Source organism: Hyperolius riggenbachi, chromosome 2 (assembly GCF_040937935.1).
Source record: "Hyperolius riggenbachi isolate aHypRig1 chromosome 2, aHypRig1.pri, whole genome shotgun sequence".
NCBI classification, from domain to species: domain Eukaryota; kingdom Metazoa; phylum Chordata; class Amphibia; order Anura; family Hyperoliidae; genus Hyperolius; species Hyperolius riggenbachi.
Genome location: NC_090647.1, coordinates 33,762,662 through 33,834,750, shown reverse-complemented (window position 1 = coordinate 33,834,750; position 72,089 = coordinate 33,762,662). Strand labels below are relative to the sequence as shown.

The 72,089-nt window shown below is 45.7% G+C and overlaps 2 protein-coding genes across 2 annotated transcripts; both read right to left on the bottom strand.

Annotated features, from left to right (window-relative positions):
* Window positions 1-16,337: 16,337 nt before the first annotated feature.
* LOC137543407 (zinc finger protein 436-like) lies at window positions 16,338-46,363 on the bottom strand. Its single transcript, XM_068264680.1, has 10 exons — window positions 46,324-46,363; window positions 41,268-41,404; window positions 37,777-37,962; window positions 33,004-33,130; window positions 27,986-28,084; window positions 27,194-27,294; window positions 23,088-23,154; window positions 22,802-22,917; window positions 21,374-21,440; window positions 16,338-17,282 (listed from the first exon to the last, which is right to left on the bottom strand). The coding sequence occupies exons 2-10, from the start codon at window positions 41,400-41,402 to the stop codon at window positions 16,399-16,401; spliced, it is 1,782 nt and encodes a 593-aa protein (XP_068120781.1). The 5' UTR covers window positions 41,403-41,404; window positions 46,324-46,363; the 3' UTR covers window positions 16,338-16,398.
* Window positions 46,364-53,163: 6,800 nt separating this feature from the next.
* On the bottom strand, window positions 53,164-61,726 carry COA6 (cytochrome c oxidase assembly factor 6). Its single transcript, XM_068264679.1, has 3 exons — window positions 61,642-61,726; window positions 59,614-59,763; window positions 53,164-53,447 (listed from the first exon to the last, which is right to left on the bottom strand). Exons 2-3 carry the CDS (start codon window positions 59,755-59,757, stop codon window positions 53,352-53,354), a joined length of 240 nt encoding a protein of 79 aa, XP_068120780.1. The 5' UTR covers window positions 59,758-59,763; window positions 61,642-61,726; the 3' UTR covers window positions 53,164-53,351.
* Between the last annotated feature and the right edge of the window lie 10,363 nt (window positions 61,727-72,089).

Sequence of the window (72,089 nt, the reverse complement as noted above, 5' to 3'; positions counted from 1 at the left end):
ACAGAGGGACTCTGTGGGGTCACGGTGGCAGAACCTGAAGGAACAGGCAGACAGAGGTGACACTGAGGGGGACATTGGAGGGACAGGGGACAGAGATGGTGTGTGGTTCAATTTAAAGGACCTCTGTCGCAAAAATCATCAAATGTAAAATATATATAAACGTATACATAAAAGAAGTACATTTCTTCCAGAGTAAAATGAGCTATAAATTTCTTTTCTCCTATGTTGCTGTCACTTACAGTAAGTAGTAGAAATGTGAAAGAGCCGACAGGTTTTGAACTAGCCCATCTCCTCATGGTGAGTTCTCAGATTTTTCTTTTTCAAAAGCACTTAGTGAATAGCATTTGCTCTGTCCAACTGCCAAAAAAAAAAGTGTACGGTGAGCAGGGAGGCCGGCCAGCATCTTTGTATAAATCTTTTTCAGGGAGTGTCTTTATAAAGAATAAAGGCCATGCAGAGAATCCCCCATGTAGAGATGGACTAGTCCAAAACCTGCCGGTAATGTCAGATTTCTACTAAAGTAATCTATGGGTCATTTTACTCTTACGGTACTTCTTATTTGTATGTGTTTACATATATTTAAATTTTAAGATTTTTGCAACAGTGGTCCTTGAATGGATCCTGCAGTCCCTATCTCGTTTATTAACCGAGGACTACCTGTATATGTCAAAATAAGATCAATAATGTAATTGGAGTGCTACTGATGTCCACTCTCCAGAGGGTCTGGGACCCCCTGGCTGCCTGGACACTATACAGCAGCTAGAGGATTATTGGATATCTGTAGGGGATAACAATCCCTATTTCTGGGCTGGATTTAGCATATTCATATTGCAGCTTCCAGGAGTGTTAGTGGGAGGAGCCTCAGCTGAGCCCAGCAGTGGCAGTCCTGACTGACTCAGAGGAAGCAGGGTGCCTATTGGACAGAAGCAAAGCAGGGGCGGGAGCCTCAGATATAATGGATTACTGAACGCAACAGTCATTCCAGACTACTAACCATTCCTAGTGTGTAGATCCTAAAGGACAGCGGGTGCCTGTGATTCAGTTGGCTCTGTTAGGGATTTTGAAATGAGAATGAGGGCTCGTTTCCACTATCGCGAATCTGCATGCGTCCAACGCATGCAGATTCGCACATGTAATGCAAGTGGATGGGCCTGTTTCCACTGTAGCGTTGTTGAGGTGCGTTTTTTTCAGCGGTGAAAAAACGCACAAAAGAGCCAACGAATTCGCCTGAGAGTGGAACGCATGCGAATCGCCGCTAATGTATTTAATAGGAAATTCGCATGCTGTTTTGGTATGCGAATTTTCATGCGAATTCGCATGAAATCAATGGAAAAGCACACCGGCATTGCCATGGTTAAATTCGCATGCATCATCATCCATGCGAATTTGCATGCGAATTCGCACGAAAATTCGCATGCACACGCATGCAAAATTCGCATCTGCATGCGAATTTTGCCGCAGCGATTTCGCAACGCAATAGTGGAAACGAGCCCTGAATGTACAATATGAGGTAATTAATTGTATGTATAGTACATTAGTAGCAAAGAGAGTCTTATTGGTTTCCAGTACAGGAAGAGTTTAAAAAAACTGCTGTTATCTATGCAAAAGAGCTTCTCTGAGCTCTCCGACCAAACTTGGGTGGAATACAGTGCTGTTTTCTGAAACACATACACATCAAAGAAACAATGAGACACAGCTTAAAGGGGAACTTCAGCCTAAAGAAAACATACTGTCATTAAGTTACATTACTTATGTTAATTAAAATAGATAGGTAATATAATCTCTTACCCACCCGGTTTTAAAAGAACAGGCAAATGTTTGTGATTTCATGGGGGCAGCCATCTTTTTGGTTGAAAGGAGTTGACAGGGAGCATGAGACACAGTTCCAACTGTCCTGTGTCCTGATCACCCCTCCCAGCTGTGCGCTAGGCTTCAAATCTCAAATTCAAAATTAAAGAAAAAAAATTGCATTAAAACAGCAGAATGAGAACATCATCATCAGAAATCCCATCATGCTTTGCACAGCATAAGGGGAAAAATGCCCGGGCAGATTTCTTCTGTGCAGCTAAAAATGAGGCTTGGGTAAGAAAAACAAAGTTCTGATGCTGTGAATCTGTTAAAGAAACACCAAGCCTTTTCAGTGCTGCTGAGTAGATTTTTAGTCTGGAGGTTCACTTCAAAGCGAATATAACCTTGCATTTCATCTTTGCTCTAAAACATTATTTACAGCATATTATATGCAACTAGCATTTTTTTTTTTACTGGACCAGCATTTGAAGGGTTACACACAGAGCTTGAAAGTTCAGTGCAGTGAAATGTGGACACATCCGAAGTTGTAGATTATGTTATCTTGTGTTTACCTAAATGTATCAAGTGAGGAATGTAACACATTCTCTGACCGTGGAGAAGCTCCTGGACACAGACCAGGGCTGTGGAGTCGGTCCAAAAATCCACCGACTCCGACTCCTCAGTTTAGGATTCCACCGACTCTGACTCCGACTCCTCGACTCCAACTCCTCTAATTTGCATATTACAATTTTGTTGATTAAAAGTATGTAACATGAAATTCGTCTCTTAACTGCCAACGCTTAGGAATTTTACAAGACAACTGAAGTGAGAAGGATATGTAGACTACTATATTTATTCCCTTTAGACTAAAACTAGTCCTTGGTAAGAGTACTTGTAAAAGGTACAAACCGGAACAAAGAACATCTATCAGGCCCTAGGCAATGTAAATGTGGGTACATGTAAGAATGATGTGCAGGTACTCTGCAGGGGAATGAGGAGATTGTAAACAGACAACACCTCTGTGTTCAATGTGCACAGCATTCTCAGTGGATTCCCTGCAGCTCTGTGGGGAGTGCATATGTAGAGTATAGTACTACTGTGTAACAAAGTAAACCTAAGACAGATTAAATTAAAGTTTTATACATACCTGGTTCTTCCTCCAGCCGCCTTCAGGATAATCAGTCCCTCGTTGTCCTCCTCCACCACCTGGATCTTCTGCTATGAGTCCAGGTACTTGAGCCAGTCGGGCGTAGTGCGCATGCACACACTCCGCCGCCAGGAGCATACTACACCTGTGCAGCACTATTGCGCAGGTGCAGAATGTTCCTGGCTGCGGGAGCGGCATGCGGCCGGACAGCGCTGACTGGCTGAATTACCAGGACTCATAGCAGAAGATCCGGGTGGTGGAGGACAGCGAGGGACTGATTAGACTGAAGGGGGCTGGAGGAAGCCCCAGGTATGTATAAAACTTTACTTTTCATCCGTCTCAGTTACCCTTTAATTTGTAGTCACCAAACCAAATTTTAACAACATATCAAATTATTTGATTTCATCAGCAAAGGGAGTGCATACATTTGCATAAATCAGCATCAATGCAGAATTATTTCCATCTCGTTGACCATCTCTATTAGTGACACAGCTACACATCAGGCTTTATTCTTACAGCATAGATGTTATTTAGTATATATAAGAGATTCCTGTGTACACATCATATATACAGTCACAATCAGATATGTATATCTGACCTTAAAAATACGGGACTGCTTTATTGAAGCAGCACAAGTAACTATTTTTGATTGGTTTATTTCATATTTGTGGACTAAGCACAGCTATTACGGTATATATAGTGTATATATACATTATTTTTAATGACTATTATCTGAGAAATAGAAAAATTTATCATATTTTCTATTTTAATTACAGTTACAAATTTATTCGGAGTCGGTGCATTTTTTCCCGACTCCGACTCCAGGCACCCAAAATTGCCCGACTCCACGACTCCGACTCCACAGCCCTGACACAGACAGAGAGTCAAAGCATGTCTGCCTGCAAAACAGCAACGAATAAAACCAGTTATTAATAAAATGCAAAGTCAGCTCTAAGCAAAAAACGGTACTTTTGGGAACCTATAACTTCTAAATGAATAATAATATTTATGCACAAATGCAAATATGATAACCGTATGGCATATAACAATTAGGAAAACATGTTTTTATTGAATATTATGTCCGAGTTTTATACCTCTTTAAGATCAGGTTTTACTACAGGGAAGTTCAAAGGGTCATTAGCTCTGCTCTGTTTCCTAGTTTAAAATACAGAGTGTGGTTTATAAACTACAAATATGACAGAATAATGCAATGTTATGAATGGCTATATAACTGAAAATAAAAATGAGACACTTTTCTTTGCTACTAATGTTCTATTTGTCAGCTGTACTACACATACAATTCATTATATCATACTTTTTTTTTTCTGCTTCAATGTTGCTTTATATACTGTTTTATGTAGATTTTCAGCCCACCCAACAGTTTGTGAAGTGAAAAGTGTCCGTTTACTGCAAGAGACTGTTAGAAAGTCAATGCGTTCTCACATTTTGTATATAGAGTTTTTTTTACTGTATTTTATGAACTTAAAAACCTGGAAATGAATAAAATCGATAAAAATCTTTAAAAACAAAATTCTGTGGCTCCCGTTATCTTAGGATAGGAGCGATCTCTAGAGGGTCAATGAGAAGGATTCTGGCTTGCATGCAGATTTCATGCAACTTCTATGCGACTTGGAATCAGTCAATGAAATGTACATCTGTCCGTTGGGATGAACTCTATTCCCAGCTGCTGACCATCGGCATTCAATTTGCATGCAAACTAGAATCATTAGTGTCTCATTGGCCATCTTTGCTTGTCACATGGCAACAGTTGCAGAACTTAAAAGTTCCCCTGACCTGTTTTTTTTATTTTTTTTACCCCCATATACTTTTAATACTGTTTTGTTATTGCAGCACCTTCTTCCCCGCTCTAGGGCCCGCTGTAGTCCCCATTCTGCTCATTTGTAATCTTCGACTGAGCAGAACGTCGAATATGGGTGGGGAGGAAGTGGCAGTGCTTCCTCCCCTCTGCCCATCCATAACTCCACCCCTTCCACCCGCAGCTATAGCACAGGGGAGCTGCCCTGTGTGTGGGCTTGTGGTAATTGAGGTTGGATATCCTTCTGACCTCAATCACCACAAGCCCACACACAGCGCAGCTCCCCTGCGCGGTGTGTGCAGTGAATCAAATGGGGAACTATAGTAGCGAGTGGGGGGGGGGGGCGGGACTAAGAACGGGCAGGGGGGAGGAAGAACTGCCACTTCGGTCCACAGGGGACGCTGGAGGGGGGAGGATGGTGCTGTGTGCTTGTCACAGCACCAGTATTAAAACAGAATTAAAAGTATTGGAGACGGAGGGGACCAGCTCAGGGGTACTTTAAAGGGGCACTCTAGTGAAAGAACTGCACATGTACACCCCAGTGTATAATACACACGTCACAAGAGTTGTGTTTAGGGTGCAGGGATGACGAGGCGTGGTGTTGTTTAAAGTCGAATTGAGCAAAAAAGGGTGCCAGACATTTGGGTGCTGCCACAGACTATAATATGTATTACGGCTATAGCAGTGCTCAGAAGGTAATTTGAGAGACGGAGCCCAAATTACAAAAATACAGTGCAGTTCAGCCAGCTGAATTGCACCTTTCCCAAGTCCCGGGGGGGGGGGGGGGGGGGGGGAGGAGCTTCGCTTGCTGCGGAAATCTCTGACTTTTAACAATTAAACCAGGAAGTGTAATGTGGGAGGGGCTTCCATAGACCGCCCCAAAAAGTAGACTGGTTTCCTGTACAACTACCAACTTTTTTAAAAAAAAAATAGACTTCCTATTAAAGATGCCAAATATCCTGCAAATTGAAAGGAAAGCATGACCACAAACTCTCTTATAGAAAAAAAAACAGTTCCAAGGTGATGTACAGGGTGGGCCATTTATATGGATACACCTTAATAAAATGGGAATGGTTGGTGATATGAACTTCCGGTTTGTGGCACATTAGTATATGTGAGAGGGAAAACTTTTCAAGATGGGTGGTAACCATGGCGGCCCTTTTGAATCCAACTTTTGTTTTCTCAATAGGAAGAGGGTCAGGTGAAACATCAAACTTATTGGGAATTTCACACGAAAAACAATGGTGTGCCAGGTTTTAACTGAACTTTATTCTTTCATAAGTTATTTACAAGCTTCTCTTTGTTTACAGCCATTGACATGTCGCCGAAATTAACACGTGAGGAGCGGATAGAAATTGTGTTGATGTGTAGTAAAGCAAAGGGTCACAATTGGGTGCTGAGTCTATAAACCGGACTGCCCCGACAGTCCTACAGGTACAATAAATCCTACCTAATAAAAGCTAACTGTCGCTGTGTCCAGCAGTTTTGTCCCTGTGCCTCAGGATTTTTGTTACTGCGCATGTGCGCAGTAACGGACAGCTGGAACCAGTGAACTGGACAGGTGGGCGGGTGTGGGCGCGTGCCTGGGCACTGGCGGCGGCGGCCGTAGACCTAGGGCCCTTTTTTAAACGGACTGGGTCTACTAGTAAAGAATAATTGACTCGCACACAAGCACAGTGATTAGAATGCATAAGGTTTTTATTGAACAAGAAATGGGTATATACACAGCAGTATACCATAGAGATACCACAAAAAGTGGGAGCAAATCAAGGGAATCCCCTGGAGACATATAGCAGGCAAATGTCAGTACATATAAAGGTTTGCACAAATCAAATGAGCATGAGAAAACAGACATTTGTTTGGGTTAGTTACACCCTTTTCAGGGGGTTCTCTTCATCAGAGGATATTAACCTCCTTGCCGGTTATCCCGAGCTCAGCTCGGGGTAACCTGCCGCGGAGGATTCCTCAGGCCCTGCTGGGCCGATTTGCATAATTTTTTTTATACACGCAGCTAGCACTTTGCTAGCTGCGTGTCACTTACGATCGCCGCCGCTCCGCGCCGATTCGCCGCTACCCGCCGCATCAGAGGGTGCCCCCTCGAGACCCGTGCGCTGCCTGGCCAATCAGAGCCAGGCAGCGCTGAGGGGTGGATCGGGACTCCCTCTGACGTCACGACGTCGGTGACTTAATCGCGCCCGTCGCCATGGCGACGGGGAAGCCCTCATGGAAATCCCGTTCAGAACTGGATTTCCGGATGGGCATATGCGCCGGCGGCGATCGGCACATACGGGGGACACCGCAGGGAGGGGGGAAGCATGTAGCATTGCATCCTCCCTGCCGTGCGCAGCACATTTTTAGAACGGCAGGGAGGTTAAGTATTAGGCTCCTTCCTGGCTGCTGCGCAGTAACCGGGTCATTGCAGCAGATTGCAAGACACCGTACGAGACCACCCATCTCCCATGCTAGTTAGCAAACTGCTTGCTAAGTGTCGTGAAACTGGTTCAGTGTTGGATTTGCCAAAATTTGGACGCATGAAATCTGTCACTAATGAAGAAACATCAGTGGCTGTCCTAGCTTCATTCAGCAAGAGCCCACAGCGTAGCACTCGCCGCATGTCACTGGAGAGTGGCATTAGTCGAACATCGCTTCGGCGGATATTAGCTACTCACAAATGGCACCCTTACAAACTCCAGCTACTGCAGCATCTCAACGAGGATGACCCAGATCGGCACACTGAATTTGCAGAATGGGTAAAACAAAAATTGGAACAGGACCCTCAGTTTACGCAGAAGATTTTGTTCAGTGATGAGGCAAACTTTTATGTGAATGGTTAAATTAACAAACAAAACCATCACCATTGGTCTGACACTAACCCACATTGGATAGATCCCTCAAAGACTGTTTGAACAAAAACATTGATGATATGGTGTGGTATATGGGGTACAAAGATAGTGGGGCCATTCTTCATCAATGGAAATCTCAAGGCCCCTGGATATGTGAAATTGCTACATGATGATGTGTTACCCTCTTTATGCACTGAAGCTGGCACGTTCCCTGAGTTTTTCCAGCAAGATGGTGCACCATCACTTTATGGGTGTCAGGTCCGAGCATTCCTAGATGAACAGTTTCCTGGAAAGTGAATTGGTCGTCGTGGGCCAGTTGAATGGCCCCCAAGGTCTCCCGATCTGACCCCCTTACACTTTTATCTTTGGGGTCATCTGAAGGCAATTGTCTATGCTGTGAAAATACGAGATGTGCAGTACCTGAAACTACGGATACAAGCACACCATTGTTTTTCTTGTAAAATTCCCAATAAGTCTGATGTCACATGACCCTCTTACTATTGAAAAAACAAACTGAGGGTCCTGTTCCAATTATTGTTTTGCCCATTCTGCAAATTCAGTGCGCCGATTTGGGTCATACTCGTTGAGATGCTGCAGTAGCTGGAGTTTGTAAGGATGCCATTTGTGAGTAGCTAATATCCGCCGAAGCGATGTTCGACTAATGCCACTCTCCAGTGACAAGCGGCGAGTGCTATGCTGTGGGCTCTTGCTGAATAAAGCTAGGACAGCCACTGATGTTTCTTCATTAGTGACAGATTTCACATTTTGGCAAATCCAACACTGAATCAGTTTCACAAAACTTAGCAAGCAGTTTGCTAACTGTAGCATGGGAGATGGGTGGTCTCGTAGGGTGTCTTGCATTCTGCTGCAATGACTCGGTTACTGCGGTCACCAGACATCAACACAATTTCTATCCGCTCCTCACGTGTTAATCTCGGCGACATGTCAATGGCTATAAACAAAGAGAAACTTGTAAATAACTCATGAAAGAATATAGTTACGTTAAAACCACGCACACCATTGTTGTTTTTTTTTTGTGTGAAATTCCCAATTTTGATGTGTCACATGACCCTCTTCCTATTGAGAAAACAAAAGTTGGATTCAAAATGGCCGACTTCAAAATGGCCACCATGGTTACCACCCATCTTGAAAAGTTTTCCCCCTCACATATACTAATGTGACAGAAACAGGGAGTTAATATCACCAACCATTCCCATTTTATTAAGGTGTATCCATATAAATGGCCCACCCTGTACAAACATCAGAGCACTTTACATTTAAAAGGAGCCTGAACGGAGATGGAGTCTGCCATATTTATTTCCTTTTAAACAATACCAGTTGCCTGGCAGCCCTGCTAATCTCTATGGCTGCAGTAGTGTCTTAATTACACACCTGAAACAAGAATGCAGCAAATCCAGTCACACTTCAGTCAAACATCTGATGCATGCTTGTTCAGGGTCTATGGCTTAAAGTATTAGAGGCAGAGGATCAGCAAGACAGCCGGGCAATGTGCATTGTTTAGGCTGGTTTCACACTGGGGATTGGTGACAGCACCACATGGTCAAAAGCAGGCCTTCGGGGATTACCACGTTAGTACCCGGTAATCCTTGTCTGGCAGCCGGCCAAACAGGATGTAACGCTCACTTCCTGTGGCCGAAATGTTCACGCGCACAGAAGCATAATGCTAAAATACGCTTCCGCACATGCGTGATGCGTAAAAACTTTGGGGGGCATTTTGACACGTGTCGCCATAGTCTTACATGACTTCCTGTCCACCACACGTCGCCGCGGAACGCACGGTAACGTAGGTTTGCCCTATCGTCGGGGTTGCTGCGAAAATTCACTTCCATCGCATCAATCCAATCCCCGGCGTCTTTTTTGCCACTTTCAACTCCCTGCTTAAACCCACCCTCCGTTTCCTCCCTCTCTGCCACAGATTTAGCCACTCACTTCACCAACAAAATAGTCTCCATTCGTCAGGAAATATCCAATCTTCACCTCCTACCCCCTCCCAACCAACTACTCCTCCACCCTATCCTCTCCTCACCTCCTTCACTCCTACTACCAATGAGGAAGTTGGGCACCTACTGCAGACTTCCCATACCACTACTTCCCCCCCTTGACCCTATCCCTTCTGATCTACTTCAGCCTCACTTCACGGATTTGGCCCCAGTCCTCACTACCCTGTTCAACCTCTCCCTATCCACAGGCACTTTCCCCTCAGACTTGAAGCAGGCCACAGTATTGTCCCTGCTCAAGAAACCCTCCATCGACCCCTCGCTACCCTCCAACTACCGCCCTATCTCCCTCCTCCCCTTTGCCTCAAAACTCCTTGAGCGTCTGGTTCACAACCGCCTGACCCAGTAACCCAATGCCAACTCACTGCTAAACCCACTACAATCTGGATTTCGCCCTGCCCACTCAACCGAAACTGCTCTCACCAAAGGCGTCAATGACCTTGCCTTAGCTAAAGATGAAGGTACATACTGAATTCTCCTCCTCGACCTTTCAGCAGCTTTTGAAACAGTAGATCATCCCCTACTCCTCCAGTCCATGGGCATTCACGATCTCGCCCTGATCTGGTTTTCATCCTACCTCTCCTTCACGACCTCCTTCAATGAGTCCTCATCCACCCCCAACCACCTCTCGGTGGGAGTCCCCCAAGGCTCGGTCCTTGCCCCCTCCTGTTCTCCCTATACACATCCTCCATTGGCAAGGTTATCTCCTTCATAGGTTTTACCTATCATCTGTATGCAGATGACACCCAAATCTACCTCCACACCCCTGACATCTCGACCACTACCATGGACAAGGTGTCGTCCTGCCTATCAGCCATCTCCTCCTGGATGTCCGCTAGGTTCCTGAAACTAAATCTAGACAAAACGGAATTTATGATCTTCCCACCCCGGCCATCCACGAACCTCCAAGATGTGCATGTCACTGTTAACCACACTACCATTTGCCCTACCTCTCAAGCCCGCTGCCTGGGTGTCACCCTGGACTCCGCACTCTCCTTCACTCCCCACATCCAAAACCTCACAAAGTCCTGCAACTTCCACCTTTGTAAAATCTGTAAGATTCGCCCTTTCCTGACTTCTGCCACCACCAAACTCCTCATCCATGCCCTCATAATTTCCCGCTTCGACTACTGTAATGCCCTTCTGTCTGGTCTCCCTATGACCCGAATAGCCCCACTGCCAGAATTATCCACTCCTCCCATCGCTCCACCAGGGCGGCTCCCCTCCGTGAATCCCTCCACTGGCTTCCTATCCAGTCCAGAATCAGATTCAAGATACTGTGTCTGACCTACAAATCTGTCCACAAAACCGGTCCAACCTACATTTCTGATCTTACTCAGAGGTACACACCTAGCCGCTCACTCCGTTCCTCCAATGAACTTCGCCTGACCACCCCCCGCATCACCCAGTCCCATGCATGCCTCCAGGACTTCTCAAGAGCTGCTCCAACACTTTGGAACTCTCTTCCTCCTCTTAGCCCGCTCCTTCAACATCTTCAAGAAGGCCCTCAGTACTCACCTTTGCACTCTGGCCTACCACCCCTCACAATTGCTCTAAACCCGCAGAACTCTGGTACCCTACCTTTCGTGTCTCTACCTCTCCTAGATTGTAAGCCTTTAGGCACTCCTTTTGTGTCCTACCTGATCATGCACCTCCATTACTGTGAAACCATGCTATGCACTTGAGTGAACCTAACTTGCCTAATCTCCATGCTCCATCCAGTGACTGACTAAGCATTACCTTGTACTCATACTGTGCTGTGTGATCTCCATACTCCCCTCCAGTGACTAAGCATTACCTGGTACTCATACTGTGCTGTGTGATCTGGTCTTTCCTGTATTCCTGTATTGTCATATTGCTGTATGTCACCCCTAAATATTGTCTGTAACCTAAATTAATGTCCAGTGCTGCGTAATATAAATATATATATATAAATACAATAAATAATAATAATTACGCCACGTCTTTATGAAAGTCCCCGTAGACTTTCATTGCCCTGCGGTGGCTGCAGTAAAAATACCGCACCACAACAGTGTGAAAGGGCCCTTAACCTCTTGCCGACTGCTCCACGCCAATTGGTGTGAGCAGTGCGGCAGCCCCAGGACCGCTCCACGCCTCTTGGCGTGAACGGTCTTCTATGGGGCTAGCAGGAGATCACGCGCATTTCCTGCTCGGGGGGGGGGGGGGGGTGGAGCTTCGCCCCGCCTTCAGTCTCCGAGCGTGATTGCCGCTTGGGAGACTTAGATGGCGAAACCGCCGTCTAAATGCTTTGTACAGTGCTGCGATCTGCAGCAGCGCTGTACTGGGGATGGCCGTGTGACACGGCTGTCCCCCTGGGACACAGGGAAGTGATCCGCTGTGATAGGCTAAAGCCTATCACAGCCGATCGCGCTGATTGGCTGGCGGGGGGAGGGAGGGCAATAACCTTAATAAAAAAGAGAGCAGGATTTTCTTAAAAATATTTATATAAAAAGAAACAAACACTGGGGGGGGGGGGGGCAATCAGACCCCACCAACAGACAGCTCTGTTGGTGGGGAGAAAAGGGGGGGGGGATCACTTGTGTGCTGTGTTGTGCGGCCCTGCAGCTTGGCCTTAAAGCTGTAGTGGCCTATTTAACTAAAAATGGCCTGGTCACTAGGGGGGTTAACACTGCAGTCCTCAAGTGGTTAGGGAATAAATATGGCAGCCTCCATATCCCTCTCACTTCAGGTGAGAGGGATATGGAGGCCTAAACCAAACCAGCCACACGTGTTTGTAATAGCCAAAATCAGTTTTTATATATTGTTTAGCTGTGTATGAAATGACAGGCAACATTTAAGGGTTGATTCACTATAACAAATAGCAAGCCTTATCAGAGTTAATGCGCCTTATCAGAGTAGCATAGCGAGCGCTATAAACTTATGACTGCTAATTGGCAATGACGAGAGCTCGATTCGTCCTACCCTGAGCCCCTGCGGGTCCAATCACTTTAAAGGACATCATCCCTGCATTTTGATTGGCCCAATAGGCTGCCTGTCCAGTTTCCTGTCAAGTGACAGGCAGCCTATTGGTCCAATCAAAGTGCGGGGATAATGTCCTTTAGGCTACTTACACACTAAGAGGTTACATTAGGTGCTACGTTAAGGTCGCATAACGTGCCCCTAATGCAACGCCTGGTGGCAGAGGATGTTAGCAAAGAGCCGCGTTAAGCGGCTCTTTGATGCGTCCGTGATGCGTACTTATAGTATGCATGCGCTGGTGGAGACCACGTGAGCGGAACACTCCGCATCACGTGGTCCCGCCAGTGACGTCAGCACAGTGCAGTGAATATTAATTAGCCATGTGGCTAATCACTGCGCCTGTGCAAGCAGGCTAACGCGGCAAAGCCGCTCTAACGCTATAGCATGCTGCACTCTAAGATTGACGTGCAGCGTTACAATGTAACGCAACGTGGGCACTGTGAACAGCCCATTGCAGTTACATTGCTGTGCGTTGGGGAGCGTTACAGGCTGCACTAACGTGCGCCTGTAACGTCCCACTGTGTAAGCAGCCTTAAAGCGATTGGACCCGCAGGGGCTCAGGGAAGGACAAGTGGAGCTCTCGTCATTGCCAATTAGCAGGCATACGTTCGTAGCGCTCGCTATGCTACTATAAGGCACGCTAACTCTAATAAGGCAGGCTATTTGTTATAGTGAATCAATCCCTTAGAATCTATATATATACTAGAGTAAGTGCCTCAACCATCAAGCAAGAAGAAGAAGTAGCGCCCTGCCCCCAGGGCCGGTACAAGCAAGAAGAAGGGGCTGGTCCAAGCAAGAAGAAGAAGTAGTGTCCTATCAAACCAAGGGCAAAGAGGGATAATTTGCATATTCAGTAGCAGTGCATTGTGGGTAACCACAAATGTTCACTTATAGCTGAATTATTGCAGATTTCCCTCTGTTTTAGGAAGGCAAATTACACCAAGCTTTGCTTTTTTTAGTAAGAGGTCTTTTGGGTCCCTTTTATCCCCCTATACATGCCGAGTGGTTTGGGTCACCCTCAGCTGCTTGGTTACTCTGTTGTACTGGTCCAAGCCCTATCTCATACAGCCGTATCAATCCCTGCCATGTGCTGATAAGGACCAAAAGTCTGAAACAGGCTGTCTACATGTGGGTTTGATATGACTGTGTAAAATTTAAAGCTATATGCTTGCTCTACACCAGCAGCTCTGGATGCTTGCTTGGCTTACCAAAGGGGAAAAGGGGTAATTTGCATATTTAGTAGCAGTGCATTGTGGGTAACCACAAATGTTCACTTATAGCTGAATTATTGCAGATTTCCTTCTGTTTTAAAAAGGCAAATTGCACCAATACAGTGTGCGGCATTGCAGGAAGTGATGACAGTGGAACGCACGATGGAACACGGAAGAGGTGAGTCATCCCCGCCCGCTGCCTCTTACTAATACTGGCGGCTGCTACTGTGCTTAAGCAGGAGGGGGGGGGGGGGGGGGGTTCCTGCTGTGCTTAAGCAGGAGGGGGAGTGCACATGGGGGACCTAGGTGAGGGGGAGGTTCCTGCTGAGCTTAAGCTGGAGGTAGAGCACACATGGGGGACCCAGTTGAGGGAGGTCCAACCCCCCTCCCCACCGCTGTGCCCAATACCCTCTTCCTGCCCTCTACCCTCGTATGTGGCGTATGCTACGCCGCGGGTCGGCTAGTGTAATAATAATATGACTGTAACACAGGCTGCTGATTAAGACACCTTCCATCATGGCGCTCTCTGCTACAAAGATTGTGTAAATAAATAGGGGAAACAGCTATGCCTAACCCTTAAACTATGCTGTGATCATTGTAAGAGCAGGGATTCAGATGATCACAAATGACTATTCAAGACAAATTCCACAAATTTCCCATTTAAAGTGATTCTTTGGAGGTGCTGTATGACTGCATTACTGAGCAGCTTTACCTCCTCCATATTGATGCCTTTACTTCTAAACCTGGTGCTTCCCGAAATTTAAGTCCAGCCACTCAGCTGCACATGGAAGAGGAGTCCGCATACGGAGGAAGAAAGCCGCAAATAGACGAGGAAGGCTGTACCTGGGGGTGGAGCTAGAGAAAGCTGCATATGATAAAGGAAGAATGCACCTGGGGATGGAAGAGGAATTCTGTACCTGGGGAGTGGAGCTCCACATGGAAGAGGAAGACTGCACTAAGATGGGGGGAGCTAGAGGAAGCTGAACATGGAAAAGCAAAACTGCATCTGGGGGGTGGAGCTAGAGGAAGCAGAACATGGAAAAGCAAAACTGCATCTGGGGGGTGGAGCTAGAGGAAGCTGAACATGGAAAAGCAAAACTGCATCTGGGGGGTGGAGCTAGAGGAAGCTGAACATGGAAAAGCAAAACTGCATCTGGGGGGTGGAGCTAGAGGAAGCTGAACATGGAAAAGCAAAACTGCATCTGGGGGGTGGAGCTAGAGGAAGCTGAACATGGAAAAGCAAAACTGCATCTGGGGGGTGGAGCTAGAGGAAGCTGAACATGGAAAAGCAAAACTGCATCTGGGGGGTGGAGCTAGAGGAAGCTGAACATGGAAAAGCAAAACTGCATCTGGGGAGTGGAGCTAGAGGAAGCTGAACATGGAAAAGGAAAACTGCACCGGAGGGGGGTGGAGCTAGAGGAAGCTGAACATGGAAAAGGAAAATTGCAACTGGGGGGTGGAGCTAGAGGAAGGTGAACATAGAAAAGGAAAACTGCATCAGTGGGTGGAGCTCGAGGAAGCTGAACATGGAAAAGGAAAACTGCAACTGGGGCGTGGAGCTAGAGGAAGCTGCACTGGGAAGAAGAAGGCTGCACCTGGGATGTGAAGCTGTACATGATATAAAATGGCTCACCTGGGAGTAGGTCTACACATGGAAGAGGAAGGCTGCACCTGGTGGGTCGGAGCTAGAGGAAACTGCACATGTAAGAGGAAGGCTGCACCTAGGGGGTGGAGCTACACATGGAAGAGGAAGGCTGCACCTGGTGGGTCGGAGCTAGAGGAAACTGCACATGTAAGAGGAAGGCTGCACCTAGGGGGTGGAGCTACACATGGAAGAGGAAGGCTGCACCTGGTGGGTCGGAGCTAGAGGAAACTGCACATGTAAGAGGAAGGCTGCACCTAGGGGGTGGAGCTACACATGGAAGAGGAAGGCTGCACCTGGTGGGTTGGAGCTAGAGGAAACTGCACATGTAAGAGGAAGGCTGCACCTGGTGGGTTGGAGCAGGGGAAACTGCACATGGGAAGAGAAAGGCTGCTCCTGGGGGTGGAGCTACACATGGAAGAGGAAGGCTGCACCTAGGGGGCGGAGCTACACAAGAAGAAGGCTGCAATCTATTACTACCTAAAAGCCTATACAAAACCAGTCCAGGTTTTCTGCATAATTTATGACACCCCCTCATCTTGGGAGAACTTTGGAGATCAGTCAGGCCTCCATTGTTTCTGCAAATCCCTATTATGTATGGCTGTGAGAAGTACACATAATAACAAAAAACCAGAAAGGGACAAACTTAGACTTCATATATTTTTGTATAAAAATTAAGTCATGATAAGTACACAAGCCATACAGCATCATCTGTAAATAGCGTGGAGCAGTGGCAAGGAGCGGAACGTATGGAGAGAGTCCGCGGATACAGGTTTTAATGCAATCATACAATTTTTGGAATGTAAAATGAAGGTTAAAGACTGAAAAAGATGCTTTTGTATCACAGAAGAGGAAGGAAAGAGGCAGAAATGCTTTTTACAATTTATAATCAGACATCGAGAGTTCAGACCGACTTTAATACTGAACGGGTGGTCAGAAGGAGTCGGACTTCCTGCCGTGGACTCTCTGGTGAGTGACCAACGCGCATTTCTGGGTGAAACACTTTCCGCAGTCTGAGCAGGACCAGGTCCTCTGCCGGGCGTGGATGGCTTGATGCGCGGTGAGGACAGATCTGATGGAGAAACACTTGCCGCACTCTGCGCAGGCGAACGGTTGCGTTCCCGTGTGAACGCTCTGATGCGTGACCAGGTGGCACATCTGTGTGAATCTTTTCCCGCACTCGGAGCAGACGAAGGGCTTCTCCCCGGTGTGCGTCCGCATGTGTATCACGAGGCCCGTCTTATCGGACAGACATTTGCCGCAGCTGGGGCAGGCGAAGGCGCCCGTGTGAAGCCTCTGGTGCTTGACCAAGGCGGACTTTGTGGTGAACGACCTCCCGCACTCGTTACAGGCGAAGGGTCGCTCCTCGGGGGTGGGCCGCTGCAGAGGAAGTCCGCGGTGGCGACACTCCCACTGGTGGACGGCTAAAACAGACTTGTCTGTAAAAGTCTGCCGGCATTCCAGGCAGCGGTAACTCTTCTCAGCCCTGTGCGTCTGCAGGTGCAACAGAAACTCCATCTTGTTGCCACAGCTGTGTTTGCAAAGCACACATTTGTACATCATTACCGCCGAGTCCTCGAGGACCCCGCCCGTGTTTAGAGTCCCGTTAGTGTAGTCCACAGCTGGATTTGAATGCTGCTGGATGAATTCGGGGTCCTGCGGATGGATTTCCTCAGAAGAAGTTGTGTTATGGGACTTCCTCGTCTTGTGTACTGTGGCCATACTGACCGGTGTCGTAGCAGATGTAGATTCAGCAATTGGAATGGGGAAATGGAATGGATACGAGTCTCGGTGGACAGTCTGATTTGTCTGTAGACCTGAAAGAAATTACACAAGAGCATTTCTGAAACAAACAACACAACGCAGCAGAAGTTAGAACAGACAACGCGAAGAGCCACCCCAGTAGCCCACAGATTCCGATCTGGCTTCCTCTTTGTTTCAGAATCAGCTTCAAGATCCTGAGTCTGGCCTACAAACCTGTCCACAAGAGCTGCCTGGCCTACATTTTTTATTTCATCCACAGATACGCACCTGGCTCCCCTCTCTGGGCCTCCAACAACCTATGCCCATGCACAACTCCAGGATTTGTGTAGAGCTACTTCGACTCTCTGAAACTCCCTCCGCTCCTTCAACCAAGCCCTCAAAATGCACTTCTTTTCAACGGCCTACCCTCCCTCACGCATGACCAAACTCTGCCTGCTGAGGACCTGATCACAGGAAAGCATGGCAACACAATTTTTGGGGGATTTGGAAGATTCAGTTTTAGATTCTCAATTAAGTTTTGCATTTCACTTGGGCTTAAAAAAGTGGGTGTCTGTTGGGAGCTGTGACTGGAGAGGATGGCACAGAAGATAGTCAATATGCCCCAGCCAGTCTGCTTCCTTGCTGAACATCACACGAGGAGCAGCAGAACAGAGTGTGTGGTGATGCTAAACTGGGGATACAGGCCCAGATATCTAGTACTTGGCGCGCATCTGGCTAATTGAGGAGGGGTACCTCACACTTGGGGCTCGTATGGCTGCCTATACTGAGAGGGTTACTGAGGGCACATATGGCTTACCTACACTGTGTGAGATACCCAGTACTGGGGGCTCATCTGGCTATTTATACTGGGGGGTATCTAATAATGGGGGGGGGGTTACCTAATACTGAGGCACATCTGCCTATCTAATACATCTGGCTACCTATACTGGGGGCTGCTTAATACTGGGGGTACCTCTGGCTACCTATAATGGGGGGCTGCCTTATACTGGGGACCAGGCCTGGATTTACCTTAAAGGAGCCTATAAGCACAGATGTCCTGGCACCCTAGACTCCGCCCTCCATGAACCTACAAACCCCCACTGAACCACACGTAGCCAGAAGTACCCTTAATATTAAGTAGCTAGAGGTGCCCCTAACTATTCAGTCGCTAGAGGAACTTCAGTATTATGTAGCTAGAGGTGCCGCTAAGTATTAGGTATCTAGAGCAGGGGTCAGGAAACTTTTTGGCTGAGAGAGCCATAAAAACCATATATTTTAAAATGTAATTCTATGAGAGCCATACAATATATTTCAAACTGGGACAGTGCGCATGTGCAGAGGGGGGCTCACGTCCCTGTTGCCATGGTGATGTGTATACAGTTAATCCGCCGGGCAGTGGAAATATCAGACACGTCTTCAGCTTCTCTTGGGTTTCAGCGACATCAGCAATTTCGCAGATACGAGAAATACTGACTAACAGCTTGTACAATTAGCTAGCTGACTTGGGGATTGATTCACTTTGTAGGACGGGATCTCGTCCAACAAAGTAACTGGACCTGACAGGGTCCAGAGTGGGACAATTGGAGCAGCCGTTCGTTTTGGGGTAGTGCGAGTAAGTTAGTAGTGCATGCTACAGCAGTAGTGTGCCTACTTTGCAATTTGTATTTGCGCTGACACACTAGGCTGCGCTGCTTGAGCTGTGTTGCTTAGTGAATCAACCCCTACTGATTTGTATGTGAGCCAGATGTAGCCATCACAAGAGCCACATGTAGCTCCCGAGCCATAGGTTCCCTACCCCTGATCTAGAGGAACATTAGTATTAAATAGCTAGAGGTGCCCCTTAGAATTAGCTAGCAAAAACTACCCTCAATATAAGTAGCTAGAGGTGCTGACTGAAGGGAGATCTGGTGCAAGGAATGCCAAGACCCGGGTGAATAACCTCATTTACACTCTGCTCGGGACTCTGCATAGGGAAGGAGGGAGGGAGGCACTAGGAGAGGGGAGTGAGTCGTCTTTCCATCATCAGGTGCCTGTAGGCATGTGCCTACAGTGCCTCATGGTAAATCCAGCCCTTTTATGGACACATATGGCTACCTTTACTGGGGGGTGGGGGTACCTAATATTGGTGGCACATATTGCGCCCTATATGGGGATGAGGAGCTACTTATAATTGGGGGAGCGACCTAATATTGGGGCCACATGAGGACCTTTACTGGGGGCAATCTAGTACTGTGGGCCCATCTAGCTACCTTTACTGGAGGAGGGGGACATCTGCTTCCTACTGGAGCCGCCACTGGTCCTATAGCCATCATCAAACCCACAGCAAGAACTTCTGTACAGAGTACACACAGGCTGTCCTGGTTTTATTAAATACAGTGGCTTGCAAAAGTATTCAGCCCCCTTGAAGTTTTCCACATTTTGTCACATTACTGCCACAAACATGCATCAATTCTATTGGAATTCCACGTGAAAGACCAATACAAAGTGGTGTCCATGTGAGAAGTGGAACGAAAATCATACATCATTCCAAACATTTTTTACAAATAATTAACTGCAAAGTGGGGTGTGCGTAATTATTCAGCCCCCTGAGTCAATACTTTGTAGAACCACCTTTTGCTGCAATTACAGCTGCCAGTCTTTTAGGGTATGTCTCTACCAGCTTTGCACATCTAGAGACTGAAATCCTTGCCCATTCTTCTTTGCAAAACAGCTCCAGCTCAGTCAGATTAGATGGACAGCATTTGTGAACAGCAGTTTTCAGATCTTGCCACAGATTCTCGATTGGATTTAGATCTGGACTTTGACTGGGCCATTCTAACACATGGATATGTTTTGTTTTAAACCATTTCATTCTTGCCCTGGCTTTATGTTTAGGGTCATTGTCCTGCTGGAAGGTGAACCTCCGCCCCAGTCTCAAGTCTTTTGCAGTCTCCAAGAGGTTTTCTTCCAAGATTGCCCTGTATTTGGCTCCATCCATCTTCCCATCAACTCTGATCAGCTTCCCTGTCCCTGCTGAAGAGATGCACCCCCCGAGCATGATGCTTCCACCACCATATTTGACAGTGGGGATGGTGTGTTCAGAGTGATGTGCAGTGTTAGTTTTCTGCCACACATTGTGTTTTGCATTTTAGCCAAAAAGTTCCATTTTGGTCTCATCTGACCAGAGCACCTTCTTCCACATGTTGGCTGTGTCCCCCACATGGCTTGTGGCAAACTGCAAACGGGATTTCCTAAGCTTTTCTGTTCACAATTGCTTTCTTCTTGTCACTCTTCCATAAAGGCCAACTTTGTGCAGTTCACGACTAATAGTTGTCCTATGGACAGATTCCGCCACCTGAGCTGTAGATCTCTGCAGCTCGTCCAGAGTCACCATGGGCCTCTTAATTGCATTTCTCATCAGTGCTCTTCTTGTTCGGTTTACAGTTGTGCCATACTCCTTCCATTTCTGAATGATCGCTTGAACAGTGCTCCTTGGGATGTTCAAGGCTTTGGAAATCATTTTGTAGCCTAAGCCTGCTTTAAATTTCTCAATAACTTTATCCCTGACCTGTCTGGTGTGTTCTTTGGACTTCATGGTGTTGTTGCTCCCAAGATTCTCTTAGACAACCTCTGAGGCCGTCACAGAGCAGCTGTATTTGTACTGACATTAGATTACACATAGGGGCACTCTATTTAGTCATTAGCACTCATCAGGCAATGTCTATGGGCAACTGACTGCGCTCAGACCAAAGGGGGCTGAATAATTATGCACACACCACTTTGCAGTTATGGATTTGTAAAAAAATGTTTGGAATCATGAAGGATTTTCGTTTCACTTCTCACGTGTACACCACTTTGTATTGGTCTTTCATGTGGAAATCCAATACAATTGATTCATGTTTGTGGCAGTAATGTGACAAAATGTGGAAAACTTCAAGGGGGCCGAATACTTTTGCAAGCCACTGTACATCTTCTTTTGCTGTGAATGCAGCAAATCTCTGCAGTCACATGGCACTTAAATCACTATCCTTTTAATAAGCCCCTCTGTGATCTGATATGACCCAGGAGAGGGCGGAAAGCTATTTTCATCTGATAGCAGACAACCTCCAAGGCACTTTTGCCGAACTCTTAAGTTATCCAATTATTCCCAGCAGAGGATCGGTATACTGGGCACTGTGTCTCTCACCTGCTATGATGGGATCTGGCTCCTCCTCTTCCTCCTTGCACTGGATGGCCCCGCCTCCGACCTCCACCTGACACACAAAACACATTAGGCTGACCATACAAGTCACACAGAAAGAAGAGAAAGTAACCCACAGCCTATCAGCTTAGAGCTAATTTACACAGATGCTCCATCTAGTGGTTACACAAGCAGTAACCATGCAGTGAGCTGCAGGTCTGCTGGGGAGCCATGAGGCAACATAGGCAGGTGCCTAGGGCCTACTGGGAGTGCAGGGGGTTAAATGACATCCACTCTGACCCCACAAATCCTCACCTTATCAAAAAGGTATGCGGCAAGCAGGAGGATCCAAAATTGCTATCTTGAAAATAATCTTTGGTAATTTACCGAAAAGCTGCATGACAATTTACTGAGACTTTTACCTCGTGAGTATTTTCATTCAGTATTTGATGTATTATTGCAGTGCAGGGAAAATGGATGAAAGGTGTGATACAGGCAGCATTGTTTTATTATAATGACAAGTGCAATGACAAGTGCAAGTCCAAGCTGCACAAAATTAACATAACATTTGTATCCGCTCAAAACCATTAGCATCCTATTAACTATTTTTAATCACTTCATAATTATACAGCACTAGTTCATAATAATACTACTGCCAGCATAAAAAAATGCTGTCTGTATTACACCTTTCATTCATTTTCCCTGCAATTCAATAATCCAGCAACTACTGAATGAAATACCACATGAGGTAAAAGCGTTAGGGTAGGAACACACTAGGCAGAATCGCATATGCGGTTTCCACTATGTGCTATGAAAAACGCATATATGATTCTGCATAGTGTGTTTCTAGCCTTAGTGTATTGTCATGCAGTTTTTCAAGAAAATTACCGTACAAGACACAGATAACATTTATATTGCTCTTTTCTTCTGATAACTAAAAGCATCAGAGCTGAAGCCACTAGGGGGCACTCTACAGGTAGTAGCAGTGTTAGGGAGTTTTGCCCAAGGTCTCCTTACTGAATAGGTGACGGCTTACTGAACAGGAGGAGCTGAGATCAGAACCCTGGTCGCCTGTGTCAGAGGCGGAGTCCTTATCCCCTTATCCAGTAGACTATCCAGCCACTGCTATTACCACATCTTTGTGATTTTGGGAAAAAAAAAACATCTAAGATACCACATGAGGTGAGTTACTGAACATAAAATTTGTACCGATGTGAAATGAAACCCGTGCGGGAAACGCACAGCGCAGTATAAGAAGTCCACATATATTTATAAGTGTGTACAACTTAGAATAGCTGTTGTCAGATCCCTCCTGCTGGTGGAATCAGGGAATTACACTAATGCATTATAGCATGAACATACATTGTATATACAGCAGAGCAGCTCCTGAGGAAGAAGAGGTGGTGGGGGAGGAGCCTGCAGGGTTTCCTGTACCTGATAATCCTGTGTTCCTGTCCTGTCCTCTAAATCCGTAGAATCCTGATAAGAAGGGACACTCCCACTGCTTTCTGATGGACTCCTGTCTCTGCAGCGCAGCACACTCTTCTGGCCTGTAGAGGGGGTAATTACACATAGGGATAGTCAATGAGATGCAAATCATTTCAAGTTGTTGCAGGATTATGCAAATTTGTATGCAAATATATGCATGTTTCAGGCACGGGGGATGAAGAGGAGAAGGGGGAGGTGCCACAGTACAGGGATTATGGTGTTTTGGTCTCACCTGCTGTGATGTCTTCCAGGTCATCCTCTTCCTGCTTACATTGTACCGTCCCATCGCCGCCCTCTAGCTGTAAGGGGAGAACACGTCACACTGATTATATATGTCCTATGTGTGTACATGTGGCGGGGAGACACGAATGACTGTGATACTGTGCCCTAGCAGTGTATACATTTATATGGCAATCAGTGCATTAGAGTACACAGATGTCACTCAAGTCTGGTCACTTAGGGCCAGTTCACACAGGGAACTGCCGGCAGCTCGTTTCCCGATGCCGAACGCTTTTATGCTGCAGATCAGAAATGCGCTTAGCATCGGTTTCCTTTGTATTTTGAGCCCCTGGAGGGGGGGGGGGGGGGGATATGGAACCCCAAACTTGAACGGCACTGACAGTTGATCTGTCTTCTGTTTTATCTAGGCTAGATATGGTCTGTGGCCATCAGATCCAATTAGTAAGAGGACCTTTAAGGCCCATACACACGTCAGATTTTTGCGAACGACCCGTCGTTTGAACGTTCCGTCGTTCGCACGTCAAATCCGGCGTGTGTACAGACTATCGTTCAGGTGATAAGACTGGTTTTCAGCGATCCGAAAACCAGTCTTATCACCCGAACGATAGTCTGTACACACGCCGGATTTGACGTGCGAACGACGGAACGTTCAAACGACGGGTCGTTCGCAAAAATCCGACGTGTGTATGGGCCTTTAACCAAGGATTGAACTTCATCCCAGTCAGTAGCTGATACCCCCTTTCCCAGGAGAAATCTATTCCTTTTCACAAACTGGTGGGGCTTCGTATGGCTGATATTGTGGTGAACCCCCTCCCACAGTGTGATGTCAGGACCGTTACAGTTTCCTGTCTGTGAACCTTGTTGCATTGTGGGAAATAATGGCTTTTTTTAACTGCCAAGCAAGCAATATTTCCCTCCGTGCATAGAACGCTCAATAACAACCATTCCGTACAGATCACCTGGCAGAACTAAAGATGTCACCACCTTGTGAGAAATGTCAGAATGTAACTCAGGGAGAGGAAAGATTTTACAATGGCCAAACACTGACTACATAATCTGTGAGGGCTGGAACCCACAAGAGCGTTTTTTTGAGCATTTTGGCAGCGCTGCGATACGCTAGCGTTTTGCCAAAACGCTCAGCTGATGTTAATGAATGGGGCAACTTCCACAGGAGCGTTTGCGTTTCCCAGAAACGCAAACGCAGGACCTGCAGCATTTTGGGAGCGTTAGCGCTTCAATGTAAAGTATTGAAACGCTAGCAGAAATGCTCAGCAAAACCTAAACTGAGCGGTTTTGCTAGCGTTTTGCGGTTCAGCACACTGTAACAAAATTAAAAATAATTCACAGGACCAATCAGGATAAAAACGCAAAACGCTACACAACCGCTGAGGAAAAAAATACACCGTTGCAAAACGCGACCGAAAACTCGCATGAATCCGCTTGCAAACCGCTCAGGCAAAACGCTAGCGGTTGCATTTTGCGTTTGCGGATTTCAGTGGGTTCCAGGCCTATAAGCGAAAATGAAGAGGAGCGGAAGGAGTCTGGCACTATAGTTTATTGACAGCATAAAAAGCAGTGTAGAATGGTGTCCATAAACAACATATTGCTGACAACTGACATTAGTGAAAAAATGAAGACAAAGATATCTTGCTGGTGCTTAAAAGCTGTACCTGGATGGTGGGAGGTGGCAGGTGTGGGCGCCAATATGGTGCACGGCCTTACGACCGTTTCGCAGGGCAAAAACGCCTGGCTTCTTCTGAGGTTAGTGCACTAACCTCAGAAGAAGCCAGGCGTTTTTGCCCTGCGAAACGGTCGTAAGGCCGTGCACCATATTGGCGCCCACACCTGCCACCTCCCACCATCCAGGTACAGCTTTTAAGCACCAGCAAGATATCTTTGTCTTCATTTTTTCACTAATGTCAGTTGTCAGCAATATGTTGTTTATGGACACAATTCTACACTGCTTTTTATGCTGTCAATAAACTATAGTGCCAGACTCCTTCCGCTCCTCTTCATTTTCGCTTATAGACCTTGTCTTTCGAGTCTTGAGCACATAGTTTCCTGGATGCTTCTTAACTTGACTGCAATATACAGCATTTACCGAGTGCCTGCCAGCTCTCCCATTCATCTGGGTTCCAGGCCTAAATGGATATTGTGAGAATTAAGCACGTTTATTCATTATGTTATTTTCCTACAGTTCCTCTTTAAAAGCTGCCCCAACTTAAAAGCCATAAGAGACTCTTTAAGCCCGGAGCAGTGCTTTTCAGCGCTGCTAGATTTGGGCGCAGCCAGCGCCTCCATAGACTTCAATAGGAATCATTCCTATTGAAGTGCTCAGTGAGTAACGTCGGCTCCGTCAGAAGACGGAGCCGAGGTTGCTTAAAAACATCATAATTCGGCCTCCAGCAATCGCTAGAAGCCGAATTATTTCATTCCCACACTATCCATGGCGGCCTGGAGGGGGAATAGTAATTAAATCGGCCCGGACTTGTGCAGAAGCAGAATCAGCTATATAACGCTGTATCCTGCGCCCAAGTCTACCGGCGCCGATTTCAAATGTACGCCTTTAAGCCCCATTTACTCTGAATATCACAACATCGCTGCAGAAATGTTGCATGCAGCACTTTAAAAAAGGCAAACTCAGCGCAAATGCAGCCAGTGTGGACCAGGCCTTAGCGCTTGTATGCAGCCTCAAGGCTAGAACACTGGGTGTGTCTGTGCTGTATCAGTTAACATTTAAAGGGGCACTATGGCGAACAATTGTAAAATATGTACAAACATAGACAAATAAGAAGTACATTTTTTCCCACAGTAAAATAAGCCATACATTACTTTTCTCCTATGTTGCTGTCACTTACAGTAGGTAGTTGAAATCTGACAGAAGTGACAGGTTTTAGACTAGTCCATCTCTCCATGGGGGATTCTCAGCAAGGATTTTATTCTCTATAAAGATATTCCCTAAAAAGCATTTAAACAATGATGCTGGACAGCTTCCCTGCTTGCTACAAAGTTTTTTGGCAGTTGGACGAAGCAACTGCCATTCGCCAAGTGCTTTTGAAAACACATAATTCCCTGAGAATCCACTTCTGTCAGATTTCTACTACCTACTGTAAGTGACAGCATTATAGGAGAAAAGTAATATATGGCTCATTTTACTCTGGAAGAAACGTACTTCTCATTTGTTTGTTTGCACATATTTAAAATTTTACAATTTTTCGCCATAGTGCCCCTTTAATTTTTACAACAATGACCCTTTATCTGCAGCACTTTATAGGACTACCGTAATTTCATCATCGCTCCCTGTCCCTGGAGAAGAGCTCACAGACTTATTTTTCGACCATATACAGTTTGAGAGGACGAAGCAGGGGGTTTTGACACTCACCGCCGGGCGCAAAAAACAGGCGCTCCATAGCAGCAATGTAATGCTGCGCGGGGCCCGTAAGGGTCATTCAGGGCTCTGGCAGGTGCCGGACCCCAAATTACATCTTCCTCCAAGTTGCCACAACTCAGGGGGGAATAGTATTTAACGCCGCCGGGAATTTGAGCGGCAGTAGGAAGAGCCGTCTTTTGTCTCACCCCGTGCCCAGTTCACCAGTGACACGTACATACGTACGATGGGAGGAAGCCAATAAACCAGTCAGTATGTTTTTTAGTAAAAGATTGAGAAGGAAGCCAGCACCGCATCCAACAATGTTTATTGGAGAGATTCGCACTTACAACAACATCAGGTGAACAGCCCAGTATACAGGTTCAGCAAGTGGGGGCCAAGGCCTCAGGACAATCCTGGACAGCTGTTTCACCGTTCCTCAAGGCTCAGTCTGGTATATGCGCACACACTGAATCAGGCGGCCTCCAGTCACCAGCCATACTGCAAATGGTCTGGTGAGTGGTGGAGCACAACTCACTACTCTCTTTGTATTTGAATGTGGATATTTTTCAGGATGAGGGTTGAACCCCACACAAATACGGTGAGGAAAAAACAATTATGTGCAGATGATGTTATCCTGGATTGAACCCAGAGCCACATGAGGATTAAATGCTTTGCCCCTGTGCTTAGAAGGATATGGGGGTGGAGGGATCTGCTTAGAGTTCCGTTACCTGGTAATTCTGTGCTCTCTTCCTGTCCCCTCCCTCTGTGCAGTCCTGGGAGGAAGTGACACGCCCATCGCTTTCAGTAGATTTCCTCTCTCTACAGTCACCTGTGGGATCAATACACAGGTTCACAAACATTATCTCTCACACCTTAAAGGGAGCTTGAAGTGAGAGGGATGTGGAGGCTGCCATATTTATTTCCTTTTAAACAATGCAGATTGCCTGGCTGTCCTGCTGTTCCTCTGCCTCTAATACTTTTAGCTATAGACCCTGAACAAGCATGCAGATCAGAATTTCTGCCTGAAGTCTGACTGGAATAGTGGCATGCTTACTTCAGGTGTGTGATTCAGACACTACTGATGCATGAAAGATCAGCAGGACTGCCAGGCAACTGGTGTTGTTTAAAAGGAAATAAATATGGCAGCCTCTGTATGCCTCTCACAAATCAATCTGGCTGCACTTCCTGTGTTGGGGTGACAATAGGAGTAACTTGCAGTAATTCTGCTCCTTACATTGTCACGCGACAGATGGCAGAGCTACTAACTGACATCAGCCATTGTAATTTAACATTCTCAGCTGTTATTATTGTCATACGATAGACACCGCTAGGGATCATGGGAAGTGTAGTCCTGCGTCCAACAGGTAGGCAGTGCAGGAGGCAGAATCATCCCAATAGTCATGCTGCTAGGAGAGTGCAGTGAGGATATTTTTCACCTTACATGTGAGTAAAGAAGTGCAGTTATAAACAATCAGCTATAAAACAATGTTGCAGTGGAAGTAATTGGAACCATCACTGGCCTGTATGGATCTGGATTCCATCGTCTGCGGAGTTCTGCTGGTTGGTGACATCCGTATCCTCTTCCTCCTCATCTGTTTCACATTTCATCCCATCACACCCTGGTGAACACATCACCCACACACAGTCACAATTCAGCCATTGCTCTTACGCTTTAAGGAGAGCGATGAGTGGAACCCCCCTCCCTCTCTGGCTAATATTTTTGTCATACTTCTCCAACTTTTTGAAATAAGAAAGAGTGACACTTAAGCCACACCCCTAATCACACATACCATAAAGTTTTCATAAGAAAAATATCCTGTTTTATAATTCAAACCACACTGGTCCTTTCTATTGTGGCTCATTTTCCTTGATATTAACATTTAAAAATAAGAAATATCTCAACGATCTGCGTATGGAGGAAAAACGTTTTAGACATTTATTTAGGAAAGGGTTCTTTACAGTAAGAGTGATTAAGATGTGGAATGCATTGCCACAGGAAGTCGTTATGGCAAACTCTATACCTGCATTTAAAGGGGGCTTAGATGCTTTCCTTGCGTTGAAAGACATCCATGGCTACAATTACTAGGTAATGCCTAATGATGTTGATCCAGGGATTTTATCTGATTGCCATCTGGAGTCGGGAAGGAAATTTTTCTGTTTTGGGGCTAATTGGACCGTGCCTTGTAAGGGTTTTTCGCCTTCCTCTGGATCAACAGAGATATGTGAGGGAGCAGGCTGGTGTTGAACTTTGTTTTCTGGTTGAACTTGATGGACGTATGTCTTTTTTCAACCAAAATAACTATGTAACTATGTTTACAGCCAATTAAACACATTTTTTCAGTAGAAAAACATATATTTACCTGAAAGAGGAATGAATGGGGAAGAAAGAGGGACAGAGGCACTGGGTCCCCAAAGAGGGACTGTCCCTCCAAAAGAGGGACAGTTGGGAGCTATGATTTTGTGTAACTCTGGTATTTCCTGTCCGAGGCGTGACAGGAAGTGGGGAGACAACTGCCCAAAGGGAGGGAAACGCCCACCTCTGATAGGTGTCTCCAGAACAGGCGCCTTGTTGGAAGATTACCTACCAGAGGACACTAAATGGGAGCCTGACAGCCGTTTCGCCCAGCTTTTTGTATATTTAGTTTATTTTAATCCACCACAAACAATAAATATACAACAGCTGCAGTGCTGGATGAATCTGTCTTCATTTTCCAGATCCCATGCTAGTTCACTAATCGGTCTGAGCACGCAGCAGAACAAAGGTGGAGGTGTCTTCTGCTCAGGGACCCCTCGGAATTAACCCTGGGACAGATAGTGCCGACAGTTGTTCTGCTCTACATTGCTACGCCATAACATTTCCTAATACACCTCACTTCCTGTCAGCTACTGCATATCATTCATTCACTTCCAAGCTGCATAAATTAGTTTCAACTCAGAACTAAAGAGAACCTGATGTGGGTTCTAAGAATCCTATTAGCACACAGAGGCTGGGTCTGCATATACTGCCCAACCTCTGTTGCTATACTGTCTCCCCCCAGCACCCCCCCCCCCACGCTCTGCTGTGCCCACCAAAGAAACTGCCGTGCTAGCGACATGCAGCGTGTCGCTAGAAAGCTGTTTACATGCAGACTGTCACTCTCTGCCGCTCCCCCGCCACCTCTATATCGCCGCTCCCCACCTGCGTCCCTTCCCTCTTAAAGAGACTCTGTAACAAAATTTTCATCCTTATTTCTTCTATCCTATAAGTTCCTATGCCTGTTCTAATGTGCTCTGTCTAACTGCAGCCTTTCCTATTTGCACAGTGGCTGTATTATCTCTGTTATATGATCTAATCTTCTCTCCTCTGTCGGGCTGAGGCACTCAGACTGGAATGTGCAGGGCTGCTTGTGATTGGCTAGAAGCTATACACACCCTCTCCAGGCCCCCTGCAGGCTCTGTATGACTCACACACTCTGCTTATGTGAGCCTATCACAAGCTGGTTAGTTTGTTTGTAAACACTGCCTAAACCTGGCAATTGGAGAACATAATGAATAGAATGGTATGCTTTTTGTTGTAAGAATTTTAGAGTACAGATTCTCTTTAAAACCTACCTCAGGTTCCCTTTCACATGTCAGGGACCATTCCTAAAGGTGGCCATACATCTCTCAACTTGGGGGCCAATCAACCGTCTGAATCGAGAATTATTATTAAATTGGATGAAAATCGGCACTGCCAAGAGCATGCCCGACCGACGATGCGACCAATTTTGGGCCGAAATTTGTTGCATGTATCAACTGGACATGCTGCAAGACGTCGGGCTGTTGTGGTCAATCGGGTACATGGTGGTGATGGTAAGCGGTATCGGGACAAAGGATGAATCCAACAAAACCCCCATCGCTGTCCCCTAGTGTACAGATGTGCCCCTAGTGTACAGATGTGCCCCTAGTGTACAGATGTGCCCCTAGTGTACAGATGTGCTCCTAGTGTACAGATGTGCCCCTAGTGTACAGATGTGCCCCTAGTGTACAGATGTGCCCCTAGTGTACAGATGTGCCCCTAGTGTACAGATGTGCCCCTAGTGTACAGATGTGCCCCTAGTGTACAAATGTGCCCCTAGTGTACAGATGTGCCCCTAGTGTACAGATGTGCCCCTAGTGTACAGATGTGCCCCTAGTGTACAGATGTGCCCCTAGTGTACAGATGTGCCCCTAGTGTACAGATGTGCCCTTAGTGTACAGATGTGCCCCTAGTGTACAGATGTGCTCTTAGTGTACAGATGTGCCCCTAGTGTACAGATGTGCCCCTAGTGTACAGATGTGCCCCTAGTGTACAGATGTGCCCCTAGTGTACAAATGTGCCCCTAGTGTACAAATGTGCCCCTAGTGTACAGATGTGCCCCTAGTGTACAGATGTGCCCCTAGTGTACAGATGTGCCCCTAGTGTACAGATGTGCCCCTAGTGTACAGATGTGCTCTTATTGTACAGATGTGCTCTTAGTGTACAGATGTGCCCCTAGTGTACAGATGTGCTCTTAGTGTACAGATGTGCCCCTAGTGTACAGATGTGCCCCTAGTGTACAGATGTGCTCTTAGTGTACAGATGTGCCCCTAGTGTACAGATGTGCCCCTAGTGTACAGATGTGCCCCTAGTGTACAGATGTGCCCCTAGTGTACAGATGTGCTCTTAGTGTACAGATGTGCTCTTAGTGTACAGATGTGCTCTTAGTGTACAGATGTGCCCCTAGTGTACAGATGTGCTCTTAGTGTACAGATGTGCCCCTAGTGTACAGATGTGCTCTTAGTGTACAGATGTGCTCTTAGTGTACAGATGTGCCCCTAGTGTACAGATGTGCTCTTATTGTACAGATGTGCCCCTAGTGTACAGATGTGCCCCTAGTGTACAGATGTGCCCCTAGTGTACAGATGTGCTCTTAGTGTACAGATGTGCCCCTAGTGTACAGATGTGCCCCTAGTGTACAGATGTGCCCCTAGTGTACAGATGTGCCCCTAGTGTGTGCATTTATACATTTGCTGCATACTTGTTTCAGGAATCGGCCTGCGGTGCATGGACAGCTGACAGATCTTTGTCTACAGTACACAGGGAATTTAAAGTGAGAGGGATATGGAGGCTGCCATATTTATTTCCCTTTAAACAATGCCAGTTGCCTGGCAGCCCTGCTGATCATTCTGGCATCAGTGAAGTCTGAATCACACACCTGAAACAAGCAATTGGGAGCAGTTTGAACATGTACACACAGTACAACTTCCTGTCTGATTGCCTGCCAATCGGACTGGAAATTGCATCGTGTGGTCCGAGTATTAGAGACAGTGAGTCAGCTGGACAGCCAGGCAATGTGCGCTTAAAATGAAATAAACATGGTTAGTGCTTGCTCATTCAGAAATGACCCTGGCAGATCCGTTCCATTTTAAGAAGCCAAATTTATAACTTGCAGTGATTTTCCTGCAGGGGGCGTTGGGACGCTTTTGGATCATCTACAAAAGATTCTGGCAGTTCTGATTCCCTCAAAACTTAAAGTGGATACGAGATGAAAAAGTAACTATAACAAGTAACTTGTCTATATATCTTATCTAAAGTTTAGATAGTTTACACAGTATATCTAGCTGCAAACAGCTTCAAAAGTATATGATTATTTATGGCTGTGATACGAGGGCAGCCATGTTCTGTTTGTCACACTACACTGAGGCAAGCTGATAGCATCTCCAGCACTCAGCCTGTGGAAAATTTCACTCCCCCTCCTCCCCTCTGCCTCTGAGATCTCTGGCTAGTAACACCTCCTCCTCCTGCCCAGACTGAGCTCCCATAAGCCCTTGCTACTTGGGACTGAGTGCCAAGGATCTCTGAAAAGCTGTGGGCAGGGCTTGTTTAGATGATAGGGAATTAGAGCATTAAAACAAAAAAAAGTATTTGGCTTGAGGAATGCCCTATAAACTATATGAAAGGAACACAACTATGCAATGAGTAAAAGTTTATCTCGAATCCACTACCTTGTACCTTGTAGAGACAGCAGCATGAGAAATCTTCCCAGTAGGAACACAGACAGCAATAAAACCAGAAGTTCTGGTCCTTTCCCGTATTATCCAAAACTAAGAAATGTTTGTCAAAAATGTATCTATATTAAATGTGTTTATTGAGCAGCACCAATGAACTTTGTTTTGTGTTTTTACTAGATAAGACAAATAACATTTATATCACTCTTTTCTCCTGGCAGACTCAAAGCGCTTGAGCTGCTGCCACTTGGGCGCGCTCAGTAGGCAGTAGCAGTGTTAGGGAGTCTTGCCCAAGGTCTCCTACTGAATAGGTGCTGGCTTACTGAACAGGCAGAGCCGAGATTCAAACCCAGGTCTCCTGTGTCAGAGGCAGAGCCGTTAACGACTACACTATCCAACCAAACTAGATCACAAATAGGATTAAACGTCAGCTCCACCCTTTCCCAGTATACCACACTCCCTTTGGCCACTTTGTGTTGCTTCTCTACCTCATACATACATTCCAGACTGGCGCCCCCTGGTGGCCCCTGTGTGCAGTCTGTGATAGTACCTGTAGAAGTGGGAGGAGTCTGGGTCTCCGCTGTCACGTCCATATAGTGTTCCTGGTGTCCTTCTAGATATCCCCACTCCTCCGCTGAGAGATACGCAGCCATGTCCTCCTCACACTGTGCAGCAGTCTGAGCGAGAAACACAACACAGATTATCATTGGAAGCAATAGCAGCTCTCGGTTGATGCAGAAAAAGTGAGCTAAATATACTGTGCACACAACGTGGGTTAAAAATGACCATGTGCACAGAGTGTGCAGTGATATCAAAGTAGCTTGCACCCGTAAGGCCCCTTTTCCACTAGCGATTGCGATTCAGCAAAGTAACAAATTTCCCCGGCGTTTGCGATTTTGCTATGCACTGCAGTGTTCTCCCCAGGCTCTTTAACCCGGCTAGTTTTGGTGACCACCGGGCTGTCATCGGCTCACCTCCTCCTATACTGTCAGCAGAGTTGCACACAGAAGCACCGGCCCTGCATTCTCTCATCTTGCCCCACCCGGCTACTATTTCATGCCACCCGGCTCGAAAAAGTTTCTGGGGAGAACACTGCACTGGACTGCATAGCAAAATCGCGTCAAAAATCGCTCCGCGGTTTCAGTAAAAAACGAATCTCGGTAGTGGAAATTACCCACCGCGATTCCTATGTTAAAATACAAACTGTAGCGTTTTTAAAATCACTAGCGGTTTGCGATTCAGCATTGCAATTGCCGCTAGTGGAAAAGGGCCCTTCGCGCGATTTGCTGTAGCGAGACTGCGGTACTCCATTAGCGGGACTGCTACTGTTTACAAATAAGTATCAACAAACAAGGGCGCAGCAGATAAGGCATGACTGTACAGCATATTCTGTAAACTGACACAGTACCAGCCACTGGCAAGAGTAATATGGCAGCACTGGCACCCTGACAGCTTGTTATTCTAGTTCTGTGCAGAAGCAGATAAATCTTGCAGTCACACACGTATAATTGTACATATCATGAAACTGTATTATATTTTGATAATGCGACGTAAAGCATCAAGGAATAGGTTGGCATTATAGGGGATAACAACAGGGCGCTCTGCAGTAAGATACAGAAAAAACATTAAAAAATGGTCGCGACACCCATGCTAACCTAGAAATAAAAAACACAGATATAAGTAGATAAATACTACTTCTTCTTGCATAACAGATGTATTGTGCTATCCACGTAATGATTCCTGTGAATTTTATAAAGGAAAGGCAGAAAATCCTATTTTAGGCATTGGCCATCTTGCCAAGCTAATGCTGACATCATATCCTCTCTGACTCTTGTTTTCCCCCTCCCTTCTCTTGCTCATTGTGCATTCATTAGCTGCCCTCCTCCCAGAGTCTTCAGACACTCCCACTGAGGTGTATACTAGGAAGAGCACTGTCTATTTTTTTATTTACACATCCAATCACTGTAGTCACCTCAGCCTTGCTTGTAAACACAAGTAATCAGAGGATGTTTCTGATAAGCAGCTAGATAGGGAAATGAATGGAAGAGGAGGAATATATTATAGATAAAAATAACTTCCAGCATTCAACTCTTTGGCACTGTTTGGCACTAGGGCCAGTGCTCCTAAAGTATGTGATAACTACAAACCATAACAGCAGAAAAGGTTTTGCAAGTTTTGAATGCAGGATTAGCATCTTTATCACTTAACCAGCCTGGCGGTCTGGACGAGCTCAGCTCGTCCATCACCGCCGGAGGCTGCCGCTCAGGCCCTGCTGGGCCGATTTTCATCAAATAAAGTGCAGCACACGCAGCCGGCACTTTGCCAGCCGCGTGTGCTGCCTGATCGCCGCCGCTCTGCGGCGATCCGCCGCGAGCAGCAGCGAAAGAGGGTCCCCCCAGCCGCCTGAGCCCAGCGTAGCCGGAACAAAAAGTTCCGGCCAGCGCTAAGGGCTGGATCGGAGGCGGCTGACGTCAGGACGTCGGCTGACGTCCATGACGTCACTCCGCTCGTCGCTATGGCGATGATCTAAGCAAAACAAGGAAGGCCGCTCATTGCGGCCTTCCTTGTTTATTCTGGGCGCCGGAGGCGATCGGAAGAACGCCTCCGGAGCGCCCTCTAGTGGGCTTTCATGCAGCCAACTTTCAGTTGGCTGCATGAAATAGTTTTTTTTAAATTTAAAAAAAACCCTCCCGCAGCTGCCCTGGCGATCTTAATAGAACGCCAGGGTGGTTAATACACTCAGACCAGTTGCTGTTGAAATTTGATTTTTATGGTGACAATACCGCTTTAATACATAAACATTATCAAAGTCCACATAAAATTCCTCCCAGAGTCCTTAGGTATGAGAAAGTTCTCCCAATCTTCCTGTGGTAAATGGTTATACTATACGCTCACCAGATATTAGGGCTGCCCTTCTCAGGATCAGCAAGCAATGCCTCTGGCCCGGCCAGTACACAGGATCTTTACGTGTGGTCCTCTTTCCTTTCGAGTATTCCACACATAAAAGTCAGAAAGGCACTGCAATAGTGTGATACTGTATGGCTGGGGCATAAATAAACGTCACCAGTGCTCCCAGTTGTTGGGGCTGATGAGTCAAGGGACGAAAATAGTTGGGCGGAGCCTAAAGAGGGAGGGACGCTGAGTGAGCTCAAGGAAAAACTGATTTGCGCATTGATTTTCAGAAACTTTGTAAGTGCCTTTTCATTTTTTAAATAAAAAGCGGTTTTACACTATGTTGGCCATATTTGAGTCTTAAGGTGGCCACTAATGAGCCAATATTTTTCATCCAATCTTACCATTTCTATGTAATATAAGGGACTGCCTATGATATTCTTTCAGTATAGTCACTGCTTACTCTTCTGCTACATATATTTGGTAAGATTGGATGAAAAACATTGGATCATTAGTGGCCACCTATAGGATTCTCGGTTTTGGAGGAACACGCTGATGGTATCTGCAGAGCGTTACTTGCTGGTCTGTGCTGGGTCAGCCATGACTTGTGGAGAGAAGCTTTATTGAGTATATGGTGAAGGAGCACTGGGTGTCATGGTAACAACTGGGAGCACTGGTGAAGTTATTTATGCCCCAGCCATACAGTATCACACTATTGCAGTGCCTTTCTGTCTTTTATGTTTGGAATACTTGAAAGGAAAGAGGACCACACGTAAAGATCCTGTATACTGGCCGGGCCAGAGGCGTTACTTGCTGATCCTGAGAAGGGCAGCCCTAATATCTGGTGAGCGTATAGTGTAACCATTTACCACAGGAAGATTGGGAGAACTTTCTCATACCTAAGGACTCTGGGAGGAATTTTATGTGGACTTTGATAATAATTATGTATTAAGGGACATTGTTTTATGATTTTTATGTTTTTTCTGTATCTTACTGCAGAGCGCCCTGTTATTATCCCCTATATTTTATACTTAAAGTGACACACGCACTTAAAAGACAGGAGCGATCCAGGAAAAACAAACGGAACAACTGTACAGCCATAAAGGCATAGAGTAGAGGAGCGCACACTATGGTTGCTTGTTTTAAAACCACTTAAGGACCAGGGGATTTTGCTGTGATCTGTGCTGAGTGGGCTCTTCAGCCCACAGAACAGATCATTTTGCAGGCAGGGCGACCAGATTTCCCCCCTTTTTTCCCCACTAGGGGGATGTCCTGCTCGGGGGGTCTGATGGCCGCCGGCTACCTGCGTGTAGCGGGGGGAGGGGCTCCTCAAAGCCCCCCTCCACAGCGATTCCCAGCCTCCCTCTCTTTCCCTCCCTCCCCTCCTCTTTCTGGGCGGCACAGGATGGCGATCCGTCCTGCGCCGCCTCTGATAGGCTTCAGCCTATCAGATGCCGGCGATCCCCGGCCAATCAGAGGCCGGGGATCACCGATCTCCAGCGCCGTAGGATGTAAACACAGGGGATTTCTTCCCCGCTTGTTCACATTTCGCCTGCGAGCTGCGATTGGAGGCTTGCAGGCTGTTCACGGAGATACCCTCTGTGAACTGACATGGAACGGCCGTTTCCATGGTAACACCACTTCGACCTGCCGACGCCTATCGGCGTTAGGCGGTTGTTAAGTGGTTAAATAGGTTCGCATTATATACATTGCTAATGATACAATCTGGAACTGTTGTGTTGATGTGGCTCTGTAAAGTGTATTAGCTATAAGCTCCCTATGCACCAGCGGATCTGGATGTGCAGCCTGGCTTTCAGGGGCATAAAGAGACGATTTGTATACATGGGAGCGATGCATCATGGGAAACCAGTTGCTCACTTAAAGCTGAATTGTTGCAAATGCCTTCTGTCTAACCACTTCAGGACCAGAGACCGCTGGTACGAAAAATGGGCCTACCGATGTCTCACCCCACAGATCTGCTGCTATTGCCAATTGCGGCACTCACCTGTCACTGTAGCTCATTCGCCCTGCTGTCGCTGTGACAGCAGAGCTCTGTGAACCGGTCAGCAGATAAAATCATTGGCTTGTGACCATGTGACCAATGACTCCTGACCCCCCCATGATCAATGCCAGGTCCATGCGGTGTGGTAACTGAAATCTATGCCCTGGCAGGAATAAGCAGCCATAACACAGGGCATATATTTTAATTACCGCGGTCTGGAAGTGGTTAAGAAGGCAAATTATAATTAGTGCAGTTTTTCAGTAGGATGGCTTTTTGGCCTATTTTAGCCCCCTATAATTCCCTAGTGGTCTCATCCCGGAGTACCCCAAAGCAGGAGATGTATTGACCTCTTTGGGCCTTATTTATTTAGGTTTCTAACCAGAATATCTAGGGAGATTCCATTATTTGTGCTATGTTTGTGTCACCCACCTCCTCCGTTGGACTCTGTAGCAGAGTATTGTGTTCTTGAACGTCACAGTCTTCAGATTCCTCCAGTTTTGGAGGTTCGGACGGAGGACCTAGGATGGGACTGTGAGGCTGGGGCGATCCATCTAACGGACAAGACGTATTGCTTTCTCCAGGGGGGTCGTCTGGCTTCTTCGTAAGGATGAAGTCCTGCAGGAGAGACCCCATATAGGAGGTTATTCTACTCCGAGGATACCTGGTGCAATGTCTGTACATCGGCACTAAGGAATACAGCTGTGTGAAAGAACAACTGCGGCAAGTGCCAATTGGCAGTGAATACGGAGGGGGTCCAGGTATGTGTGTCAATAGAAAATAATAATAATAAAAATGAAGGCTACATTTACAGTGGGACATTGCGGAGCTGCGTTATAAGCCATTATAACGCAGCTTACCGCACTGCAATGCTAATCCTATGGGACGTTCACAGTGCAACGTTAGCATTGCATTGTAACGTGTAGCATTATGGTAACATACTGCTGCAGTGCTTTACCTATAAATGCACATATTACCAGGTACAGGGAAGCATACTTTTCATTGCCTGTCTGCTTTACTGTACCTACTCTATGCAATGGTAATGCAGCGTTATTGTGCAATACCACCATTTTTTGCGTTGCATTGTAATGCTGTGTTGCGACTTTAATATCACATCACAATACAATGTCCCACTGTGAATGCAGCCTAAAGGTTACGCAGGCCAAGGTCAAAGACAGTTAACCCTTTGCACACTTACATGCACACATTCATATAAATACATTCTCAGAAATCAGTTATCCAGGCACCACTGTTATCCCTACAGCTAAGTTAAAAGCCGGGGTCTTAGTTCACAGAAGAATGCATTCTCTTGCTTAGTTACCTACACTGCGCAGAAGTACCCAGGTAAACGTAGGTGTCCTAACTCTGGCCCTGTAACATGCATAGTGCAAACATGCAAGCATTCATTGCATCAAACCTATTCAAAGATAAGAAGCACACATCCTGACGTCCTCTCCTGGGACAGAGCATCAAACTAAATTCACAAGGGAGCTAACAAAATGTATCCATGCGCACCATGCACATCCACCAGCATAAGCTGTGTGCATGCTGACAAAAAACATACAGGGGAAGGGGGGAGTGCACTGCATTAAACTCTGGACACAAGGTTCAGTTACAAGAAAAAAAAATACATAGATCCAGGCACATTGCCTTAAGTTGGGATAGGTGCTTAAGGGGGTGGGGCCAGAGAAATAGCAAAAAAAATTTTTTTAACTCTTTGCACACTCACATGCAAATGTTCAAACAATTGCATTCAGAGGAATCAATCATCCAGGCACCACTGTTATCCTTACAGCTAATGCAAAATCCAGGGTTTTAGTTACAAAAGAATGCATTCCCTTGCGTAGTCACCTACACTGCGCAGAAGTACCCAGGTAATAGTAGGTGTCCTAACTCTGGCCCTGTAACATGCATAGTGCAGACATGCAAACATTCATTGCATCAAACCTATCTAGGGATTAGGAGCACACATCCTAACTTCCTCTCCTGGGACAGACAGCGCATCTTACCAATCGCACAAGGGAGCTAACGTAATGTATCCATGTGCACCATGCGCATACACCAGCATAAGCTGTGTGCATGCTGACAATAGTCACAAAGGGGAAGGAGGGAGTGCTCTGGATAAAACCCTGGCCACAGGGGTCAGTAACAAGAAAAAAAAACCAACCATAAATCCAGGCACATCGCCTCAAGTTAGGTCATTTAAATAAGTAATTGGGGAGGTGCTAAAGGGGGTGTGGCCAGCAAAATGGCAAAGACAGTTAACCCTTTGCACACTCACATGCTCATGTTCATACAAATGCATTCACAGAAATCAATTATCCAGTCACCAATGCTATCCCTATAGCTAAGGACAAGGTCAAAGTGAAGAAAGCTACAGAGACTTTGGGCACCATAGCAGAACCACATCATGGACAACGCCTGGTTCTCTTGAATAGTAGAGGAGGTTCTGAAGGCACGTTTGTCCATACATACTCCTACGTCCACACACTGGCTCAAAACAAGCTGCAGATGTTTAGATTTGGCCATATGGCTCTTCTGGGTCATATCAGATCATAGCAAGGGTTGGTTGGTAAAAGGCCGGTGTGTGATTGTAATCACTATATGCACTCACAGCCAAAAAAAAAAAAAATGCAAGCAATCACTACAGGCTGTTATAACCCAGGCTGCAATCTCTTACCAGTTAAAACAAACCTGAAGGCGAAAAAAAAAAAAAACCTTATGATATAATGACTTGGTTGTATGTGTAGTACGGATAAGGAATAAAACATTAGTAGCAAACAAAAGAGTTTTTTTTATTTTCAGTTACATAGTTTTTTTTTGTTTTTTTTTTATAACATATCAGACTGTCACAGTTGCAGTTTCAAAACCACACTCTGTCTTTTAAGCTATAAAACAGAGCAGAAATATAATTTGAGCTTTCTTGCAGTAAAACCTTATCTCAAGCTGCCTCTCACTGTTTCTAGGCTGTGTAAATGCGTCAGAAAACAGGACCCACCCAGTGGGTGGAAAAGCTCAGAGAAGCTCTTTTGCATAGATAACAACTGAATTTTTTTTAAACTCTTCCTGTACTGGAAAACATTATGAAACTCTTTTCTTTGCTGATAATGTACTATTTCTTAGCTGTACTACACATACAATTTATTATCTCATAAGTTTATTTTCGCTTCAGGTTTTCTTTAACCACTTAAAGACAAGCAGACTTATAAAAACGTCCTGCTAGAGCCTCTTAATGGCTCTGAGCCGTTTTTAAAAGTCGAACAGTGCTGCTGCTGCTGTGCGCATGCACGCTCCCGTGCACTCCCACGAGCGTGCACGTGAGATTAGTGAAAAACAAACACCATAGAAAATAGAAAAAAATACACCTTTATTTCCAAATACTATATTGTCACCATACTTTGTAGTAGTAGACATAATTAAAATCGTGTGATAACCAGGACAAATAGGCAGATACAATGTGTGGGTTTTATGTACAGTAGCAGTGTTTATATTAAAACTATAGGGGATGAAATTGGAGAAATAGTGTATGTTTTCCTTGTTTCTCCCTTTAAAATGCATAGAAAATAAAGTAATTACTGAAAACAAATATCAACCCCAAAAAGCCTAATTGGTGGTGAAAAAAACAAGATGTAGATCATTTCATTGTGATAAGTAGTGATTAAGCTATTGGCAAATGAAAGGGATGAGCACTGAAAGGTGAAAATCGCTCTTGTCTGTTATGGAAAAAACGCATTGGGATGAAGTGGTTAATGACAGACCATTATTAATACATACAGGCCAGATTTTCCGCATTGTTTTGTTCTATGTTTCCCTGAAAATGTAAAACCCAAGAAGTATCCTGTCCCCATCTGTGACCTCAGAGTGCCCTCACTCCCCCTAACCCCAGCCAGGAGGTCACAAGAAAGCGGGAGTCTCATCCTCACCTCTCCGGTCAGCAGGAAGATGATCTCCAGAGTGAGATTCAAGATCTTCTCCGTCACCTCCATCTTGTCCTTGTTTGTGGTCAGTGAGTGGCGTAAATACTCTGAAATCTTCTCATGATCCTGGTGGATGAACATGACTGGAAAAGGAAGGATGAGAGAGACTTAGTGATACTCTGAGAGCTGATTGGATGCCTGGCTCATGCTCCCGGCCTGCTACCAAGTGTAACCGAGACTCGCCGGCAAAACCCGTTACTCCAAAGACCAGGTCAAGGCAGAGTTCCAAATATACTATCTGATGGCTTAGGAAGCCAAACACACAAATATTACTATTATTTGCATTAAACGTGGCTCCTGTGGGCAAAGATAAAGAAATAGCAATAAGAGAAATAGAGAAGAGATGAAATAGAAGAGATCGAAGATGAAAGAGAAAGAAGAGAGATGACATAAAGCAATAAAATAGAGGAGAGAGAAAAGGGGAGATAAGTGAGAGGTGTGACAAAGCTAAAAAAGGGATAAAGGAGAAAAAGAGAGATAGAAGTGAAAAGAGATGAAACAGAAAAATACCCCTTATCCAATTATTGTTTACTGCTTCAAATAAAAAAAAAAAAATGCGACAAAACAGCAGGAGAACAACAATATCAGAAATCCCATCATGCTTTGCACAGCATCAGGGGAAAAATGCCCGGGCAGATTTCTTCTGTGCAGCTAAAAATGAGGCTTGGGTAAGAAAAACAAAGTTTTGATGCCGAGAAACTGTTAGGGCTGGTTCACACTCGGCGCTTTGCCTGCGATCACGATTTGCAGGCAAAATTTTGCGATTCAGCGCAATTTGCGCTTGTGATTCCTGTTCAATAGAACGGTAATCACAGAGCAATCGCCCCCAAAATGCTGCATGCAGCACGTTTGTGATTGATCGAAATCGAAACCGCTGCAGTGTGATTTTATCCATAGGGAGACATTGTAGCAGCGCTTTGCTGATCACCGGCGATCAGCAAAGCACTCAAGAACCGCCCCAATGTGTACCACCCCTTAAAGAGGAACTATCGCGAAAATCTTAAAATTTAAAACAAATACAAATAAGAAGTACATTTCTCCCAGAGTAAAATGAGCCATAAATTACTTTTCTCCTATGTTGCTGTTCCTTACAGTAGGTAGTAGAAATTTGACATTACCGACAGTTTTTGGGCTAGTCCATCTCTTCATGGGGGATTCTCAGCATGGCCTTTATTCTTTATAAAGACATTCCCTGAAAATGAATAATACAGATGCTGGCCAGTCTCCCTGTTCGCTGCACACTGTTTTGGGAGTTGGACGGAGCAACGGCCATTCACTAAGTGCTTTTAAAAATAAAGAAAACCCCCCTATGAGAAGATGGGCTAGTCCAAAATCTGTCAGTAATGTCAGATTTCTACTACTTACTGTAAGTGACAGCAACATAAGAAAAAAGAAATTTATGGCTCATTTTACTCTGGGAGAAATGTACTTCTTATTTGTATGTATTTTAAATTTTAGGATTTTCGTGACAGTTCCTCTTCGAAGAAACGCCAAGCCTTTTCAGTGCTGCTGAATAGATTTTTAGTCTGGAGGTTCACTTTAAGTTGATTATTGTCCGTGTTTACCTGTATTGTCAAATGCTGCCAGGGTTCAATAGATCTCTCCATTGAGGTCTTTCACCTCCCTGGCGTTCTATTAAGATCGCCAGGGCGGCTGCGGGAGGTTTTTTTTTTTATAAACTGAAAGTTGGCTGCATGAAAGCCCACTAGAGGGCGCTCCGGAATCGTTAGTCTGATCGCCTCTGGCGACCATAAGTAACAAGGAAGGCCGCAATGAGCGGCCTTCCTTGTTTCGCTTACCTCGTCGACATGGCGACGAGCGGAGTGACGTCATGGACGTCAGCCGACGTCCTGACGTCAGCCGCCTCCGATCCAGCCCTTAGCGCTGGCCAGAACTGTTTGTTCCGGCTACGCTGGGCTCGGGGGACCCTCTTTCGCAGCTACACGCGGCGGATCGCCGCAGAGCGGCGGCGATCAGGTAGCACACGCGGCTGGCAAAGTCCCGGCTGCGTGTGCTCCTTTTTATTTGACGTGAATCGCCCCAGCAGGGCCTGAGCGGCAGCCTCCGGCGGTAATGGACGAGCTGAGCTTGTCCAGACCGCTCAGGAGTTTAAAGCCTCATCTACACGAGGCGATCCGGCGGCTCGATTAGCCGCCGGATTGCCTCTTCCGCATCCCCGCGCGCCGCGCATGCGCCGGATTCGATTCCTCGCTCGTCCCAGCTTATCTTCCGCTCGATTCCCTGCCATTGTCCCCTCGCGGGGAACGAGCAGGGAATCGGTGGTGGCAAGATCCGACCTGTCGGATCTTATCAATTGAGCCACATCAGCGGCTCGATTGATAAGTAACATTGGCACGTCATCGGCACGTGTAGATGTAGCTTAACATTTCAAAGGAGGTAAGACTGCGTGCTGTAGTGTCAGCTTGCTGAGTAGCCTACAGAATCTTATAGAAGTCTATGTATGTTAGGCTGGGAATACACAATGAGTTTTTTCGGCAGACAGATGGCTCGATACATAATTTACGACAGGTCCAATCTGAGTGTGATTGTTTTTCTGATCACTTCTATACAAATCGATCAAAAATCAGATCGGACCTGTCGGAAATAATCTATTGAGCCATCTATCTGTTGAAAAAACTCATTGTGCATTACTTTCACTGTTAGCTTCTATCAGCCCCCTGTAGCTGTAATGTCCTGCGCCGTCCTCTTCCGATTTGCCATTCCCCGCCACCGGCCCCGGTTCAACTGCGGCTGCGCGGCCGACATCGGACGCATACTGCGCAGGCACAGTACAACTAAAACTTCATACTGCGCCTGCACAGTAAGCTTCCGATGACGCAAACGGGAGCGCACATTATTCGTCTTGTTAGACGAATAATTGCCCAGTGCCGGCGGCGGGGAACGGCGGATCGGAGGAGGACGGAGCGGGACATTTCAGCTACAGGGGGCTGAAAGAAGCCCCAGGTAATTGTCTGTTTTTATTTTCAACTCCTCCCCCCCCCATAGAACCCCTTTAATGTTTCGAAAGCTTGCAGTGAACCATACACAGTTAGGGTCCTTTTCCGCTGGGAAGCGCGATCACAGCCCACAAATTCCACTACCTGCTATTGTGCAGTATAGCAGGAACGGAGTACGATCGAGGTGAGAATTGCACAGCCCGACTATTGCGATTCGGGGGAAAAACCGACATGCAATAATGGGCAATGAGCACCGCGATTTCCAGGTTATCACAGAGCCCATTTTGATTGGCAAGCAGCTGCGATCTGCTCTCTGAAGCAAATCGCAGCTACTGGAAAACGGACCTAAGTAATTCAATTATCGGAATCAACGTTTGTTGGTTTTATTCCTGCATATCTTATCTAAAATCGAACTTTCCAGCACTTAGCAATTTAAAAAGTACAAAAACATGAGTAGAGAAATAATATCAAACTTATTTGGGGTATTTTCTTGTATGCTGGATGCTTTAAGGATACCAGATGTCACGCATATACTCCCCCCTTCCAGTTCTCCTTTCTGCCCTCCGCATTATAGCTAAAAGCCCCCCAAGACCCTCTTCTGGGTTGCTGGAGCCGGGCTTTACTGCGCAGGCGCTGACTGGGCTGCGTGCCTCTTACTGCGTTCGCCCGTTGCCTGGGAGAGCTCTGTGCATGATGTATTTTTAGCAATAATGCGGGAGCATAAGGCCCCGTTCACACTTGCGTTTTGGCATGCAAACGGACCGGATCCGATCAGGACCTGATCCGGATCCGGTCCGTTTGCATCAGGAATGTATCAGGCTGCCATCCGGATCCGTGTGGTAAAAACAGCGAAATTACTAATAAAATTGTTGGGGCCAGCAGAAGGTGCACCTGGTGCACCTGTAGAATCAGGTCCTCCGCTGTTTAGGCCTCACCTCCACCTCCGACATACTGCCAAACAGCTCCAGCACGTCTGTCACTGCTGCTCCACTGCTGCCCATGTGTCCCCATCCGAAATGGCCACTAGAATACGCATAGGAAGTGGGGTAGAACGTCAGGTGTTTGCATCCTGTGTGTTCTGTGCTTTCCGTTCCCCATAGGTTTCTATTTCCGGATGGTGCAGTCAGGCTCCGATCCGGGTGCGTGGGCCAGATGATCCGGACCCGAAAAATTGCGCATGTTGGAAAAGTGTCCGGATCCCATCCGGCTCCGTTCTGTACGGAGCGTACGCATGTGAACGTCCGCATAGACTTTGCATTGCTATGCGGAACGTACGTTCCGTTTGTACAGTATACGGTCCGGATCCGATCAGGCGGATCCGGACAGGGAACGCTAATGTGAACCAGGCCTTAGTGATAACAGGGGGAGCGACAGGCATCAGGACAGGTGAAGGTATAATCACAGTGTGTACCATGTGATGTCAGCACCATGGTCCTGACATCACACTGTGGGAGGGGCTTCACCACAATATCAGCCATACAGACCCCCCTGATCTATTTGAGAAAAGGAAAAGATTTCTCATGGGAAAGGGTGTATCAGCTACTGATTGGGATGGAGTTTAATCCTTGATTACGGGTTCTCTGTAAATATATATTCTTGCTAAGGTTTGAATACTCAGGAGTAAAGTTACTAGGATATGTATCAGAGAGAGATAAAGGAGAGGAGAGATTGAGCATAAAAGGAAAAAGAAGAATAAAAAATGATGAAATAGAGGAAGAGGTGATAAACAACGGGGAGGAGAGAGGAAATAGCAGGAAGAGACACACAGCTCAGGAGATAATAAACTATCTGCACTACATGACTGGAGCTGCAGCATTACCAGCTACAAATAGTGCTATAGTGTCCCAGGCTATCTGCACTCCCCTGGCTGATGCTGCCCAACACAGGACCCCAGTGCTAGAGATAAACACAGCAATAACAACACACAGAAATCTCTGTAATAACAGCCAGAGGCCACTGCTGCCACATACAGGACAATGACACCAGCCTGTCCCAAGATTTACAGCAGCACCTTCATCACAAAGATCTGCTGGGACTGAACTCACCTCCACCCTGCCTGCCTGCAGCCTCTGTGTGTGTGACGTCACTGCCTGCCGCACACTGGGCACTAGAGGAAGCCAGGCTGCTGCAGCAGCGGCCATTTTCTCAAAGACCAGTGTCAGTATCCCAGCGTACATCACACTGCTACAGAACTGTACACATCTGGGTTATAACTGAGATCATTAGTTTCATTTAAAGCATGTTGAAAACAACCCAAATACATTGTTTATATGTTCACATCCATATACAGTGTGTCATACATTGTTTATATGTCATTTACTGTATATGTAAAAGTAAAGCATTTATCCATGTTTCACAGAGGGTAGGAACACACTAGGCAGTGAGTGAAAGTTTTAGCGCTTTGCTGCATATGCGTGTGTGCATTTTCGGTGCATTTTGCGTGCGTTTTTGTTTTGCACAAGCGGTTTTCTTGCATTTTGCATGCGTTTTAATGCAATTGAGGTTCGCATATGTAAATCACATAATCGTTTTGTATGCGTTTTTGATATGAATTTTATGCTAATCTCTAGAAAGGGAAGCGAAGATGCATCCTAAAACTTTTTTCTTTTCTTTTTTTTAAACGCATTAAAAAGTGCACTGACATTCATTATGTGCATTTTAGATGCGTTTTGGAAAATATGAGCAAGTCCTGCGATTTAAAAAACTCACATTGCAGAACACATACACATTTTCCATGCATTCCATTGACTTGACTTGCACGTTTTCTGGAACGCTAGCGTTTCTGCCTAGTGTGTTCCTACCCTAAAGTATGGTTAACACAGGACTCAACTTACATACAAATACAACTTTCAAACTCTCGGAATGTTACCTGTGTGTAAGTAGGGGACCGCCCGTACCGGCTCATTGGTGGTGCAAAAAATTGGAATATTGTGAAATTTTAATTCCAATCGTATTTATATGATCGGTCGGCAAATCTTCCCTGAAAATTGTAATGTTAATGGGCACCTTAAGTCCAGCTGCTGCATTTGATAAGTAGAAATAACATTACCATCAGCTTGGAATTTATCAGTACCTATTTGACCATCCATATTCTTAAAGTGGACCCAAGTTAAAAATACAGGATTTCAGAAATAAAATCTATTTTCTAAATTATAATAATAAATAGCAGCCTTTTTCAGCTGCATGATGACAAATATAAAATATTTTACATTTATTGGAGGAACCCCTCCCTTCCTTTCATATTGCCGGGACAGAGTCCGGCAGACTGGTGGAGTAGGTGGTGTCAGGCAAAGGAGAAATTGCTAATGGCTGCCACCTCTATAACCCTAGTTATGAAAAGAGAAGGGTGAAAAGCATGCACTGAAATGCTCATAGGCTTGAAGGAGTGTTTATTTATCGTTGTATGTGTCAGAGTGGTGCAACTAAATATTTTGAATTAAAAAAATGTTTGGTTTGGGTCCGCTTTAAAGGACACATCCGAGCACGCTAAAAATATCCACTTACCCGGGGCTTCCTCCAGCCCCTGCCAGCCGTCCTGCACCCTCGCCGCAGCTCCACTCACAGCCAGTGGCCCGGGGGGCCCGTCCGGCGCAAGATGCCTACCGCGCCTGCGCGAGCAGCTCTCAGAGTCGCACTGACATCATCCGGACTTTACTGCGCAGGTGTAGTAGATCTGTGCCTGCGCAGTACTGTCCAGATGACGTCAGCGCGACCAGTGAGCCACATGCTGAAGCGCAGGAGCTGAACCAGATGCCAACCTGGCGAGGTCGGCATCTGCACCGGAGGACACCGGGAGCCACTGGAGCTGCAGCGAGGGCACAGGACAGATGCAGGGGGCTGGGGGAAGCCCCGAGGTAAGTGGATTTTTTATTTTTATGGTGCTCAGACCTTCCATTTAAAGTGTAACTGAGATGGCATGTGTGGGCTTATTTTTATTTAGCTGGGGCTTCCTCCAACCCCATGAGCTCCCTGGAGTCTTTTGCAGACATCCTTGGCCCCTCCGTTCTCTTACAATCGTTCCCGGTAGTCTGGTCAGTCGCGGCCAGTTGTGGTGTTTCTGCGTATGCGCGGCACGGTTGTGCGCACCCCGCCGTGCTCCCGTGCCCAGGAGCGATCTATACTACTGCGCAGGCGCAGAATACTCCTGGGGACAGGAGCGTGTCGGGGTGTGCGTAGGGCCGAGCCACGCATGCTCCCTCCACTGCTCTAAAAGGTAAGCAACAGCATAATAATCTTTAAAGAAAAACATTTGTTACTGATACAAATATTGCAATAATCTGCAGTGTGTCTTCTTCCTGCTTTCATGGAAGCAGAGAAAGGGTTAAAATTCTGTTTACATATAAGCGGTGTCTGCAGAGACTGCTGAATTTCTCTGCTGATGCAGCTGAGAGCTCAAATTACACTTCAATTGGGATCACTTAGGCCTAGTGCACACCAGAGCGGTTCGGCTGCAGTTTGCGATCCGCTTGCGGGTGCGGATCTGCTAGGGTAATGTATTTCAATGGGCTTGTGCACACCAGAGCGGGAGGCGTTTTGCAGAAGCGCATACTCCCGGGCTGCTGCAGATTTTGGATTGCGGATGCGTTTCTGCCTCAATGCTAAGTATAGGAAAACCGCAAACCGCTCTGAAAAACGGCACTTCAGAGCGGTTTGCCAGGCGTTTTTTGTTACAGTAGCTGTTCAGTAACAGCTTTACTGTAACAATACATGAAATCTACTATACCAAAACCGCTACACAAAACCGCAAAACGCTAGCTGAAACGCTGCAGAAAAATAAGAAAAAGCGTTTCAAAATCTGCTAGCATTTTGCGGATCTGCTAGCGTTTTTTGGTGTGCACCAGGCCTTACAGATGAGGGGGAATTAAGACAGGCTCTTCTCTCTAAAAACACACGGTGCATTTCTCTCTGTGTTTTCCTTGGGTACTGCGCAAGAATTCAGGTCCACTTTAAGCTGCTTGTGGAAAAAAGGCCTAACCCAGCAACTGGCAGCAGACTTTTGTCACTCCTATCTGCCAGTTAGAAACACTGTGGAATGTTAGTGTCTTACAGTATACGCACATGCACCTGCAGTATAACGTCTCTTGTAACTGGGCAGCTATCTTTAATTTTGTGTAACATGTTAATGGCTGTCTGAAGTGCCATGTGAATTCAGTTTGATATGCCTACTTTCTATGTCCACATATGATTACATTTCTATTTTTTATATTTTTTTCAATTTGAGAATTACAATACATTGTTTCGATTAATTATAACGTTTGAAAAATCTGACCAATATATCATACACGTGTGTTACATATTTTCCCATCCTATATAATAATCCCTGTGTCTCTGCGTCCTTTCCCTGTCTCTGTCAGTGCGTTTGCGCTACTGCACATGTGCCGCACAGACAACTGGTGGGACAGGAGCAGGATGGGCCAAGCGGGTGTGTGCACGTGCGGTGGGCGGGCAGGCGCGTTGACTTGTGGTGGCGGTGACAGACCTAGAGCCTACCTTTCAACCGGCTTAGGTCACTAGTTTGTGAATAAATAATTAAATTTACTTCGAAAAAATTGCTTGAGTACATATATCAAGATATTTACAATCTATCCTAAAACATTGATCAGAAATATCCACCACTCCCAATCAACTTGGGAAATCCTATCAGATTTCTTGAGTCGAACAAAAAAAAACAACTTTCATTTTTTTGGAATCAACCTATCCTTTTCAACATTTTTTTTAAATTTGAGAAATCGGATTGAATTTGCAGTTATTATCGATAGAAGTCAATAGGAAGTGGTTGATTTTCTGGTTAATCTTTATGAAAATTGAATGATGTATGGTAGATTGTCAATTTCTTGATTTAAAGACGCAAGCATTTTTCTTTTTTCAGAATTGGGGAAAAATGTAACACACGTGTGATACATGGGTTAGGTTTTTTAAATGTTACAATCAGAAAAAAATGACTACAATTCTCAAATTGAAAAGAAATATAAAATATAGACTTGTGCGTAGCCACCTTTTCAATTCAATCATTCTGTTGAGCTCGATCTTGCAACAAAATTCAAATAATAGCAACCAAAGTATTAAGCAAAAAATAAAAAAAAGGAAATTTGATCAAAATCGACAAACATCTCCCCCCCCCCAATAAAAAACAACAAATAAAAAAAGAACAAGTACTTTACAATCATTTTTGCAAAAAAATAAAAATTGGGAAAATCTACTTTTTCATTTGAGTCTGAACCACTCCACTTTTAATAACATGGCCTTACCAGGGTGAGTGAGTTAGTCAGCTGCGGCCACACCTCCCTAGTGACAGAATACCCTGGGTTTCAGAATCTGTTGAAGAGGTGTGGCTTCAGACAGATTATGCTGACCAGGCAGCTGTAAGTTGATGAGGAGTAGATGTGGATCTATGAGTGGGGGTGCGTTTCCACTAACGCGAATTTGCATGCGTTCCCCGCATGCAAATTCGCATAACCAATACAAGTGAATGAGCCTGTGTCCACTTGTCAGGAAAACGGAGCGTTTTCTTGTGCAGGAAAAATCTGCACAGCAGAGCCATCCAAATTCGGACAACGCATGCGATTCGCATACAATGTATTTAATAGGGAATTCGCATGGCGTTTTTCTATGCGAATTTTCATGCGAATTCGCATACGATTTCTCATGAAATCAATAAAAAAGCACACAGGCACTGCCATGGTTAAATTCGCACACAGCGTCATCCATGCGAAATCATATGCGAATTCGCAGTAAAATTTGCATACAACCGCATGCGATTTTGCTCCTGCATGCGAATTCGTCCACGGAGAATACGCAGCGATTCCGCACCGCACTAGTGGAAAATGCACCCTTAGGCCACATACAGACATCAGACCATAGTCTTTGGAAAATGAAAGATCACAGACCAATCTTACCACCCTTCCTGTAGTATAAGAGCCATACTCTACACAGTCTTTTCTATGGAGCTGAACTCCCCATCAGAAAAAAATCTTTGCAAGATGCTGCACACACAGATGCTGTACAGACACAAAAGATCAGTATCTGCAAAAGATCTGTTCCTGCCAAAAATCCATTCCTGCAAATTGCAATGATAGTCTATGAGATCTGCAGATCATCATACACACATGATTTAACTGACATTCATCTGCAGATCTGCAGATCTGAAAATCCATCCTGGTGGATCTGATCTGCAGATGAATGTCAGTTAAATCATGTGTGTATGATGATCTGCAGATCTCATAGACTATCATTGCAATTTGCAGGAATGGATTTTTGGCAGGAACAGATCTTTTGCAGATACTGATCTTTTGTGTCTGTACAGCATCTGTGTGTGCAGCATCTTGCAAAGATTTTTTTCTGATGGGGAGTTCAGCTCCATAGAAAAGACTGTGTAGAGTATGGCTCTTATACTACAGGAAGGGTGGTAAGATTGGTCTGTGATCTTTCATTTTCCAAAGACCATGGTCTGATGTCTGTATGTGGCCTTAGTGATGGTCAAGTACATGCAAATAACTGAGCTGATGCAAATTTTTTTAATGCAAATTTTTATTTAAATTTATGCAGCTTGAAAATGAACCAATCAAATCCAGCTGAGGTAAAAGTTGATTACATTTGCATAAATTTGCATCAACTTGACCATCACTACTATGAGTTAATGCAGCAGGCCTTTTCCATAAAAACTTTGAAGGCCCGTTTCCACTATCACGGAAACCACCGCGATTCCGCAGTTTCCCCGCACATGAATCGCACAGGGAAACTCTGCCATCGGGGAGAATGGCGCCGCCAGGGAATCGCTTGCGGTAGCGATTCGGCCGGTACTGGTCGAAGAATTCGCTGCGGAGGCCCGAATCACATAGCCTCATGGGATTCGGCTGCAATCCCGCCCACCCGCTCAGTGACGGCGCGCGTCTCGCAGACGCACGCCGCACTAGTGGAAATGAGCCCTGAAGGTTTTTCAAAACTCTTTATATACACAGTGAGGCCTTGTTCACATTGCGTTACATTCACGTGGCCATCAGCGTTTGGCATTTTTTGACACAAATTATCTTTCTAATTCCTGGCGCGTTTTTTTTTTGTGAACCACTTTTCTAAGTGGTTTTGCCGAGCGATTGCGTTTTTTCACTTCCTGACGTCAGTGATCCAGAAAAGATTAAATACAATGTATTTATTCTTAAAAACGCTCACGCAGTTGCTGCACAAAGCGATTTGGTGAGCGTTTGAGGAGTCTTGAAGGTATAGGAAAAACGCAGAGCCCAGCCTCGAGCGGGTGCAGTATGGATTCGCTTGTCTTCAAACTCAGGGAACAAGACTTCTGAGGACTCCTGAAGGGGTGGGGTTTCAGCAGGGGACAGCGGTGGACAGAGGGCACAAAGAGGAGGGCTGGTCTACACGCTACATAGGTGAGTATCTATTCTTTTTTTATCTTGCTTAAAGGGGAACTAAAGAGAGGTATATGGAGACTGCCATGTTTATTTCCTTTTAAGCAATACCAGTTGCCTGGCAGCCCTGCTGATCCTCTGCCTCTAATACTATTAGCCATAGCCCCTGAACAAGCATGCAGCAGATCAGGTGTTTCAGACTGTCAGATCTGACAAGACTAGCTGCATGCTTGTTTCTGGTGTTATTCAGACACGACTGCAGAGAAATAGACCAGCAGGACAGCCAGGCAACCGGTATTGATTAAAAGGAAATAAATATGGCAGCCTCCGTATACATCTTACTTCAGTTCCCCTTTAAGGGTTGCTTTAGATGGCCAGTCCACCCAGAACTGATATTCCTGTGTTTGGTGAATATTAAAAAGAGACAAACCATCTGACAGGTTTCTTCACTCGGGATTCTATTGGGGATATTGTATTAAAATATACAATCTGTGTAGTTTTAGAGGTACATTAAGAACAAAAACCTTACAAACATAGTAAATTCCTTTAATTAATCCTGTATATACAAAGAGAGCAATGAGAGCTCAGGTTCCGCGTGCTTCCGGACGTTTTACGCACTTCCGGTTCCTCTCATCCCAGTCAGCTCTCGGTCACATGATGAAAATATAGATCTCTGCAGTCCTACATAAGATGTAGTCTCTGGTCTCCGGCTGCTAGGAGTCCTTCTCTGTCTTTAGAGGTTCAAACCCTTTCGATTCGACATCGGCTTTATATTTCAGATAGTCTCTCCTCTTGTCGAAGTACTTAATCTGCCGGAGAGAAACATAGAGCTGACGATAACACAACACTAGGAAACGACTGCTTTAAAGGACAGCTGAGGTGACGTGACATGATGAGATAGATGTGTATGTACAGTGCCAAATGCACAAGTAACTGGGCTGTGTTCCTTTTTTTCTTTCTCTGCCTGAAAGAGTTAAAAATCAGGTATGCAAGTGACAGTTTTTATCAGGGTCGCACTGGGTCAGGCTATAGCATAACTCTCACTGATAAGTACGTAATTACAGCCATAACAGACTCCCTCATCAGTTTATTTTCACCTCGAATGTCCTTTAAGGAAACCCAAAGTGAGGGGGATATGGAGGCTGCCATATTTATTTCCTTTTAACCACTCTGCGACTGGCTAATGCAGGATTGCAACCGCAGAGTGGCTCTCCCAGGACCGCCTAAGGGCTGGAACCCACTAGAGCGATTTTCTGAGCGTTTAGGGAGCGATTCAAACCACTAGCGATTTCCCTAAAAGCTCAGCTAATGTTAATGGATGGGCCAAATTGCACTGGAGCGATTGTGATTACCAAATCGCAAAACGCAGGACACGCAACATCTTTAGCATTTAGCGTTTCTGCAATGTAAAGTATATAAACGCTGGCGTAATCGCTCGTCAAAACCTACACAGTGTGATTTTGTTAGCATTTTGAAGTTACTGCACATGGTAAAAAAATTAAAATTAATTGAAAGGACCAATCAGAACTAAAAACGCTAATCGCTACACAATCGCTGGCAAAAACCTTACACTTTTTAAAATCGCTCTCAAAAACGCTCATAAAATCGCTTACAAAACGCTAGCGATTGCATTTTGTAGTGGGTTCCAGGCCTAACACAGGATTGCATCATCTCGCTCATCGGCGTTCCCAGCAAGGGGAGAGAGGCGGCCGCAGCGATAAGCCTGCCAGCCCGTGATCGCGGCTGGCAGGCATCTGATCATAGCTATGGGCGTTTCATTAAATGTAAACAGCGCTGCAGATCTCCCGCAGTGCTGTAGAAGTGACAGCCGTGTCACTTAACTGTCCCTCAGGTGGCCGCTCAATCTAATCCCTGCCACAGTCCTACGGCTGAGGGCTGTCCAGCAACAATCGAGGAAGGGGGGGGGGGGGGGGGAATTAAAGAAAATAAGGATATTTTATTTATAAATTAAAAAAAAACTAACAAATACAGATTGAGATTCATTTGTGTGCTTAATTTTGAAAAATGGCCTGGTCACTAGGGGGGGGGGGGGGGGGGTTTAAGCCTGTGGTCCTGAAATGGTTAAACCATGCCAGTTGCCTGGCAGTCTTCATGATCCTGTGTCTCTAATACATTCAGGGCTCGTTTCCACTATCGCGAATCCGCATGCGTCGAACGCATGCGGATTCGCACATGTAATGCAAGTGGATGGGCCTGTTTCCACTGTAGCGTTTGTTGAGGTGCGTTTTTTTCAGCGGTAAAAAAAAAACGCACAAAATAGCCGCAGAATTCGGTTGCGAGTGGAATTCATGCGAATCGCCGCTAATGTATTTAATAGGAAATTCGCATGCTGTTTTGGTATGCGAATTTTCATGAAATCAATGGAAAAAGCACACCAGCATTTTCATGGTTAAATTCGCATACATCATCATCCATGCGAATTCGCACGAAAATTTGCATGCACACGCATGCGGTATTCGCATCCGCATGCGAATTTTGCCGCAGCGATTTCGCAACGCAATAGTGGAAACGAGCCCTCAACCAAAGACCCCGAACAAGCATGCAGCAGATCAGGTACTCTGACTCAGGTTTTGCTGGATTAGCCAAATGCTTGTTCCAGGGTTTTGACTTAGACACTACATATGAATTAAACACTGGACAATCCTGTTATGTTTCAAAAAAATTAGTGTATTTTAAAATTTCCACATAAACACACCTGAAACCCACATAGATCATCCTAATCTATTGCACTCGCCCCCTATATCCCATCTAGCAAACATGACATGATTAAATAAGCAAACTATATAATCTGCGCTGATTTCCAGAATGTAATAAATACTTCAAAGTCCCTTCAAAAGGTTATAGTTTATCTTCTTTGTATAGATGTTAAGCGCTTGTACAAAAATTTGCATGCTGCCCATTTACCATGAATCATGGATTTTGCTGGGATCAATAATTTATAGTCACAGTGTCCATAAAAACAAATGTTAGATTTTGGCCACATAGAAAGGAGTGAGCAGTTGCTCCTTCTAAAGCCCATGCGAGTGTCCTAGTAGCAGCTCAGTAAGTTGGTTAGCTCTTACCGACCTCCGTGGTTTTCAGGAGCGAGGACAAGCTCGTGGGCGTCCCTTACTTACTCAGACACAGTCCTCCAACTCCCCGATATCTGTAGAGGTTCGGTCTCTGTGGCTGTAGGCTGCCGCTCTACTGCAATACACGCGGTTCCAAATGTTGCGCAGTTTCACCGGTTAAAAATCGCTGCTCTCCTGGGCTTCCCTGCTGGCTGCTACGGTGGTCTGTAAGGTCCATAATTAGCCAACGCGTTTCACTCATTTACACGAGTTTTTTCAAGGCATAGACCAGTGGTCCTCAAACTAAGGCCTGTGGGCCGAATGCGGCCCCCTGAGGCTTTTTCACTGGCCCCCAAACACCAAAACTATAACTTATAGATGTGACCCACTGCACCTTTAAATATCTGTGGCGAGCATATAGAATAGCAGTGCTGGCACCACCCATCCACATACTGTAGAAGCCAGTGAGCAGTCATTCGCTGGCTTCCAATCCAATTCTGCATCAGGTGACACTGCTGTCCAACTGGACGGCAGGTTGTCACCTGGGTATGCCTTACTGGCAGGTGCGTGAAGACGTTCTTCTGGCGCCGCATGACTGAATGGCTGCTACTGGGAGTTCTCCTCCGGGCAAGACTGGAAGGGGGGGGGGGGGGGGGGGGAAGGTCAGTATGTAGATTCAATGTAATGTTTTTCAACATCATTTTATGTATGTTCCGGCCCCCCAACAGTCTGAAGTATGTTGACCTCGGACCTTGACCGAAAAAGTTTGGGGACCCCTGGCATAGACCATAAATCTGGCTTCAAGCGCCCTCCAGTGGGCTTATAGAGAACCAGAGACAAAGCGCCCACATGTATTTTAAGGCTCATACACACGTTGGATTTTCCCGAACGACGGATCGTTTGAACGTCCCGTCGTTCAGTCGTCTGCACGCCAAATCGTGCATGTGTACAGTCCGTCGTTCGGGTGATAAGACTGATTTTGAGCGATCTGCCGGGCGGATCGCTCAAGACCAGTCTTATCACCCAAACGACGGACTGTACACGCCCGATTTGGCGTGCGGACGACTGAAAGACGGGACGTTCAAACGATCCGTCGTTCGGGAAAATCCGACATGTGTATGGGCCTTTACCTTATAAATCAGTGGGAACATGACAGTAAACACCTAATCTGCTCTTTGTTTCATTGTTCTCTGTTTAATTGACTTATCACCTCTGATAAGAATCCCCGACTGAGCATTCAGTCTGGCTTTGCTATGGAATGATTATAGCTGAGTCTGTCTTCTCTGGTGTTTTTTCAAGCCCAAGCCTGTCCCCTTGTGGCTCTGCTATAATGACTCAGCTATAAGTATTCCCTGCAAAGCCAGACTAAATGCTCAGTCCGGGATTCTTATCACAGCTGATAACAGACACTTTTAGCAGTGAGGATGAAACAGAAAGCAGGGTAGGTGTTTTCTCTAATGTTCCCACTGATATATATGGTAAAATACATGAGCGTGCTTCATCTCTGGTTCACTTTAAATAGGCTTAGTTCATACATATTCATGTCCTTTTACTCATTGACACCATCTTGTGGATCTTTTTGGCATTGCTCGTTCCTCTTATTGTTTTTTAAAAAAATAAGAGGAATGAGCAATGCCAAAAAGATCCACAAGATCTTACAGACCACCGTAGAAGCCAGCAGGGAAGCCCAGGAGAGCGGCGGTTTTGAGCCGGTGAACATTTGGAACCGCGTGTATTGCAGTAGAGCGGCAGCCTACAGCCACGGAAACCGAACCTCTACAGATATCGGGGAGCTGGAGGACTGTGTCTGAGTAAGTAAGGGACGCCCACAAGCTTGTCCTCGCTCCTGAAAACCACGGAGGTCGGTAAGAGCTAACCAACTTACTGAGCTGCTACTAGGACACTCGCATGGGCTGTAGAAGGAGCAACTGCTCGCTCCTATCTGTGTGGCCAAAATCTAACATTTGTTTTTATGGACACTATCACTATAAATGATTAATCCCAGCAAAATCCATGATTCATGGTAAATGGACAGCATGCAAATTTTTGTAAAAGCGCTTAACATCCATACAAAGAAGATAAACTATAACCTTTTAAAGGGACATTGAAGTATTTATTACATTCTGAAAATCAGCGCAGATTATATAGTTTGCTTATTTAATCATGTCATGTTTGCTAAATGGGATACAGGGGGTGAGTGCAATAGATTAGGATGATCTATGTAGGTTTCAGGTGTGTTTATATGGAAATTTAAAATACACTAATTTTTTAAAACATAACAGGATTGTCCAGTGTTTGTTAATTGATGTAAGATTTCTGTGCAATGCATTGACAGCTAGTTTGTTTAATAATTAGACACTACATATGCCAGAACATCAACAGGGCTGCCAGGCAACAGGCATTGTTTACTAAGAATCCTCCATATCCTCCATATGCCTCTCACCTCGGGTTCCCTTTAGATCTTAAAGGGAACCTAAACTGAGGGATATGGCTGTCTCGTTTTAAATTATACCAGTTGCCTGGCAGTCCTGCTGATCTCTAAGGCTGCAGTAGTGGCTGAATCACACACCTGAAACCAGCATGCAGCTAATCCAGTCTGACTTCAAGGACAACTGAAGTGAGAGGGATATGGAGGCTGCCATATTTATTTTCATCTAAGCAATGCCAGTTTCCAGGCCTTCCTGCTGATCCTCTGCCTCTAATACTTTTAGCCATAGCCCCTGAACAAGCATGCAGCAGATCAGTTGTTTCTGATTATTGTCAGAACTAAAGTGATTATCTGCATGCTGGTTTCTGGTGCGATTCAAACACTACTGTAGCCAAATAGACTAGCAGGATAGCCAGGCAACTGGTATTGTTTAACTGCTTGCCGACCACGTCATGTCGATAAGTGTGACCGCGACAGCAGCCCCAGGACTGCCTAACGCTGATCGGCGTAAGGTCCTTGGGGCCTGTTTTGCAGGAGATCGTGCATCTCTGCTTGGTAGGAAGAGCCCCACTCAGCCTTCAGCCTCCCAGCGGCGATCACCACTAGGAGACTGTTAGACGCCGTCTAATTACCCCGTACAGCGCTGCAATCTAAGGCAGAGCTGTACTGGGGACGGCCATGCGACACGGCTGTCCCCTCCAGTGGCTCAGGGGTGATCGGCTGTCATAGGCGACAGCCGATCACAGTGATTGGATGGTGGGGGGAGGGAGGGACTAGCAGGAGAAGAAAAAATAATAGGAAATGTATTAGGAAAAAATAGAAATAAATATTTACAAAAAAAAAATTAACATGGGGGGGCCCATCAGACCCCACCAACAGAAAGCTCTGTTGGTGGGGGGAAATCACTTGTATGCTGACATGTGCGGCCCTGCAGCGAGGGCTTGAAGCTGCAGCGGCCCATTTCTTGAAAAATGGCCTGGTCTTTAGAGGAGGGGGGGGGGGGGGGGTTTAACACTGCGGTCTTCAAGTGGTTAAACGGAAATTAATATGGCAGCCTCCATACCCCTCACGCTACAGTTCTCCTTTAATATTACTTTCCACTCTTGAAGTTCAAAAAACATGAAGTTTCCCCACCAAGTGTTATGCAGAGAGTTAGCTGGCCGCCAAAGTTTCTTCTCCCCATCATATACCACCCAAGACCTCCCCCCCCCCTGCCCCAATCTTGTTTGTCTGTTATGCTGGGAACACACAATGCAATTTCCTGTCCGGTCGATGGGTAATCTGACGACAAGTTGTAGCGTGTGTACATGTCCAAACTGCTCCTAATCGATAAAGGGGTTGATTTTCCGATAATAACTCAGAAACAGATCGGACCGGTCGGAAATAATTGTCCGATTCCTCTCAATCAGACCGCAAGTTGCAGCGTGTGTTCCCAGCATTAGGACGATGATAGGTCAGAGGAGTCACATGACTTACCCAGGTCCGCGGACAATGGCTCTCAAAGCCTTTCCTGAACTGTTCACACTTAGACACATCGCTGCTATTGTCATCCAGGCAGCGCCAGTACTCATCGCGGGCATCCCAGCATGCCTTTCTCTCCTGCGCCGAGGGAGCCGTCATCTATTCCTGCATACACACAAATCAACAATGGTTATAATGGTGAGTGCTTTTATAAAGGGAAAGTGTGGGGAATTTAGAGTTTATACGTGCAGGAAAATCACAAAATGCACACAAAAAAACGGAAAACATGCGCAAACGCAATGCAACTGAAATACACTGGATGTGTGACAAACGACAAATCCCAATTCCTAACATGAACTCAAATAAGTGACAAAGGGGCCTAAATATGTTTCAAATTGGCTTGAAGTTTACATCAGATGTTGGTAATAACTCAAAGATTCTGGCGCTGTATATAAATAAATAATAATAATAATAATAAAGTGTTCCACAAAAAGAAATCAAGACACATAAGACCATAAACATAGTCATGTGCAGTAAAGGGAAATGACACAAGAAATACGTTCTGAACACATGAAGAAAGGAGGAGTAAAAAGGCACAGAAAGCCAATAAACCAGCAGAAATCTGTCAGCATTTAAAAAGCAATACTGTCCCCCAGCAGTGCAAATGAATATCAACTGGTTCTGTCCTAATTGATCGCCTACAAAAAGTTTGCTTATTACCAAATCATCACATAAAAAAAAGCATCTCATGATGGATAAAAGTAAAGAGCTCTCTTAAAGTGTACCTGAGATGGGCTTAATACCTGTATTTATACTTACCCGGGGCTTCCTCCGCTTCACACTGGTATTCTGGCCAGTCACGGGGGATTCTGCGCACATGTAGCCGTGCGCCCACATACCCGGGAGCGTTCTGTGCCTAACTAGTATGCTCCTGGTTGCTGGAGCGCGATGGGGGTGCTCACGCGGGCATGTGGAGAAGAGGGCAGCCAGCCAGAATACCGAGAGGGATATCTACTGTACGGAGCGGTCGGAGAGGGAGCCCACAGACCTCATGGGGCTGGGGGAAGCCCCAGGTAAGTATAAAAACAGGTATTCCCTTTAAAACAAAAATAAACTTATGAGATAATAACTTTTATGTGTAGTACAGACAACAAATAAATCATTAGTAGCAAAGAAAAAAGTCTCATGTTTTCCAGTACAGGAAGAGTTAAAATAACTTGAGCGGTTATCTATGCAAAAGAGCTTCTCTGAGTTATTCCACCCATCATTCTGTGACCTCAGATATAACAGGTGACCCTGCATCCCCACCATCATTCTGCACTCCTGTGCCTTCTGTGATCCTTGGCAACACTGGTTCCCCACCACCCCCTCCTGTGTCCTTTGGCTGTTCAATGTGGGACCTGCACCCTCACATTGCTCATCCTCCTGCACCCCCACCCTGCACTCCAGCAATGCTGCCTGCCCAGACACAGCCTGATGCCTACCTCCTCCCAATTTTTTGAGATAAGAAAGAACACTTAAACCACACCTCTACACCCTTAGTCATAAAGGTTTCATAAGAGTAATATGTTTTATAACTCAAACCACACTGATCCTTTCTATCCTGCTACATTTTTTCCCCATATTACCATTTGAAAATAAAAAATATATCAATTCAAATAATAGGAATAACATTTAGAGTTGAACATTTTTTGTAGAAAAATACATAAATGTATACAGATCTGTCCATGAGTCCTGAAAGAGGGACAAATGAGAAAGAAAGAAGAACAGGGATATTGGATTCCCAAAGAGGGACTGTCCCTCCAAAAGAAGGACCGTTGGTAGCTATGCTGATGTGTGGATGTGACTGTCACTATGTCTTCCCACCCAGCAATCACTATCACACATTGCCCTTGAAGAGGAGGCTGGGGATAGAAACCCTGAATTGTGATACAATTATTATTGGTTCTGGAAGCACAGTGACAGTTCCAAGTCCCCAGTCACATCAGGAAGTCATCTCCCCCCAGTCATTCCAGCAGACCCCTTTCTTTCCCCTCATCTCACCTATATCCTACACACAGGACATGCACGCTCACTGGCCGCACACTGATGACGTCATCCAAATCTGACAGTACAGTCCAAGGTTGAGCCACAGTAGTGTCCTCCTTACAGGACTCCAAGAAAATGGCTGCCGTCCCTCCTGCTTCTTCTGCAGAGACAAACAGCGACACCTGCTGCCTGAGCGCGGGATAGGAGGCTGTAGAACACTTGAATGCTTTGTTCCAAACTGGATAATCATAGGTTATAAAACTTTGCTTATTACTACGGAATTTCTCCAGCCCTATATTCGACTAAAAGAAAGCAGGAAATACACTTGTGTGAATGGCACGTGGTTTGCCACCTACTGCAACGCTGGCCTTAAAGTGTAACTGTTGGGCATAAAATAAAAAATCAATTCTTTATTTGTATCTGTTAAACAAGTAATAAGGATGCTAATCAGGCAATCCAAAAGTTAAAATCTTTATTCGTTTTCTTGTTTATAAATGATCATTCCCCAGTTTACCTGACTCTTATTTGGTACGTTGCCACAAAAAGGATGTTGCAGAGCATGCTGGTTGTCCTTTTTTACTTCTGTACATTAAGGTGGGTACACACGTCAGATAAACGTCTTTGGAAAATGAAAGATCACAGACCAATTTTACCCCCTTCCATGTAGTATGAGAGCCATACTCTACACAGTCTATTCTATGGAGCTGAACTCCCCATCAGATAAAAATCTTTGCAAGATGCTGCACACAAAGATGCTGTACACACGCAACAGATCAGTATCTGCAAAAGATCAATCCCTGCAAAAGATCCATTCCTGCAAAATGCATTCATAGTCTATGAGATCTGCAGATCCCATACACACCTTGTTTAACCTCCCTGGCGGTTTATTTATTTTGCCAGGGAGGCTGCGGGAGGGTTTTTTTTAAATTAAAAAAAAAACTATTTCATGCAGCCAACTGAAAGTTGGCTGCATGAAAGCCCACTAGAGGGCGCTCCGGAAGCGTACTTTCGATCGCCTCCGGCAATCGAAAGTAACAAGATAGGCCGCAATGAGCGGCCTATCTTGTTTCGCTTTCCTCGTCGCCATGGCGACGAGCGGAGTGACGTCATGGACGTCAGTCGACGTCCTGACGTCAGAGCCGCCCGATCCAGCCCCTAGCGCCGGCCGGAACTGTTTGTTCCGGCTGCGCTGGGCTCGGGCGGCTGGGGGGACCCTCAGAATGGTAACTTTCCGTATGTAAATTAATGCAGCTTGAAAATGTATTGACATAATCTCACTCCAGCTTCATTCGATTGGTCCTTTTTCAAGTCCCATCAAAAGTTTGCATAGTTTTGCATTGAGGCCCCTTTTCCATGGCAGGCAGCAACAAGCAGGGGCGTATCTGGGTGACATAGCGCCTATGGCAAACACTGAAATTGCACCCCCCTCCAACCATCAGACCACCTTGTACCATAATAACAGCTTCTTTTCTTGCAACGATACAAGTCTACCCAGTATAGGTGCATACGAGAGATAACCGCGCTGGAGACTTGGGCGCAGGATACAGCCGGTATACGGCTGATCCGAGTACATTTGAAATCGGCGCTGGTAGACTTGGGCGCAGGATACAGCCGGTATATGGCTGATCCTGCTTCTGCACAAGTCCGGGCCGTATTAATTACTATTCCCCCTCCAGGCCGCCATGGATGGTGGGGAATGAAATAATTCGATAAAAGCGATTGCTGGAAGCCGAAATATTATGTTTTAAAAGTAACTTCAGCTCCGTCTTCTGACAGCACTGAAGTTACTGCCTGTGCCTGCTATAGCTGTAATTCCTATTACGGCCTATGGTGGCGCCGGCTGCGCCCAAGTCTCCTGCGTTGGTTTCAGCATGTTCGGTATAGGTTGCTAGAGTTAACCCCCAAGTAAAAGTAACCAGAGGTAGCACCTTATTTATTGGTAGCCATCGGTAGTTCACCCAGTATAAGTAGACCCATGTTTACGTTTCTCTCCCAGTATATGTAGTTAGAGATGTCTCCCCAGTATAAGTAGCCTTCTTTACCATAAGTGGTAAGAGGTATCCCCCCAGTATAAGTAGTCCCTCAGTATAGGTAACGAGGTTCCCCTCAGTATAAGTAACCCCCCCAGGATAGATTTGGCAGGTGTCCCCCAGTATAAGTAGACACCCCCCAGTATAGGTAGTGAGAGATGTCCTCCAGTATAAGAGCAGGTACAAATGCTGGAGAGGCATCCCTCAGTATGGTGGTGAAGCATGAGGGAGGAGGAGACAGCCATGGCACAAGCATGCCTGTACCTCTCTAGAGACGCCTCTGGAAACAAGCAGTTACCAGGCAGCAACAAGCAGTTACCAGGCAGCAGCAAGCAGGTGTGAGTGTATGAGAGGCATTTGGAAGGCAATGGATGGAATCACATTTCATCAGACACGCCACTTCCTTCCATCAGTCCATAGAGATGGTCAATGACATTCAAATAATTATGCGTTGATGCTGGATTATTTAAATTTATGCAGCCTTGAAAATGAACCAATTGAATCCCACCTCAGCTTTTAGGCCTAGTGCACACCAGAGTGGTTCTGCTGCGGTTTGCGATCCGCTTGCGGGTGCGGATCCGCTAAGGTAATGTATTTCAATGCACACCAGAGCGGGAGGCGTTTTGCAGAAACGCATACTCCCGGGCTGCTGCAGATTTTGGATTGCGGATGCGTTTCTGCTTTAATGTTAAGTATAGGAAAAACGCAAACTGCTCTGAAAAACGGCACTTCAGAGCGGTTTGCCAGGCGGTTTTTGTTACAGTAGCTGTTCAGTAACAGCTTTACTGTAACAATACATGAAATCTACTACACCAAAAACGCTTCCCAAAACCGCAAAATGCTAGCTGAAACGCTACAGAAAAAGAAGAAAAAGCGTTTAAAAATCTGCTAGCATTTTGCGGATCTGCTAGCGGTTTTTGGTATGCACCAGGCCATCTTCCACAGGCAGTTGATAGGCAGTGAAATGCTTCTCAATCTCTCCCAACAGCTTACCTATGCAAAATGTAATGGGACCTGGGCTAGGTAGCCCACCGATGTGGTGCGGGGCCCCACTCCTCCTTTGTTACAAGCGCAGTCCGTGCAGTAGCAATGCGAGCACGGCCGTGCATGCACAGTAGCCCACAGCTCCAGCGTACTGTGCATGCGCGTGTTTGCTCACACAGGTACGCTGCAAGAAAAGGAACTGCACCACCCCCGATATGATCAGCGACAATGCCTTGACGCTAATGTTTTAGGGGGGACAACAGAGCAGTGAGGAAAACCTCAACAGGATCCCGGGGCTTCCCTCTCTTTAGGTGAGTATCTCATTTTGTACTCGACCTTCGGCTCTGGTACACTTTAAAGGACTACTGTAGAGGGGTCGGGGAAAACAGAGTTGAACTTACCTGGGGCTTCTAACGGTCCCCCGAAGACACTCTCCGATGCTCCGGTCCCCGCTGTCGGGTAAATTCAGGAATTTCCAACTTTAAAGTCGGAAAACCAGTGCGTCTGTGCAGCCGTGTTCTCAGTCCTACTGACGTCAACGGGGATGTACTGTGCAGGTTTTCCGACTTTAAATTCCAGAAGTGAACCGGAGGCGGGGTCGGAGCATCGGTGAGTAGTTGCGCGGGCACAGGACGTCTGCGGGGGACCATTAGAAGCCCCAGGTAAGTTCAACTCTTTTTTCCCCCTACAGTACTCCAAAAAGCACTAGTGTAATAGCAAACGCTCAACACTTTTTGAAGTGATTTTCCTAGGCGATTCTAGGCATGTGCAGAGCGATTTTCTATTTATACCTAGCAATTTTTGGAGCGTTTTGGTGTAGCGGTTTTTATTTTTTGTTACAGTAGAGCTGAAACTGAACAGCTTCTGTAATTAAAACGCTTGGAAACTCGCTTTGTTCTAGCGCTTTTCAGAGCGATTTTTCCACTTTCCTATACAGGTAGTCCTCGGTTAACGAACAAGATAGGGACTGTCGGCTCGTTCTTATCCTGAATCCGTCCTTAAGTCGGGACTACCTGTACTGCTGCCGGTTGTAATGCAGAGTAAGCGCAGTGGAAGGTAAATAGAGGACATCTTACCTATTCCATGGCTGTAGAAGGTCCCAGCGCGCTGCGCGGCCCGTCTTCTCGCTCCGTCCACTGTCCTCCTGGCCGCTTCACATGCGTCGCATAATGACGCATTAGTAGGCGCTGCCACTAGGGGGCTTCTCCTGATTGCGTCATCATTATGCGACGCATGAGAAGCCGCCAGGCGGACAGTGGAGAAGACGGGCCGCGCAGCTTCCAGGCAGCACGCTGGGACCTTCTACAGCCATGGAATAGGTAAGATGTCCTCTATTTACCTTCCACTGCGCTTACTCTGCATTACAACCGGCAGCAGTACAGGTAGTCCCCGGCGGCGTGACGTCATTGCGGCGGGTCAGCGGGCGTTTCGTATCGGCGAGTCGTTCGTAAGTCGGGCGTTCGTAACCCGGGGACTACCTGCACTTAACATTGAGGCTGAATTGCCTTACAAATCAGCAAGAATGCTGCAAAAAAAAAATCACATTGCTCTGGTGTGCTCCATCCCATTCAAATACATTAGCCAAGCACTTTTCAAAGCGTTAGCGTTTTTCAAAGCGCTCAGAAGCGCTCTAGGTGCGCACCAGCCTTCAGAATATGCAGCTAGGCAGAGATGAGATGCAAATCATTCGGAATTGCATGCAAGATGAGTGTAGTATTTAATTGCATTTTGCATTTTTTTAATGCATTTTTGGTGTTTGCGTTTTGTATTCTTCCTAAATTTTCCCTTTTTCAATGTAGTAAAATACAGTATTATATTTAATAAAATAAAAAACACATCAAAAACATTTGTAAAAACGCAGTCCTATGTGTCTTCATTTAAAGGGGCACTACAGCGAAAAACTGCTGGGTAAAGATAGTGGGAACAGGGTGGTACTATGGTCCAGATTTATAGATGATCTCATGGTCATCTGGAGGGGTCCAAAGGATGAACTGGACCAGTTCTGTGTAGAGATGAACCAGCTCTGGGAGGAAATTGAATTGACGTTTACAGCTAGAAGATTCAGAGAAGATTAACTTTTTGGATCTGGAGCTGGAGCTGTGGAAGGGAGAGGGTAGGATTGTAACAAAAACATATTTCAAGCTCACTGACAGAAATGGGTACATCCCATTAACCAGCTGCCATCACAATAGGTGGTTAAAGGGAACCAGAGATGAACGATTCACACAAAACATATCAGTTGATAGCTTGTAAAGAATAAATGCTCTACCCGATAATTTTGCCACTCTGGTGTGCCTTTTTGAGTGCTTTTTATGCATTATTGCTCCAGGAAATATCCAATATGGCCGCCGGCTCATATTCCTTCTGCTTCCAGGTTATAAGGTGTTCTGGATGTGCTGTCTAGGGCTCTAGGCTATACGAGACTATAGACAAGCAGGGCTGCTGTAGGCTTTCATCTGTGTTTTTCAACTTCATATTCTGGCATGCTGTGTGGCTGCCTGTAGGAAGTGTCTCTCATAGTAATGAAACTGCATACAGTAGATAATAATGATGACTGGCTGCACAGACAGAGCACACAGATCACACAGCCACACTTGTCTGTTAGACAGAGATTTTTCCTGCAGCAGCAGCCCCATCCCATGTCATAACAGCTCTCAGTATGTAAAGCATGAAATTTGAGCCAGGAGAGGGAAGGCTTGGGCTTGAAAAGACTTCACAGAAGAGTGACTCAGCTATAATGATTCCAGGTCAAACCTCGACTGAATAGTCGGTGGATTCTTATCACAGTTGATAACAGATAGATTAGACTGAGAACAATAAAACTAAAAGCAGGGTAGGTGTTTACTGTCATATTCCCACTGATAAATGTAATAAAATACATGAGGGTGCTTCGTCTCTGGTTCTCTTTAAAAATATACCCAAAGGACAATTGGTAAGAATTAAGAGAAATTGTACCCTCCAACAGGACTATGAGGCACAGAGTAAATTACTGATTGAAAGGTTTGTGGAGAAAGGTTACAGTAAGATAGAAGTAGAAAACACTGCCAGAATGGTAAGGGAGATGGATAGAGGGGCTCTTGTTTCTGACGCCACACTTAATCCATCGAGCAATCAGGAATATGCACTTCAATTTGCATTCAATAGTCAATATAAACAAATTGAGAGGGTGGTTCGCAAGCACTGGAATATCATCAGAATGGATGTACTGGGTAAGTATTTACCAGATAAACCATCATTAATTTACAGGAGGGCGCCCAACTGATGTGCTGGGACAGAAAGGGTTTTTTCCCTGTAGAAAGTGTAAGGGGTGTCGTAAAGCTTTGGGGTATATGAGGGGATCAATTTGTGGCCCGAAATTCGGGTGACATACCTAAATTACCACAATGTATAACATGCTCAACTGGTGCTGTGGTGTACATCCTCTGGTGCCCATGTGGCCTGAAGTATGTGGGCCGCACCACAAGGGCACTTTATAGAAGAATCAGTGAACATGTATATAATATTTCCAAAGGATTGGAATCCCACAGTGTGTCCAACCACTTTAGGAAATCTCACAACCAGGATCCAAGTTTGTTGACGTTCATGGGGATTGAGAAATGGGTACCCAAATGGCGAGGGTCAAACAAGCATTCTACTCTATGACTCTATGTCACTACAGGGCCTCTTTAAGATGTAAAACAATTAAAACTGTAATGATAAACTTTTTTTTTTGCTTTTAAATGCAAAATAAGGTTGTGAGACTTCATGAACACCCCTATTTCAAGAGGACTATAGATACAATTGTTTATGCTCAGTTCAGATTTGTTCTATAAAAAAAAGTATATAAAGTTCATGCTGTGGGCTCCTGCATGGGTGCAGTCACAAAACATAACTTTTCAGCCATCCCTGCTATCTTCTGATATGACCCAGGTAAGGGCTGCAATCGCTCACCACCTGACAGTGGACAGTTTATAAACATCCAGTCTAGTTTTGCTGGATTACTTATGGCAATAAGGGGCATCTGGCTCGGCTCTGACTTCTCCCCAATGGAATCACACCTTGTTCTGCAGCAGACCAGTTTATTATTTAGTATTTATACAGCGCCGACATCTTCCCCAGCACTGTACAGAGTATATTATCCTGTCACTTATCTGTCCCTGAGGCCTGGAACCCACTACAAATCGCAAAACGCTATCGCAATCGCTAGCATTTTTATTCAGAGTTTTGTAACCGATTTCATGAGCGTTTTCCGGCGCTTTTGGGATCGATTTTAAAAAGTGTAAGCTTTTTGCCAGCGATTGTGTAGCGATTTGCGATTAGCGATTTTAATTCTGATTGGTCCTTTCAGGCATTTGGGCCGAGGCAGAGGTGAGAGAGGCTCCAGCCTCAGGGCGCAGTGTAGGAGGGGGTGCACAACTCACTCAGCTATCATTCCCCTATTGTGCTTGAATCAGTGACAAATAAGAAAAGGGGATACATGGCAGTGACTGCAAGCCAGATAACTAGAGATTAAGGTGTCGGGAGGGCTTGGAGCACCTCTTCGTCTAATAGCAATCAGTGTGTGACGGGCCGGGTGGGAGGGATGGAGGGGCGCATTTGGTGTGTCAGCCTTGGGTGCTGGATGACCTTGTCCCAGCTCTGGGTGTAGTGTATGTATTGTAGTCTAGGGCTTGTGTGGTGGGAATCGCCGCGGTAAAAATTTGCATGCGGATGCTAATTTCGCGTGCGGTTATATGCGAATTTTCATGCGAATTCGCATACAATTTCGCATGTATGACGATGTATACGAATTTAACCATGGCAGTGCCTGTGTGCTTTTTCATTGATTCCATGCAAAAATCATATGCGAATTCGCATAAAAATTCGCATACCAATACCGCATGCGAATTCCCTATTAAATACAGGCCTCAATTCACTAAGCTTTATCAAACACTTTATCAAACATTTGATAATTTACCTCATGGGTTAAATCTTATTTTGAATTCACTAAGGTGTTCTAGATTTGTTGAACATTTTATTGATAAAATATTCAATAAATATATAACACTTTGGTGAATTCAAAATTAGATTTTACCCATGAGGTAAATTATCAAATGTTTGATAAAGTGTTTGATAAAGCTTAGTGAATTACGCCAACTGACTTATCTGTATGTTTTTGGGAGGTAGCAGGACTCCTCCTACTAGTTATTATATACTAGTTTCGCAATTAGCTTCATCAGAGCCCCAGACAAAGCTAATTGTGAAAATGGTAGGGTGAGGAGACTGTCGCTGCCTGTCATACTTATCTATGCTAAAGGGTCCCTGTCATACTTACAATGCTTGTCTATGCTAAAGGGTCCCTGGTCATAAGGGCCCTCTATTTGAGTGAAATACTGTTTATATGGTTTTGACAGAAGCATTAAACACATTGTATTTTGTACTATGATCTTTAAGGGCTCGTTCACATCTACGGTGTTTTGCGGTTTTGTTTTTTTTTGAGTGTCAGCAACTTTGAAAAACGCCCTAAAATATCTTGTGCAATGAATCCTTATGGGATAGTTTATATCAGCGCGTTTTGTCGGCTTTCTGTTCACTTCCTGACTTGCGTCGGGGAGTGTAAAAATAAAAATAAAATAAAAAAACCAGCACGCAGCGGAGCACCAGGAGGCGCTAAAAACATTGCGCACAAAATCGCAAAATCCTGACATTTGCCATTTCGATTTTAGATGTGCACAAAGCCTAATGGTTTTAAAAAGTGACTGCACTTAGATCTTTGTGCACTCCTTCCTTCCCTTTCTTTCAGTACTAACTGGAACTACTACATTGGAGAAAAAGGTGTGATGCCATTAGAAAGAAGTCAAAGCTGAGCCCTATACTCCCAAGGAGACGCTGTGTGCTTATAGACCTGATGGTTTGGGTCACTAAGCACATTTAGATCCCAGGTGGTGATCACAGATGGGTGCTGAAGCACTGATGGTGCAGTGTCTGTCCAACTGACCTGAAGCTGTGTGCTCTGAGTATTTGGACTTTATGTCCCAGGCATTAGATACTCCCCTATGTAGAGAGAAGGCTCTAGATCCTATAAAGCCTTCCTGGTCCTTGCTCTGTCCCCTTTTTCCACTGCTGGCTCTTGTTCAGGGTAGTTTTTAGGCATAGGCAAAGCAGGCAGATGCCTGGGGCGACAGCTGTAGGAAAGGGCACCACAGAGCTGCCTTAGCGTGCTACACTTTATGGAATTTGTAAAGCCAACTGCTAGTTCCATTAAGAAAGGGAAGGATGGTCATTTTAACACTTAAATGTTCACTGCTGTGTAGATTGTTACATCTCTGATTGAATTTCCAGGACTATTCTACCAGGAATATTCTACCTGTAAAGACCCAGGCTGTACATAAACAGTATAATGTTTATAAAGTGTGGATACACACCCATGAAAACAGTTATTGGAAGGGCTTCTTATTTGGTTTCAGTGAGTTTGGGCCAGTGAGATGTATATGGCTTGGGAATAATTTGTCTATTCATTACAAACTTATTTTAATAATAATCCTAACATTTGTATAGCACTTTTCTCCTGTCAGACTCAAAGCACTCAAGAGCTGCAGCCACTGGGAGGTGCTCAAGAGGCCACCCTGCAGTGTTAGGAAGTCTTGCGTGTTTATAACCAACTTTTAGCAAGAGTGGGATTTCTGTTTAAAGGGAATCTGTAACAAACCCCCCCCCCCCCTCCCAAAAAAACAGCCCCTGTCCTGGGTGTTACTTACCTCAGGAGGGGGAAGGCGGCTCTGGATCCTAATGAGGCTACTCCCTTCCTCTTCACCCTCCTGGCAGCCCGTGAAGTATCCATCGACCACTATGTCGGCGGTGGCACAGACGCAGTAGTGCGTGGCAATATTTACCATCTGCACGCAGTAGCGGCATTCCGATCGGCCCTGGCGGAAATAGCCGAGCACGATCAGGTCGCTATAGTGAACAGGCACGAGTCGCCTGCACAGTTGAGCGGACCCTATCGGGTTTATCGATTTCTGATGGGGCCTATTGGAAAACTGCTACTGCGTGCAGATGGTAAATATTGACGTGTTCTCTTCGAGGGGCTTCCAGCGCCAGATCATCGAGGCAGGATGGGGGAAGCCTCTTTAGGTTCCAGAGGCTTCCCCTCCTGTGGTAAATACCCCCCAGGGGAAGTTTTTTATTTTGTTATAGATTATCTTTCATGCCTGGTACACAGGTACTGTGATCACGCGCCTACAACAGCGACCGTATATGTGCTTGTATCTGTTATGGTTTAGGGAGTATAAATGGTTTCGGAAAACGCCTGGACTCCGGGACTCTCGAAGGACAAGCAGACGTGCCGTCGCCAGGTATTTCCTTTCTGAGGTCTCCCGATCTTCTCTGGGTGATGCTGCAATACTTGGTAAGAAATATTACTCACTAATTACTCAAATACAATGTAACTATGATTCTGCAAGCCTAGATAAATTATTAGAAGTTAGAACA

Bases quoted from the DNA above. Each gene is read 5' to 3' on its own strand.
- LOC137543407 (XM_068264680.1), bottom strand. From the start codon at position 41,402: ATGTTCATCCACCAGGATCATGAGAAGATTTCAGAGTATTTACGCCAC. The intron at 27,295-27,985 runs GCCAGTGATGGT...TTGATCCCACAG, and splicing joins TGGAATCCAGATCCATACAG to GTGACTGTAGAGAGAGGAAA. The intron at 17,283-21,373 runs GTGAGAGACACA...AATTTCTTTCAG, and splicing joins GCCAGATCCCATCATAGCAG to GTCTACAGACAAATCAGACT.
- COA6 (XM_068264679.1), bottom strand. From the start codon at position 59,757: ATGACGGCTCCCTCGGCGCAGGAGAGAAAGGCATGCTGGGATGCCCGC. The intron at 53,448-59,613 runs GTAAGTCATGTG...TCTCTCCGGCAG, and splicing joins GCCATTGTCCGCGGACCTGG to ATTAAGTACTTCGACAAGAG.